General features: G+C 41.0%; 1 long non-coding RNA gene across 1 annotated transcript; it reads right to left on the minus strand.

Annotated features, from left to right (window-relative positions):
- Positions 1-24,277: 24,277 nt before the first annotated feature.
- Positions 24,278-39,420, minus strand: LOC141415066 (uncharacterized). Its single transcript, XR_012440090.1, has 4 exons — positions 39,384-39,420; positions 38,726-38,776; positions 37,823-38,082; positions 24,278-25,419 (listed from the first exon to the last, which is right to left on the minus strand). It is a non-coding gene; the product is annotated as an uncharacterized lncRNA (long non-coding RNA).
- Positions 39,421-72,089: the final 32,669 nt, after the last annotated feature.

A 72,089-nucleotide genomic window follows, 5' to 3' on the forward strand; every position in this document is an offset into this window, starting at 1 on the left:
GGAAACAGAGGCATGTTTGGTTACTAATTTGAGTCTCTCGCTCTCTCCTCTCTCTCTCCACTTTGAATTTTATGCTTGTGAAAGGGCTCCACTGACGATTTGGATGCCTGCAGCTTTCCATCCGTGTGACCAGACACATTCTCATCATCTCCATCTATCAAGAGGTGGGGGGAAGAGCTGGGATGTGTGTGTCTACCTTTTCCTTCTGTTAACTGTCACCTCCACTGAGCGATGCTGGCATTTCTCTACGAAGAACTGAGCTGAGACTAAAGCCTAATTTTATATGAGGCCATGCAGAGGTCGTCGGAAGTCTCTCCCAGGTGAGATAATGCCCTTCAGTTATTACGAACTTGGATTTGAAACTGTGACCTACTGGTTTGCTCGATGCAACGAACAAATGCTCTGAAATTGATTTGCCATAAGACATGATGAGCTGCTCTAACTTGCCTGGGAGGAGTGGAATATTTCACCTGTGGGTGAGACACCCCTCGCTATCTATCAGCTTTACCACTGCTCTGATGGAGAAATGTCTTGGGAGCAGAGCTTGCAAGAGTGAATCAGATACATCTGCCAGACTAGGATGCTTAGCTCCTGCCTGCTCAACCCATCATCCCCACCCACTCCATCCTTTGCCTTGCAGTCGGCCTATTGTCAGTCATCGTGGTTGGTCCATTCAGAAGAACCTTGAATATTCAGTCATCCTAATTTACTAATATATATTCACTAATGTCAGAGATCTGCACATGTGATTCCTGAGCTTATTACACTAACAAGTTTTTCCGATGCTACTGGGCATATTCTTCATGTCTGTCTTTCCAGACTACTGACTCAATTTAAGATTACATCCTTTGCTCCTTTCTGTTTATTACATTTGCCCTGTAAAACTCTTCTCTCTCACATTGTAGGAACTTGAGACATGGGGCGCACCCAAAGACTGGCCTTAAGACCTATTAGATGTGTTGCTTTAATGGAATTCACTCTTTCTTGGATCTGTGAAACTCCCCAGCATTCTGTCATGGTGAGTGGGGTTCAGGGAGCCTGATTAAATATTAATTGTCGGATGCTGGCTGATTTTTTTCTCTCTACCACATCCAGGCTGCTCTGTCTGTAGTATGGTAGGCAGCTCTTCTTGCTGCAAAACTGAGAAAAGAAATGGTAAATTAAATAGGTTTTTAAATTGCTGGTTGAGCTCACACCATTAAATAATTCCATATGAAATTCATAAGTGGAGACAGTAGGAGGATTAAAACACTATAAATTACACAGGGAGGGGGCTTTACACTCACTTTACCCTTTCTTCTGACTACAAAGTACCTTCAGCCAGGGATGGTTCTGCCCACTGTTTAATAATAGTCCATACCTGGAAGGAAGCATGACCCCTTAGTGCCCCCAAAAGGGGGACTTATGTAACAACATTTAGCTCATCTTGGAACTGGCTGGAAGCACCTTTGTTTCCATCATGTTATTCTTGTCCCCATTCAGCCACTAAAGTTTCCATCTTCCTCTCTTTATTCATCCTTCTTAATACACTCCCACTCCTCAATTCCCTTCCTTCTCCAAGTGGAGAAAGAACAATGCTTGTCTTGCATGTAAAGTATTTTCTTCTGTCATTCACTTCCCAACACCAAGAGAGCTCTAGTCATACCTAGTCTTTGATATTTTTCTCTATCATTATTTTTGGTCCTTACATCCTATGTTTTGGCAGTTGTTTATCCAAATTATCATCTTTTTCTCTTTTTATACTGGTTTGTAAACTTCATGAAAAAGAGGGCCATTCTGTTTTCTAACCACTGTTCCTTCAGTACATAATATAGTTCCCTACCCAAAAAATAGTGCTTTGGTTATTCAAGACTGCAGCAGTCACTCCAAAATGACAATCTTATTATATCTCAGTTCCGGTGTACATTCTTGACCCATCATCTCAGGGGTCTGTCTTGGGAAGTCTCATGAAGTTGACGGAAACTTAACAGCTACGGACTTCCTGGACTTCCTTCTCTTTTGCATTGTCTTGGGTCCTCCCAATGTGGACTCTCTCATTTAGCCAGTTGGGCTTCCTCAGAGCATGGCCATCTGAGTCCAGGAGGACTATTTACATGATAACCAAAGGCTTTGAGATGAAGTGTTCCAGCAGCAAGGCAGAAATTATGAAGATTTTCTCACCTCACTCTGACCATTTCCACTACATTAGCTACAAGTCTGAGTTACAGCTTGCTCAAGTGCAAGGAGAGGGGAAGTAGACTCTGGTTGCTGTGCTGAATGTGGCAAAATTCCAGAAGAGCACAGGATGCTGGGGCTATTGTTGGCATCATCTTTGAAAAACAGGAAAGAGTACCCCACACACACATCATTTATTAAGGAACTAAGCAAATGCCTTCTGAATGGTTTATCTTTCTCTCCTACTAGAGATGTCCTCTATTTTCAAAGAACTGTATTATCATTCCAACATTTTACAGTCTCCACTGGAAACTGTTTTGTCTTACTTGGAATGTCCCTCTGCCCTCTAATAGTCCGGCTCTTGCATAGACTATCTTTCTTCACATCATGTGCTCTCTCTCACTGCTTTTTCTAGACTCCTACCCACCGTGGAGATTTTGTTGAGCTTAAATTTCCATAGTCTTAAGGATGAGTCTAGAAAATTTATCAACATCCCCAGTCTCAGCAGCCAGAATCCCATCCCTCCCCACCATAATAGAAAATTGTTTCCTTTAAGATTTTATAAATTTCCTCTGTCCATAAGTTTCAGATTTTTGTTTTTATGTCTGACTTATCTCAAGGCATCCACTGTAGTATTTCTGTTTATGCTTCCATAACCTCACTAGATACAATTAGTTCAAATTTAGCATAACTGCACTGTTATTTCCTACATAAACAACTTCTCCTCTTTATCCATCTCTCAAAGAAGATTGCATTGAATGGCAATTATTTAATTTCTTATACATCCATGTTCATAGCAGCATCATTTGTGACAGCCAATAGGTGGAAGGAACTCATGCTCATTGATAACGAATGAGTAGGTAAATATGGTCTCCCCATATTTGAATAATGGAATATTATTCAGTCTTCACAAGGTAGGAAATTCTGATCCATGCTGCAAGATGGGTGATTCTTGAGGACACTGTGCTAGTGATATAAGCCAGTCATAAAAGAATAAATGTTGTATGATTCCACTTATGTGAGTCCCCAGAGGAGTCAAATTCATAAATACAGAAAGTAGAATGTGCCAGGGACTCAAAAGATGGAGGAATGGGGAGTTATTGCTTAATGGGGAGAGTTTCAGTTTTGCAAAATGGAAAAGTTCTGCATATTGATGATGGTAATGGTTGCACAACAAGGCAAATGTCCTTAATGCCAAGGAGTACACTTTAAAACGGTGACAATGATAAACTTTATGTGTAATGTCACTTGTACTTTACTACAACTTAAAAATATTTTTAAAAGAAGAGGTTCAAGTCCTGTACGTTCTCTGATCAAAATTTACAAATCAAATTCAGATCTATTGAAGTATTCAGTCAACTGGTAATAACCTTACTAATGATTGACACTGTTCAGATTTAAGGTAAAGGAGACAGGTAAGATTTTACCTTCACTAGGAAGAAAATAACTTTATTAGACAAATCAACTTCACTTACAGACATATATGCACACAAATACACATCCCCTTCATAGAGTCAGAGATATTTCATCACAGAGGGTCTCTGGCTTATTCATATATTCCTGGCTGTGGTTTTCAAGAAATATTTTACACATCTTATTCCATTAAATCCTCACATTAACCCTATAAGGTAGGCACCACTATGATCCCGTTTTAAATATAAGAAAATGAAGCTCTGATGAACAAAGTTACTTTACACAGAGAAATGTAGGTTAGAGATGGGATTCAAACCCAAGTATCCCATCCCAGACTCCTCACTTCTAGCCATTCTACTTAGCTGCCACCTGCTAGCTATGAGAATGTCAATGTGGAATTGTGGAATTTTCTCGGAGGCTGGTCTCTCATCTGGGTTCTGTCACTTTTCACTAGGCATTTAATGATTGCCTGACCTTCAGTTTTTCCATCTGGGGAGATAGTGTCTTCTTTACCTGAAAGTCTACGAAACAAAAATCAAGACTAATTAAGGTAAATACTGAATATGAAAGCACTTAACAAGCTCTAAAATATGCAAACATTAGGCATAATATATTTCTTAATCTCACTAATCATCCAGGAAGTGCAAATCAAAACCACAATAAGGTATCATCTCATCCCAGGTAAAGTAGCTATCATCAAAAAACAATCACGATAACAAGTGCTGTAAAGGATGCAGAGAAAGGGAAACTCTTACACACTCTTGGTGGGAATGTAAAGTAATACTGCCATTATCCAGAACAGCATGGAGATTCCTGAAAAGTCTAAATGTAGAACTGCCATATGATCCAGCAATTCTACTATGGGATACATAGTAGAAGATGAAGTCTTTTACTGCAACACTATTCACAATATCCAAGATATGGGACCAACCTAGATGCTCATCAGTGGATAAATGAATAAAGAAAGTGTGATATACATATACACAGTGGAATATCATTCAGGCAGAAAAAGATTGAAATCCTGTCGTTTGCAGCTGCATGGAGGAACAGGAGATCATTATTATGTTCAGTGAAAAATGTCAGAAACATAAAGACTAATATCACATGTTCTCACTCATTTGTGGAAGCCAGGAAGTCAATATCATAGAAGAAAGGAATGGAATAGTGATCACTAGAGACTGGGAAGGGTTGAGGATGAGAGAGACATTCAATAAGGGACACCAAGACAGAGTAAGAGAGGAAGAATTAGTTCTGGTTTTCCTATAGTACATAAGAGTAACTATTGATTAAAACAGTGTATAATATATTTCAAGATGACTAGAATATGAAATTCCCATCACATAAAAGCGATTAATGTTTGAAGAGATAGAATGTGATTATTACATTTTGAGAACATGCATCAAATTACCTTAGTATGCTCCATAAACATGTATAAATAGTATGACTTAATTTAAAAAAATTTTTTTTAATATGAGGCATTATTATCATAACAAGATAAAGGAAAGGTAATAAGTAGACAAAATTGTTCTGAACCCAGAAAAAATAAGATAGCAAAGGAGACAGGGAACACATGCACTGTTGTTGATGGTCTGAGGTGAAGGGTACAGATGGGATGTGTGTGTGTGTGTAATTCTAATTCTCCAGGGAAATGCATCTCAGAGAAATTTTCCCAGGTCTTTGCTTCACAGATCTTGAAGCAGTGCTGCTTGGGAGAGGAAACAAATTCAGATTGTTTCAGATCATTATGGTCACCTGCATTTACAAGCTCACTGTGTCTTTAAGAATGAAGAGAGGGAATACAAAAGGAAAAAGAAAGAAAGGGCTTATATTAATAAGGATATCCATTTACTTAAAAGTGATTAATTGATGAACATTTTCAGAAAATGTTTCCGTTAGCTAGATGGGGTCTGGGTCCACAATGAATATTGTGTTAGTGAATGGGACCTTAAAAAGTCAGTTGGTAAACCCAAGTGGGTTCTTCTAGAAATGGAAGCTAAGAAAAGATATTGATTCAAATGGTTTACTTGGGGTCTAGGCAGAGCTAGCCAGACTGTGTGGAGGTAAGAAAGATAAACCAGGCAAACATATGAAAAAGAGAAAAATGTAAGATCTGAGTTCAAATCTACTGGAGACATGGTGAATCTATGCAGAGTCCACCTCAGAATTGTCCCCTTTGTCCCTCCAGTGCTTCCTTCTGCTTTAAATATCTGAAAGTGTCTCACTTCCCTCTTTGTCTCTCTGCTCTTCCAAAACTTATGCAGCCAGGTCCCTTTATTAAACACCCTCAGTTTGAAATGCCTATCCTGGGACCATCATAAGCAGTGCTGACCCCTTCACTGAAAGTTTGGCCCTGAAGTCACTGAGCCACTGATAGCACCAATCTCTCTTCAGACATGATAAGACATGAGGAAATCATTCACTTAATCTTCTTTATTCAGTTATTCTGCTGTAGTTGGGGATTTATTTAGCCATAAAGAATTATTTAATCATTTCTCTCCACTTATTCATTTCACTGGCTAGTGCTTTGTAGCATCAGGCATGACAGACTAACTTCATCCAGTTCATTCACTGGACAAGTACTAGCTTCCAAATGTGTCATACACTATCCATTCATCATGGAGTCTAGACCCTGGGAAAGGCAGATGACTAAGGAGTTTATTTCTCCTTCTGCTTCCTTTTGAAACTGGGCTACTCTATTGTATGCACTTCCATTGTTTCTTTGACCTGGTACATATTCCCCTTATGACCAATCCCCGGAGTACAAGAGCCAACTCAAACTACACAAACACATTTAAGGCTCGTACTACATTCACTGACATTCCCTTGACCAAGGCAAGTCATGGAGTCATGTTCAACAGAAATGGGTGTGAAAAGTCTTTCTGTGCATAGTGGGAGGAGAGACAGAATGCTAAAAATAATTCTCAAACTTTGACATACATCAGAATCTCTCAGTGGGCTTGCTAAACTGGACTAAGGCCAAGGTTTCTGATTCATTAGGTTTAGTGTGGGGCTCCAAAATTGGCATTTCTAACCAATATCCTGGTGATGAGGATGCTGGCTCAGGAGCTACACTTTGGGAGTCATGGGTTTGAACTGTCAAAATAGGCATCTAGCCAGGGCATACAACATCTGAGAGAAATGAGAGACTGGAGAGTGTAGCTTGGAAAAGGAATGAAAAATAAAAATGATTGAAGTCTTGCAAATAATCTCTGAGAAAATTCAAAAAAGGCCGGAATTGTCACTTAAGTGGTAGAGTGCCCTTGGGTTCAATCCCCAGTGCTATGAGAGAGAGAGGGAGACAGAGAAAAAGAGAGAGAGAGAGAGAGAGAGAGAGAGAGAGAGAGAGAGAGAGAGAGAGAGAGAAAATCTTGGTTTAATTAGCCCACAAAAGGACAAAGACCTTAATAAGGGATGTGAGCTGCCCATTTTTCAGAGGACAAGAATAGAGTTGCAATGCACCAGGGGAGACTCAAGTCAACCATAAGTAAGAACAGCCCATTTGCAAGGTTTTCCACAAGGCAAGTTCACCAAAGAGACCAAGAGAATCAGATTAGATCACTTAAAGCATATCATTATTTGACTTTTGTCCTACCATGAAGCAAAATTAGAATCATCCCTGAGGGTCATTTTTTACTGTATAATTCTATAAAGCCAGATATGGGAATACAAGAAATAATAATAAGGAGAGAAAGATAAAAGAAGCAAGCCTGAGGACCAAATCCTTCTTTATTTAAATCTATATTCAAAGACTTAATCAATAAATTTTTCATGAAAGCAAACATATCCTAATTGGGCTGTTACCCTAAAGTTTGATGAACTTTACCCCCTCAGGGAAATGACACTGAGAGCAGGGAGGGTGACTGGAAAAGGCCTTAAAAATGAAAGCCACAAGACCTGGCTCAAGTCTCCTTTCTGCCATGTGTCTTGTGCTTTTGGTAATTATCTTAATTTTTCTGAGTTTTGGGTTTCTTTTCAGTAAAATGGGGGTAACAATAGCAATACCACTAGGGTGTTGCAAGGATCCAAAGAAATTACAAAAGAGAAGTGGCTTTGCAAACTGTTCTGAGCAACAGGGAGAAGAGGAGGCCAGTCCATTCCAGTGTGACTACTAAGCATCAAGGAAATGCTTCCCAACATGAAGTTCAGTGTCAGCGTAAGGACACTTTGTGTTGGGACCTCAGTGAGGAAAGTTCAGTTCATTCATTGGCATCTCAGTTCCAGGCATATTATGAAGATCAGTGGCTACGGCCCTTCTCTTGTATAATTTCCTAATTTTCCCTTTAACTCCATTCTCCATCCCATCCTCCCCTCCCCCATTCCACAAAGTTTGATAAATGTCCTTGATATGAATTCATCTTTGAAATAAAAAGAGCACTTATTTATGTGTGGGAAAAAGATTATGCTTAGATCTTGCTCTGTGTTTTACTCAACACCATGCTTTTTTTCAATTTGTACATTTAACCTTTAATGTACCTTTAATGACTTCTCTATCAGTGATCCTTTTTAAATTAGACTTCGACATCAGGTAATAAGCTTTTTATTTTGCCAATTAAGGACATAAAACAAACAATATCTACCATTTAGTCTTCCTATCATTTCATCAAAAATGATATTTTAGCACAAAAAAAATGGCCAAGGACAGAATCTCAAGCTGCTGGATTTTTTTGTGTCGAGTACATATGGACTGTCTGGATTTGCTGGAAGCTGCATTCATTCCTCCCACCTCTGGAACAGCAAAGCTTTATCCTGAGCTGGAAATCGGAAAACACTAAGGGTGGCCACATGTTCTGTACTGTGCCGTACAGTAACAGTTTAGAACTGGCGCCGTAGGCATGGTCACCCATGCAGTTGCACAAGGCTCCATGCTTGATTTAACCTTCTGCTCTTCTTTTTAAACTTTCAATAACATGAATGTGAGATCTGAGTTTTCATTTTGCACTGGGCCCAGGTCTGTGTGAATTAGACAGCTGTTGTCCAACTACTAAGCTCTGCCATTGGATGAAAACACAGTCTTCGACAATATGTAAGTATGTCTACCGTCCATCGAAACTTTATTTAAGAAGTCGGCAGCAGAGTGGACTTGTCTTGTGGACCACCATTTGCTGATTTCTAGCATGGAGCTCAGGCTTGCAATAAGCAACCTATGTTCGAATACCAATGCCAGGGCTGTCACCCTGAGTGGTTTACTTAGACTTGTTTTAATGTCACTGGCATAAGACTGTGAGGCTAGCTTTTAATTTAATGCCATGACCATTAAATGAGATGATACAAAGATCTTGCTATCTTCCAGGTGCAAACTTGCCAGGAGCACAGCTCATTTCCATTCTTATTCTTTGCTTGTTTGGGTGTTTGTCCTTGAAATAGGCTCTCAGGATATTGTCCAGGCTTGCTTCCAGTTCCTGGGCTCAAGCAATCCTCCTGCCTCAGCCTCCAGGTGGCTGAGACCAGAGACCCTTTGGGCCACCATGCCTGGCTCCATTCTTACTCATCTTTTCCTCCAGCATGAGCACTCTTGCTATTCGGACGCCAGGTTATTTACATGTTCCAACCCTCAGTGTCTCTGGGAGCCTTCCAGAATAGGGATCAGGGGAAGATGGAAGTAGAGCGACAGTTTCCCCTTTTCTCCCTATCAAGTTAAATCTTCATCTGGCTAAAATTAGCAACAACTTTCAATAACAGAGGCTGATCTCTCAGACAGGGCTCTGGAGTTTTGGTGTCCAGCACAAACTGTCATAGGATTTCCCGGGCGAGTCGTTGGGTGACGGCTGGTGCAGGCCACATGTTCAGTTATTCCTATAATGCAAACAAGCCTTTCCCTCCTGCACACACCATGGACCAACCTGTTCTTCAGTCCATCACTAGGAATCATATGGCAAGTGGCCTCTTTCCTGGAGTAGCTTAATGGTAAATAAGTTCTTCCCCTTATTTTCTTCATTGAAGGGTCACCTCTAGGCTTGGGTCACAAATAACTCAGTCTAAAGAAAAGTGTGTGTTCTCCTTAGTGGGGGAGTAAATATGTTTTGTCACTTACACACACACACACACACACACACACACACACACACACACGTACTTTTTCCCCTGTAAAATCTTAGGGATTTAAATATCCTCTGAGGCCCCGTAGCACTAATGGCAGTCTTGGAACTACTGCAAGGATGCCTCAGGGCTTTGTCACTTGCAGTACCAGAGTCACCAGGCACATTCTGGGGGAACACCCAGCTAGGAGGAAGGGGTAGGTTCTGAACAGTGTGTACTAACTGTGTGGATTCCCAGGAGTCTTCCAGTACTTTTAGGACTGGGATGATGAATGGACAACTTGTGGAGATGTCAGCCTTCCACTAGGACAGTTTCACAGCCATACAGGACAGTTCTTTCTGCTGCCTCCAGAGCCATGGCTGTGCTTGGGAACCCGTGATTGATGGGCCGGGCCTCCCTGCACACATCATTAGTCTGAGGCAGGGAAGCTCAGATGGTCTGAGCCCTGTGCTAATGAGGCTGGGGTTAGGGGTTCAGTGCCCATGTGGGCCACTTAGCTTTTGTTTCATTCATGTCCCCAGACTGCTCCCAGCCCAGTCCACCTGTCTGGAAAACGTTTACCTCTGGGCAGAGGGAGGAGCCACGTAAAGGATTTGACTGGGTCAGTACAAATCCATCAGGACTCTGGGAAATTCATCCTTCTGTGAGGTCCTGGTGGCTGGTGATGGATCTCACTTTATTTTAGAGGGATAGCAAGCGCAACACTCAAGGCATGCATGGCCTCAGTGGAATGGATTTTGTGACTAACTTGTGAAGCTGTCGCTTCATTTTATATCCCTGGAAAACATGTAATCAAATGAGATTTTGAAGAACAAAACAGTGGTGTGGTGCCCTTTATTAGAAGAAACTTGAGTATTTACTTACACATAGTATGAGTATTCACTCTGCAGAAAATGCATTTTACAGACAGCAACTCAGATGCTCTTGAATTATTTAATTGGCAAATCTTTGATTAATGCTATCAAAGTGATAATGGGATTGAACATAACTTTTCAGTTTCATATTTCTTTCTTAGAGCAAAGCATATGTTTGGGATCCCAAACTGTTCTTCCTCATTTCCATTTGTGGTAAAAGGACTATGATTCTAGGCAGAAGCTAGGGAGTGAGCCTCAGGATCCTCAGGACACCTCTGACCAACAAGCTCTTCTTCTTCTGGAGCCACAGGAAGCCAAATGGTTTTGTTTTGACTTTTCCCAGCTCTCACACCTGCCCCTCTCCCATTGTCCTTACCACAGTTTCAGCTCAAAGCCTGGTTTTGTCCTTACAGGACGACAAGAGCACCCTATGGCCTCTATGATAGCATTCATCTTTCATCCTTTTCCAACAGTGAGGCTAATTCCTGAGGGTGAATGCTAGAGTCTGATTGCTAGGATTCAAAACTCAAAGCCACCCCTTTCTAGCTGTGTGACTTATAGCTTGTGCCACGGGTTTATTTTGTATGTTTTCACCTTTTTTTTTTCATTTTTCTTTTATTATTCATATGTGCATACAAGGCTTGGTTCATTTCTCCCCCCTGCCCCCACCCCCTCCCTTACCACCCACCTTTAAATTTCACCTTTAAATTCTGGACAAAATAATAACTGGCTCATGGGTCCTTGTGGATGATGTGAATTGGCTGAATGTGTGTAGAAAATTTCCTGGAAAGTAGCTTACGCTCAACAAGTGTTAACTGCTGTTCACCACCACAGCCACAACCATCATCTGTGCACATGCAGATGACATGAACTGGTTAAGTCCTTCTGGAGGCTTCTTAATCAAGTTACTTTGGACAAGTTATTGCTCCTCTAATTAGGTCTCTTCATTAACAAAAAGGTTTGCTCATATAAAGTTAATATAAACATCCTCCCTTCTATGGCTTTATCAGTTTAAGGTTAGATGTTGCACTAAAGTGCTCAGGACAATGTCTGGCTTATTTTAAGTAGTTGACAAACGTGCACAAGTTCATAAGTTCTATATCATTAGTAAAAACCAACACCTATGCCCCTCACCTCTTTAAGACCATGTAATAGTTCCTCATCAAATAGTTATCATCACCCACTTTGTGAAAGACAGGAAACTTTTTCAGCATAACAAATTTCCAACAGGTCTAGATACTTCTAGAGCTCTATGTAAGACTTCAGCAACAAAGCAAACTGTAATCTTTAATATGTTTGAAAACATTGGATAGGTTAAACAATAGGTTAGAAACAGCTGGCAAAAGAATTAATAAACTGGAAGACAAATTTAAGAAAATCACTCAGAATATAGTACAGATATTAAAATAGGTAAATTTTAAAAGGACTCAAACAACAGAGATCATGTGCCTTATTCCTCTAGTAAGAATTCCACCAAATAAAAGAGGATAAGTACTAATTTTCCAAAATTGATAAAAACCATGAGGCTTTAGACTAAAGCAGCACCAAAATTCCCAAGCAACCAAAAGTAAATTCACACCTAGACCCATCAGAGTAAAATTAAGAAATATAAGGCAAAGAGAACATCATAATGATACTTAGAAAGGAAAGAGAGATTTCCCAGAGTGGTGCTTATGGTACAACTTGCCACACCCAACAGAGGCCAGAAGAAAATAGACTAACTTGCCAAACTATACCAGCTTAGATATTGCTTATAACTGGGAGTAATATCAGGATATTTTAGATGAATATTGAGAGAATATAGTATTCACAATCTTTTACTCAAGAAATACTACAGAAATTACATTCAAAAGGGAAAAGGTGAATTGCAAAAAGCACTGATGATTTAAAACTAGGTAAGTGTGCAGCTAAATATAAATCATCTAAACTGACTTATTAAGATAAAATATGTGCATAACTTGAAAGAGCTGAAAGATAAAGTATTCAAAACATTATTTGATGACAGCATATACACTGGAGACAGTAAGAACCAAAAGGTTCTGTTCCTCTGCCCCATCAAAATGCCTGTGGAAATAAAAAAGCAGGATTGCAAAACTAGGTTTTCTGGGATGTGGGGCTTACACAATTTGTGGAGCTTATATTATTTCCTCATTTTAAATCATCTTAAATTTTTCAGTCTTACAAAACCATGAACCACATTGTAGGGGTTGGAAGAAACCTACATACATAGGGGCTGGAAAGTTTACCCTTTCTTAGCTTCAAAGTAAACCCACCTGGAATGTAACTTTTAGAAGAATTAAACTGAACATGCTTAAGTCACTTTCCAATCCGGGAAGGAGGAACAAGGAAATGCTACCAATCTAGTAAAATCAAGGAAAGGAAAAAATAAACAAAGAAAATTATCAAAAAAGAAAAAGTAATAGTACAAAATATCCAAACTGGTAAATATACTAAAAAGTTAATGAACTAAACTGTTCAACTTAATAACTTAGAAAAAATCAAAATAAATCTTAAAAAACAGAAGGAATAGTAAAAAGATAGAAGATATTAATGAGCTAGAAAAAACAGAAAAAATAAACAGATTGAAGAAACCTGAGTTAGTCACCATTCTTTGTAGTAAATCTCTGACACTTAAGGAGAATTGGTAAATTTTCACAAACAAAATAGCTGGGTTAAATGTCACAATGAAACTTCCTGTATAGGCATATTAAACAAACAAAAATGCCTTTTTTTCAAAAACACATTTAAGAATGCACTCAACCTGTTATCTTCAAGAACAGGAAGATAAAACAGGTCTTATCTGGGGGGCTGGTACCCGTGGGAGGAAGGAGGACATAAAAAAAGAGTATAGGAGAGTGAACATGGTAGAAATATTATGTACTTGGGTATGGAAATGAAAAAACAAGACCTGCTGAAATTATTACAGGAATGAGGGGGGTAAAGAAGAATGATGGAGGAGGTAAATCCAACCATGATATAATATCAGAACTTTTGTAAATATCACAGTTACCCCAGTACAACAGTAATATGATCATTTAAAAAACAGCTGGGTTGCCAACACATTAAGTAGTGTTTGTTAGACTTGAGATCCTTATAACTTGTTCTCTTTCACTATGAAGGTCACACATTTTCAAAATGCCCTTACAATCAACCAGTCACAAAAATCGTTTATACTTGCTTCTTCTGGGAGATCATTTCAGATCCTGCCTTGGCCCCAAATTCTGAGGTTCGGATTTGTCTTCTCCATATCCCTGGACAGAAGCAGGAACTGTTTAGACTAGGGAACAAGAAGCTGGAAGTCACAGCTGGGCAGGATCATGTTTCATTGTCTGCTCCTTACAGCTGTAACTCACATGTACCCAGAACAGAGGCTTGGCACTCAAAAAATTAATTTCTGATTAGAAAGAATAAGCTTCTTGGACTGGCTAGTTCATGCTTTTTATTCTTTATTTCATTTTCTCTTTATTACCTTCTGTTGTGTCTTTAATCAGATGGATGTGTGCGTGTGTGTGTGTGTGTGTGTGTGTGTGTGTGTGTTGAATTACAAGAGGCAGAAGGCCCAAAATGTCCTCTAAAATGATCTTAACTATGCTTTCCAACTGGCCCATATTTATCTGCCCCAAAAGGTCACCAGCATGCTTCACCCTGAATCCCACAATTGAAGCACTGAGGAAAGGGAAGTCTTTTTACTATCCAGTCATTCTAGTTAAGAGAAGCAGACTAGCTAAATGCAGCACATTTTAAAAAATCCTCTAAATGCAAACTGAAAAAATATTGCTTATCATCGGAAAAGAAGACAAACATGAAAGAATGAGGTAAGGGAAAAAACGAATCTTTCTCAGCCTAGAATATCAGTTGGAGCTGGGAAGAAGCCTTATTACACAGATAATTCAAAGCAAGAAATCTCCTATCAGGATCCAGACAGCCCCTAAACCAAGTAGGGCAACAAGTTCCACTCACCTCCCTGGCCTCCTGCTCCACAGGTGAATGTGGCCTGAAATAAAGGTATAAATTATCAACCCAGCAAATGGGACTTAGCCTTCAATGCCCCTCCATTAACCTTCCACCCTGCTCAAGCCGACAATCACCATGTGGAAAAAAGGTCCCCGTGTCGCCTGGCAGAAGGTAACACAAATGTTTCACTGACTTTTGAATTAAGAAAGAAAAAAAAAAAATCCTAACTGTGGCGTATAAAAGACATAGCAATTTAGGGTTTGGTTGTTTCCTGTGGAAGGTGTATGATTTTTTTTCACCCCTCCTCTATTTTTTGCTTTGAAAAAAAATAATTGTTAAGTTTTTCAACATTGTGGCCTTAGGAGGTAATTTGCTAAATAGGACAAAATTAGCTGATTTTTGGATCATTTAAAAGAACATTTCTTTTGAAAGCATATAAAAATGTATTAAAGCAATCTTCGAAGTCTTTACCCCTGCTTGAGATTTTAATTTACTCTGAGCTAATAAATTATGCCCCCTCTCAGAAGCTACTGAAAAATTTCAGTTAAATCCTTTTTAAATTTTAATGTGTTCAATTGAATCCCAAGCAATTTAGACATACACACTCACAGCTTGGGGTGGTCAGCTCACCAACGCAAGACTGAAAAGGGGTCAGATTAACGTGAACCCCTCTGCCCCCTGGGATTACCAAGGTGATATTAACGAATGCGATTTTCCCCACACACAAACAGGTCTGATTGTTGGATAATTACTTCAACACAACAGCATTTAACAAATGCCCCTATTTGAAGGCCAAGACCATTTTCTCTACAGCTGGAGGAAGCTGCAATGAAGGCAAGAGGAGGTGGAGGCTGGGGGGGTGAAGGTGGGGAGGGAGGAAGGGAAGGAGAGCTGGAGAAGAGCAGGGAGCCAGTGGCTCTAATCAGAGACTGAAAGGCAGTGCAGCAGATCTGGGTCACTTTGGTCATAGCACTTGCAGAAGCACAGATGAAGGCTCACTTCATCTCTGGCAGGGCTCTGTGCTACCTCTGCACACTTATCAGAAATGTTTTTTCAGGCTATCAATTATTATATTTGAACATTGCATCCTGACTCTGGGGAGTCCTTAGCAAGCTGTAGCAAAAATCAATCCAGCTTTACAACTTTTACCTTGGCAGGGCTCCAGCTCTTTATCTACAGTGCCCGTAATTTAAAGATGCCATATCTCTTTCGGTGGCACAGATATCTTCCCAAATATGACACGTCCTTGATAACGACAATAATTTTTTAAGGTTTGCATGAGTTAGGCTGCAGGGGATTAACTTCCACAGAGGCTGCAGGCATCACCATGATGGTCCCCACTTGTCAATAGTGATCATTACAACAGTAGTCACCAATACCAATTGCTTCATCTTCCTTTCCTCCTCCTTCTTGTTCTGTCTGTTAGATAAGGCAGTAGCCCTGAGCACTAATTTTATGTGATCAAATAAGAGAACCTATTGCATTTTTAGAAATCACAAATTAGGAATGGAGTCTGAGTTCCACTAGAACAAATGAAGAGTTCCACATGCCTGTGAACATGTAACCCTCTAGAACTGCCTCTTTCATTTGCACTTTGGCCCTGGGTCAGAGAAGCATGGTATGCATAGACTCAGGGACAGGCTGCATGGCTGGTGTCACAAGAGTAAATTATTGCTATGGTTTGGAAGTGTCCCCAAAAGGCTCATAGACTTGGTCCCCAGCTTATGGTGCTAGAACCTTCAAGCAGTGGGCCCCAAAGGAAGAAAGTTAGATTTACAGGGTGTGTAAATCTTGAGAAGGATACTGGAGCCCCAACCTCTTCCCATATCTCTCTTTGCCCCCATGAGGTGAGCACCTTTGCTCCACCATGTACTCCCTGCCATGATGGTCTGCCTTGCCACAGGCCCCAAAACAATGAAGCCAAGTGACCAAAGACTGAAACACCTAAAACCATGAGCCAAAATAAATCTTTCCTCCTTTTAGTTGATTATATATTTTGGCATAGCAAAGGGAAGCTAATTACAGTTACATATCAAAAGTGAGGGTAACATCATTTAGGAGGACTTGATGCTGCTCAGAGAACATTCACTACCTGTCACCAGCCTCAAATGTATTTGGAGGCTGCTCTGCTCATGTACGGTTGAGTTGGTGTAAGTGGCAAAAGTGATCATCTAATTCTGGCTTCAGAGTAGCAGCTTGTCTTCGAGCTGCATTTGGAAAGACTTACCGGTGTCCCAGTCTCTTTAGTGTACCTTTCGGTACAGGTAGCACTGGCTGTCAGATTCCTTATTCAGTACCTGTAGTAGTTCCAAATGTGTCTTACCAGTTGCTTTGCATCTCACGTCTGAAAGTTCCCTCAGAGCTTTTAGCTGGAGGCCCATATGATGTTCTTCCTGGCTTTGAGCAGGTCTCCCCCAAATGTTTTGGTAGTTGTAACTGCTTTGAAAGCAAAGTGAAATAGACATTAAATAAAAGATGAATGTTCAGAACTCATGATAAAAGGACAGCAGATTAAGAACTGGATGAGTCTCCCATCCATCCACCCATCCATTCATCCTTACTAAGCCAATGTGTTTCTCAGTTATAACGTGGTGATAATGCCAGATTTTAAAAATAGCATAGATTTATACATAGAATTTTCATTTTCTATTTTGAAATGTTTCTAAATGATTTTAATTCATTTTTAAATTTTGCAATAATTGTATATTCACAAAAAGTTGCCAACATGGAGCAGAGAAGTCTCATGTATCCTTCACCCAGTTTCCTCCACGCGTTAGAGCTTGCATAATTATACTACGGTATCAAAACCCAGAAATTGACAGCAGTACGACACAGGTACCATTCTATTATTTTTTCACAGTACCCTGGGCTATTCTTGCAACCACAATCAGCACACAGAACTATTCTATTGCCACCATCCTCCTTCCTCTTTGTCACATCCACCCTTCTCCCCAACTATCCCTAAATCCTAACAACCGATATTCTGTTTTCCAGCTCTACAATCTTGTCATTGCGAGACTATAATGTAATGGAATCATACACTATGTGACATTGGCCAGGCTTGTTACACTAAGGATTACACCTTGAAAAATCTATGTAAGTTGTTGCCTGTATCAGTAGGTCACTCAATTTGGATGCTTAGGAGTATTCCGTTCCGTGACATGGATTTACTACAATTTCTTTAAGCGTGCACTTTTTGAGGGACATTTTGGTACTTCCTGGTTTGGAGGCATTACAAATAAAACTGTTATGAACAATTATGTAAGATATTTTCTGTGGATAAAAGTTCTTGTTCCTCAGGAATAAATGCCCAGGAGTATAATTTCTGGGTCATATAGTAAAATATATTTTTGGTTTTTAAGAATCTACTGTGTTGATCAGTCTTTTTGTTGCTGTGAGAAAATACATGAGATAAACAACTTAAGGGACAAAGGATTTATTTTGCTTCACAGTTTTAGGGGCTTCAGTCCATGGTCAGCTGACTCCACTGTTTTTAGGTCTGTAGCAAGACAGACACATCATGGCAGAAGGACATGGTGAAGGAAAGATGCTCTCCTCATGGTAGCCAGGAAGCAAAGAAGGGACAAGGCATACCCTGTAGGGCAAGCTCCTCCCCTATGATCCACCTCCTCCAGCAAGGCTCCACTTCCTGGTTTCCACCACTTCCCAAGAATGCTGTCAGATTATGAATCCATTGAAGAGATTAGTGTTTCCATGATCCAATCAATTCCCCCAAACATTGCACTGGGGACCAAACCTGCCTCCTGAGTAGCTAGGATTACAGGTGTGAGCCATCAGCGCCCAGCAATTAAAGGGCTTAAAGGGCTTCTTTACCTTAAAAATATCTGTGAAGATATGTAATTAATATAATACTAGTGGCAAATGACTATTATCCCCTAAGAACAGCAATAGGACATGTCTGATGTCATTGCCGAGATTCAGCAATAGTACAAAGATGTAGCCATACAATAAGTAAACAAAAAGAAGTAAAATTCATACAGATCTGACAAGAGGAAAAAATGTTCCTCTTTGCAGATGGTGTGGTAATCTATATAGGATGTCTGATCTAGTTTCTTGTTTTCAGTTCCATTTGTTTCTACTCTTATTTCCATTCTTATGATCACATTGAGATTATTCTACTTTTTTCTGGATTCTTTAGGTGGGAATTGCATCTATTGATTTGAGACATCTTCTCTTTTATAATTTAATCATTTAATGATATAGATTTCCCTCTCAGTACTGCTTTAGCTATATCTCACAAAATTTAATGTTGTATTTTATTTGTCATTCAGTTCACAATGGATTTGTTTTTTCCCTTCGATACTTCCTCTTTGACCCATGGACTATTTAAAGTGCATTATTCAGTTTCCAGCTGTTTGAAGAGTTTTGTTGTTGTTGTTGTTGTGAGGAAAGGGAGGGTATTTGAACTCAGACCTTCATGCTTGCTAGGCAGACACTCTACTGCTTGAGTCACACTGCTAACCCAAGAAAGGTCACACCACTTTCTGGCATCCTCAGATTTATGAGTTAGATTCTTTTGTTTGTTTTTTGGCAGTACTGGGATTTGAAATAAAGGTCTTGCTCTTGCTAGGCAAACACTCTACCATTTCAGCCATGTCCACAGCCCTGTTTGAGGTTTACTGTCACTGATTCCTAGTTTGATTTTGGGGTGCAGAACACATTCCTTATGATTTCAATTCTTTCGCATTTTTGAGGTTTGTTTCATATCCAGTTGTGGTCTATCTTATCTATGTGCTACAGGCACTTGAAAATGTACATACCATTCTGTTGGGAAAAGTGTTCTGTAAGTGTCCATTGGATCCTCTTGGTTGATGGGGTGATTGAGTTCTTCTGTGTTGGCAATAATGGCGCCAATGGGTTTTGGTTCTTACTGCACCCTTAAGCTTATGTTTTACAGGGTCACGGTCCTGCCTCAAGTTAAGCTTGAACCCTCCTTCTGCCCCAACCTCCAATCAGCATGAACCACAAGATCTTAACCAATCAGATCATGCCGAGTCTCACTGACGGGTATTTAAGCCCCTGCCCTTCCCTCCCTCACTCTCTTGGCTCTCTCCCTCTCTCACCTGGCAATAAAGAATCTCTTGGCCAGATCACTCCTCTCCACGTGGTCACTTTGGGGCCTACATTCTGTATTCTTTGCAATTTTCTATCTAATTTTATCAATTCTTCACAACAAGTTTGGAAGTCTCCAACTGCAATATATGTGTGATTTCTATTAGTTTCTGCTTCATATTTTTTTCATCTTTGTGTTTTGGAATATATACATTTAGTACTGCTTTGTATTCTTGGGGAATTTATACTTAGTCATTTTAATCATTATAAAAATGTCTCTCTCACCCTGATAAAGTTCCTTGTTCTGAATCTACTTTATCTGATCATCACTGCATCCACTCTTACTTTCTATTTACTAAAGCTTGGATGGTATATCTCCTCCATCCTTTTAATTCACCTCCATGAACCATTATATTTGACATAGTTCCTATAAAAAATCATATAGTAGGTTATGTTTTATTTGGTATACCAACCTGAATCTTTTAATTTGTGTATTTAGGTCATTTGTACTTAGGGTATTTATTGATATAGTAAAGTTTAATTTGCCATTTTCTGTTCTATTTTCTTTATGTTTTGTTTCTCTGTTCACTTTTTTCCTGTCTTCCTATAGATTACGTAAATATTTATTTGGAATTCTATATTTGTTTACCTGTAGTATTGTTGGTTATATACTTTTTTATAATTTTTAATGATTGCTTTAGATATAATCACACTTAAATTATCAGTCTGATTGTCAGCTATTTCCTCTCTCCTGGTACTTCAGTGACAAGCTTCACTTGTCCCTGAGGCTCTGGATTCTCCCATCTACCATCTCTGTTTATTAGCTTTAGTATCTATTTTCTTATCTTCAAGGCCAATACCTGCTTTGCTCTGCCTTCATTATCTGCTGCTGATTCCATATATTGAGCTTTTTACTTGTAAATTATATTCTTCAGTTCTAAAATATCCATTTTGTTCTTTATGTCTTCTTCTTGCTGATTCTTTCTACTTTTCATTTTAACAAGCATATTTGTGATTCCTCACTGAAGCATCTATATAACTGCTTTTAAGCCCTTGTCAAGTAATTCCAACACCATGTCATTTCTGCTCAGTGAATGCTGCTTTTCATTTCTCTTTCAATTCATAATTTTTCTTTCTTTCTTTCTTTTTTTTTTTTTTGTGGTACTGGCCTTCATGCTTGCTAGGGCATTCTATCACTTGAGCCATTTTGTTAGCCTTTTTTTGTGTGTTGGGTATTTTTTAAATAAGGTCTTGTGAAGTATTTGCTTGGGCTGGCTTCAAACCTTGATCCTCCTGATCTCTGCCTCCTAAGTAGCTAAGATTGCAGGCATGAGCCCCAGCACCTGGCTATAGTTTTTCTGATACATGTTCTAAGTGATCTTAGGTTAAAGCCTGGAAACCTCAGATATTATGTTTATGAGACTCATCATCTTATTTAAATCTTTCTCCAGGCCTCCTCTGAAACTGTTATGGTAAGCAAAGGAGAGCACCCCTCATGAGTCCAGCTCACCCTCAGCCTCCTTTAACACCTTCTAGGATGGGTTTTGCTGCTAGGATATCTACACAATAGACCTCACTGATACCACCCTGGCTGGGAGGACAAGGGGCCTGTTTAATACTCCCCACATGACTCCCTACAACACTATAGAGGAGGGAGGGGTGACTTTATTGAGGGGATAAAAGTCATGATGTTCCACTGACCAACTCTGAATGCTCCCTAGAGAGTGAGGAGGACATTCCTCTCCACACTTCTCTCTCTCTTCTCACTGCTGAGTGAGGTGTTAAAATTCAAGGCTCCCCATGTATTCTCCACTAGCAGTGCTGGTGCTGGGGGTAGGGCCCATTTTACTGTCAGGATGATAGTCTCAGCTTCTCTTGGCCTTTTCTGATGCAATCAGGGCTGGGTGGGGAGTAGGACACCTACTTCTGTAGGCAGAAGTCCAGACACTTTGCCAACCGGGTGGGGTGGGGCCACAGTTTCCTTGATAACTGTTGGTCTGTAGTAGTAGAATACTTACTGTCTAAAAGTTTTCTGTCTGGTCAGGGGAGCCTGCCCCTTTCCTCCTGTTCCTTTGGTCGTTCTTTGGAGATTCCAGATTTGGGATATAGGAAACCAAAAGAAAACCCAAGATACTCACCATCCTGTTATTTCTCAGTTTCCCTAGTCCCCTACCAGTGGTATATCTTCTCTCCACCTTGTAGAATTCTGATTTCTGCTTCATATAAAATGTCCATGGCTTTTAGCTGCTTTTAACAGGAGCAATAAGGAAAAGTTTACCTGCTCTATCTTTCCACAAGCAGAATTCTTTTTATTTTCCCTTCATAAGCTATTATTTAATTTGAAAAGTGACTTTCTCCCATAGGGCTTCTGTGGTTAGATTCATTAACGGACAAATGAGTTATTTTCTCAGGTATTGAACTTTACCACACAAATAGCACTTGTGTTCATTAAAATTTGAAAGCAAATATAAAGAACAAATAGTTTTGATGATAACTGTCTCATTTTAATATTTAGGTAGAAGCTGCTGCATCATAAATATTGAGTTATGCTATTATCCCTATCATGGTTTTTAATAAATGTAAAATCTAGCAAATATTATAACATCTACTCCTTATTTAGCTTTGAACTTAAGAATAGAAAATGTATTTTCTTATTAAAATTTTAAAAATGTCTACTTTGTGGATAAAATTTCTATGGCTATTTATTTTCTCTCTCCAACTATCACAATATTCTCCCAGACTTGCTTCATCTTCTCCACTTTCATAAATGTAGAAAAGGTAATGAAATAAAGAGTTGTTTCTCACCTGCTCACAGACACCTTCATAATTATATGGAAAAGAAAAGAAACCAAAAGGAAAAAAATAGAGAAAAGCAAGAATAAGGAGACAAGGGAAGGAAAAGAAGAGAGATAAAGGAGAAGAAGAGATCATCAAAGAGTCATTAAGGACCCACTGGCCCAGTTGGCACAGTGGCAGTGAGGCCATACAAAACATTTGATGTCGAGACCTAAAATTTCACATAATAAGAATCCTCCAAATCTAAACTTACAAACGATGACTTATCTCCTAATGATAACTCCAGGTTAATCCCAGAGCCAGGTTCAACTCAACATAGGTGATCCTACTTGGGCACCTAGTATACTGATTGCTTACAATGGCAACCCTCACAGGACAAAAGACCCATATCATCATTGGGCACCAGACACACTGTCCAGTGCATGTCAGACCACAAGTATGTGTTAGAAGGAAAAATGCACTGGAAGGGACGCCCCCCTCAATGGGACCTTGAGGCAAATACTCTCTGAAGGGTGTAACCCCTTGGAGATTCCAGGAGAAAATACTCACAAACTTAGACACACCACACACACACACACACACGCACACACACACACACAATAAAATCACCACATACACATTCAAATGTAGTTATCTTAATGAGGAAGTTCAGATAGAGTATTTCAAACTTCCCCCAAAGAAGTAGATCAGAGCAAGAACTGTTGGGCTGGCAAATACATTTCAACTCACATGAGAATGGCAAACATTTGAGAGAGACTCACTGTGTGGTGTTGACAAGGATTCTGAGGTACAAACAGGAAGGAGTGTGCAGCAACCTGAACATCTACATCCTTCCAAAATCATTACATAAAAATAAGGTGTAGGTATTTGAAGATGGGGCCTTAGAGCCTTCATGAATGGAATTAGTGGCCTTATAAGAAGAGGTCCCAGAGAGCTGCCTAGTCTCTTCCACCCTGTAAGGACATATGGCTAGGGTCAGCTGTGAACCAGTGCCAGTGCCTTGATCTTGGAATTATAGCCTCCAGAACTTTGAGAAATACATTTCTGTTGTTTATAAGGCAAGCCTAGTTTACAGTATTTCTGTTTTGGCAGCCTGGATAGCCTAAGACAGACTGCCCAGGATGGGGCAGATAGAATGGTAGGTGCTGTGAATGTGAATTAAGAAACTCTAACTTTCAGGTCATAACAGTTGTGTACAATGCACTCACTGAATGCTCTGAGACAGTCAGTGTGAGCAGGGTGGGTGGTTGTTAACACTCAGGCTGTTCTCAAAGCTGGACCCCACCATTAGCCAGGTGTGCAACAGCAAGCTATGCTTAACTTAGCATGCCTTAGTTTCTGCTCAAGTGTTGCTGAGAGCGATGATAGCAAAAACAGCTCCTTCCAAAACTTCTGAGAATTGAGTGACTTTAGTTTGTAAAGCACTGACATAGAACCAACTATGTAAATATGCTTGTAAATTTTTACTACTGTTTTCAGTAGTTTTCTAAGATTTTTATCATGTCTTTTGATATGAGAAATAATACTGGGATTGAAATGACAAACTTTTGGAAAGGAGAGAGAATGGTGAACCAAGCATGGCTTTCTTCTTCAGGACAGGGGTCTCTTCCAACCACAACCCACCTCCGCTCCTAACACCATCTTCTTATAAAAGAAAAAACCAGAGAGGTTAAGAACCAGACAACCAAGAAGGAGACTAGTGGGTGACCCATCACTAACAGTGTGTAGAGGGCGCTGCCCAGGGCAGGTCTTACCACTCCTCCAGTCACAGCTCTAGTGCAGTGTCCCTCTGACCCATGGCCATGATTCTGCTGGGCTCTCCCATGGCAGGCAGCCTGGCCTCCCTGTACCTGTGAGACCAGACTTCTATGTTCACCAAATAACCTACTTTAAAATCATCACCTGAGACATTGGTGCAAAAATGACTTTCCTGGCATTTTAGAATGTGTATGAGTCAAAAACACAAAGCAGAAATCATTTATTGGTGTTGGATAAAATTTTCTTTAATTCCCCTTGTTACCTTATACTTTCAAAGTTCAATGTTTATGAAACAAAGACATTATTGTCATCAAAAAATCTTTAAAGGATTTCTATTCCAACAAAGAAAATTCAAAGCTTTCTGTGACCTAAAGATTTGGAGATATTTATTAATGACAAGAATGTCATCCTTAAGAATTTCTAAGCTTTTGTTATCACAATGTCACTGTCAAATATTAGAGAAACTCAAACTCATTCTACGCTTTTAAACTCTGGTGGGTTAAAGGATATTACTGATGTGTGTAGATCCAATTTAAAAACGGAAACGCCAAGTTCTGATGATTTGATTATATCATTCACAATGTTTTTTAATCAAGTCTACATTTAAACAAATTAAAAATCCATGTTGTCTTATTGTTCATCTGCTGGGCTATAACTTTGTAGACCAGAGTGCCAGAAGTTTCCTTGAAGATCAGTCTGTTCTTATTGGGGTTTGTTCAGGTTTTGGTCCAAGGAGGTCCATTTTGCTATATGGAGCACGACCCATGAGAAACATAGATCTTTCTTTTTTCAGGAAGGATTTCCTACTTCCCCACAAATACACTTCCCCTTCAGTAATCCTAAAGGTTGAGTGACCCCTGAGTGGGTAGAGGTAAAAACAGAAGAAACTGGGAGGCCAGTGCCTTGTGCCAATTGCAAACACCTGCTAATGAGGCTGACATGTTTGGACGAAGCAACCCAATTTGCATTTGTCACCAGAGTGAGACATTAGCAGTATGAATGAGGAGAGGGACAGATGTGCCCCAGCAGGACTGCCACCTCAGACACCCCCAGTGCTACCAACACCAGGGAGGCTGCCAGCCCAGGGAATGCTCAGCACCTCGGAGGAGCCTGTGGAACAGCCAGACACAAAGAAAAGAGACAGATGTCCTTCCTTAGGGCCCTGTGGTCCTGCTAATGGATGGAGGACAATCTAGCTGATGTCCCTATGTGCTAAATTCCCAGTCCTGTTTGTTGCCCCCTCATCTTTTCTGACCCCTTACCCCTCTATCCATACACTCGTGCTTCCTGTGATCTTGAGAGATGCAAAGATCTTTCCAGGTTCAGTTCTTCTCTGGGTCAGTGCGGACAGCTTTGTCGATTTCTCATCTTCTCTTCCTTTCTGAATCATTGGGGGAAAAAGAAGCCCAATTAAGTACAGTTTAGAGTAGCTAGTATTATTCCCTGGTGGGTGGAAATTAGTTTGGCATTATATCTGCTTTTTTTCTGTAGGTATATTTTCATTAAGACAAGAATTTTACACTAGACTGAATTAGAATTCCTAATCTATAACATTTCATATGCACACTTTTTCCATGAAGGGTCAAGGGTAAACTGCTATTGTATTGAGAAAGAAGTCACAGAAAACGCATAAATGAACGAGCATGGCCATGTGACAATAAAACTTTATTCACAGAAACAGGCAGCAGGCCACATTTCTCCTACTGGCCACAGTTTGTTGATCCCTGATTTAGAACAAGTAGATTCCCCAGAAACTAAATGCTCAGTTTTCAGAATTTTGTTCTGGTTTGGAAAAACAGATAACATGATACATTGTATGGCAGAAGACAAAGCTGAGAAAGCCAGGCACCCCAGGATCTGACCTCATCTTTTCCCTGAACCACCTCAGTCAAGCCACTAACCCTCTCTCAGCCTATGAAATAGGGGCATTTACCTCCCCTCAGCTGATGGCTTGCTTCCAGGCTCAAATGAGATGATGTTTCACAAGCTTGGTGCTGCACAGCAAACAGAAATGCAATTCGTCCCTTCAAAGTCACTGTGAGACTTGTCTCTGTCCCCCACCCCTGCATCCTGAAATTCTTCATTGCCCTCCTGCTTCTCTTCCACCCTTTCTGACTACTCCATCACTCTCCTCCAAGTTTTCTCCTGTCTTCTCTGGAGCAGATTCCATCCTCAGCCTCTCTCTCTCTTTCCTTAGATGATGAAACCATTGGCGAGGGAAAAAAAATCCCTTTACCTCCTTAGGTTCAGTGCTTGGGGTCTGCAAATTAAACTGACAAAAGCAGATTTGTCAGAGAAAAGACAGATGTCTTACTCATGCAGTAAATGGATATGCCACTAACAGCCCATGTGAGAAACTCACAGCCACTCTGATGACACATATCCCCAACCCTGCACCATTAATTTCTGTAACTAGCTTCACAATCCCCTGACTCTCCAGTGGCCTCACTTCCAACAGTTGTTAAATTCTGTAGTTTGGGCCTCAGAACCTTCTCTTGCATGTCTCCCCTCCCATCTTACTTTAGATACTCCATTGTATCTCAGCCAGACCCTGAGACCCTTCTGTACAGCCCTCAGTGGACCCTTTCAGCATCATGGCCCACTCCTCTGCTTAAAACCCACTCTGCTACCAAGCCGGGCCATTTGGTTTAAAAGTACTAGCTTTCTGGCTTCTCCATTTTCTCCCAGTTCTATGGCTTTAATGCCATCACCCAGGGCCCACTCTCCAAATCCCATCCAACACTGAAGTTTGTCCTTATGGGCCCTGAGGAGCTTTCTGTGAGGGCATGTCCATGTTTTTGAGTCTGATGGCTAATTGACATGTCTGTCTATGTGTTGGGCATTGTGTTACTCCCATTGCTCTAACAAAGTACCCAAGGCTGAGTGGTGTGTAAAGAAAAGAGGTTTCATTAGTTCACTGTTTTGAAGGCTGCAAGTTCAAACCTCATGGTGGTAGTTCTTGGGAGGGCTTCATGGTACCAGGGCAGGAGCACGGGGAAGAGGGAGGGATCACATGGTAAGGCAGCAAGCGAGAAAGAGTTTCTGTGGAGGTGGGGGGTGGGGTGCAGGATGCTCTTTTATAGCAACTGTCTCTCCAGAATTAACCAGGGTCCCACAAGGAGAATTACATCAATTCCTTCCAAGGGCAGTGTTGCCCATATCCCAATCACACCCATCAGGCTCCTCCTCTTAAAGGCCCAGCATCTTCTAATGGCGCCATACTTCTAAGTTTCTAACACACATTCATACCGTATCCAAACTATAGTAGGTACCAAGTCTGCTCTGTTTTTCTGTCATTTAGATTTTTTTCTCTCATCTGACTATAGTCATTGAAGACCAGAACTATCCCACTGCCATCTGTGTCCCCTGTCTGTCTGGTGACACTTTGCCAATTGCAGGTACTGGGGTGACACGTTACATGAGTGGTTCCTTGGCCAATGTTGGACATGGGGAATGTCTCGCTAGAGGGATGTGAAGGCATATCCCTTCTTTGTGGAGAGAAAGAAAGAATCTCAGTGGTGAGACAGCAGATCAGATTTCCATCCCCATCATGGAAAGTTGGGTGTTGGGTGAGTTCATTCTCTGCTCCGTGGCTCTCTTCACTCCCTGATAAAATAGGGGTGACAGTGTACCTACCCTTGGGCTATAGGTGGAACTTGAGAGCTTACTCCCAGCAGCCTACTGTTCTCTCCCAGATGGTTGTGACAAGAATCAGGAGACAGATGGAATTCTTAATGACTGGGGACACAAAAGCTAGAGAGGAGAGACAATAAAACATGGACACTGACAACTTTCAAATATTGACAGAAGCCCAGACCAGACCACCTATCTATCATGCCTGCTGACTTGAGAGGAGTAAATCAAAGGCTCAAGGCTATGCTTGGGTTTTTGTTTTTTGTTTTTTGTTTTTTAAGTATTTTGCATGGTTAGGGGTGGAATGCTATTCACTGAATGTTTGTGTCCCCAACATTCATATGTTAAAATCTTAAACCCCAGTGAGCTTCGTGAGATATTAGGTCATGAAGGTGGAGCTTCAGGATGGAATTGGAGCCCTGATTTTAAAAAAATCCAAAATCTCTCTCTCTCTCTCTCTCTCTCTCTCTCTCTCTGTCTCTCTGACACAGTGAGGAAACAGTCATCTGCAAACTGGGATGTGGGCCTTCCTCTAGGATGCAGGCACCATGATCTTGGACTTTTGGCTTCCAGAACTGTGAAAAATAAATGTGTGTTTTGTAAGATGCTCACTCACAGCAGCTGAGCTGACTTAGGTAGAAGTTGGCTCTCTGAACCTGAATTTGTGAAAGCTGTAGGGTCTTCCCACCTCCTCTTAACCTCTCATGGACACAGCAGAAGGGGCTCCACAGAAGAGAGGGTTCCCGATCCTGTCAGTCCTCTCTGGCTCCCAGGCTGGAGTCCCAGAGGTCCTGGACCCTGCCTGCTGCCATTTGGCAGCTTGGAGAGGGGAGAGCTGGCTGTGATTAGAATATCAGCAAACCAGATATACCTGCAAGAGAAGGCCCAGCCACCTGCCTCAGACCAGCCAGCCAGGGGAAGCAGGCAGCCATAATGCATAGTGTAACGGACAGAGTTGGGATATCTAGGAAATCCCAGAAAACTCATGTTTTACTCACATTTCCAGTAATAAGTAGAGAAAACCCTCTGCCGGCAATTCCAGTCCTAGAGCTGGTAACCCTAGGCAGACACCATCAGGGGAAAAGAGCTCCATCAGAGAAGCCCAAAGACAACTTCCCTTCTAGGTAAGTTGTGCTGGGCAAAAATATTTGACAGGGGAAGAAGAAAAGTTCTGTTCAGGGGAGTTTTCTGAGGAGAAAAGAGCACTCCACACAGTAGTCTATGGCTTGAAGGCCTGACTACCGCGTGGCTATCAGCACCTTCTTAAAATCGGTTAACCTCTTTTAAAAGGGAGCAGGCAGTGAGGAGAAACCTGTGAGATTCCATGAACCCTCTGACATGGTTTCTTCTGCTGGAACACATTTTGCCAAAGTCCAGATGGTAACAAATGAAAAGACCTACATTTTTAGAAGCAAAGAAAAAAAGTTTGCTAAGGGCATTAAATGAAAAACATAACATAACCAGGCTTCATCAAATGACCCACTCTAACCACCTAAAAACCAGAGAATTCAAGCAAAGGCTGGGGGAGGAGTGGGGGTGGAGATGGAGACTGGTAAGCAGAAATAGAACAATTGTTAGAGAACTCACAGACCACCCGCTCTGGTGGAAGCTCTTTGGAGTAAGGATGAAATAAAATCCTTGGCCCAAAGGCAATTTAATGTGAGCAGGGAATCATAATTCACCAGCCTAAGAGGGAGCATAATAAATAAGACCGTCCCCCTCACTGAGGGCTCCCTTCTGAGGTTTCATGTACCCTCAGTCAACCACAGCCTGAAATATTAAATAGAAAATTCTAGAAATAATTAACTTGTTTTAAATAACTTTTATTATAGCATATTTTTATAATTGTCCTGTATTGTGTTTGTTGCTGTTAATCTCATGCTGTGCCTAATTTACAATGGGACATTATCGTTGGTGCATGTGCACAGGCAGTACCATGATATAGCTAAAGCCATGGACAGGCTTCAGAGCTCTCCATGGTTTCAGGCATCCACTGGGATTTTGGATAAAGGGGGGACCTACTGTAAAACTCCTCAGATACTCTGCAAATAGAGGAAGCTAAACTATCTTTGAGTGTCTATAGAGGAATGTTTCTGGAGATCTGTAAGAAAAAAACTGAGAAATATCAACCCCAACTCCCTTAAGACTGAGGACTACACAACATCCCTCAGCTTCTCCCCCCGGTTTGTGAAACAGACTGCTCAAAGACTCAGGCCCCTGGGAAGTTAGGAGGATTCCAGAAAGGGGGACCCCGCTTTAAAAGCTTGTGTATAAAAAGACAGGTGAAGGAAAAAGGTAAAACAAGAGACTATTCACTTACCAGGGAAATTTTCACCTTAAGAAAAGAATGCATACAGAATCACTCTAAAAACCCTTCAGTGTATTTAAAATATGATCACATTTCAGAAATTTAAGAACATATTCTTTAAGTAGAACCTTCTACACATGTGTAGATTTCAGATACTACTTCTCCATAGATGCTGTTTTTTGGAGGTGTGTACTGGGAATTGAACCTTGTGCTTGCTAGACAGGTGCTCTACCACGTGAGCCATACCCCAGCCCAGAGATGCTATTTGTAACAAACCTTCCTAGGACAGTCATCCTCCCCTGGTGCTGGCTTGACACGATTGTGTGTGAATGAGTGAGCAACTAAAAAAACTTGGCTTTCACAAGCTCAGATTTAGAAATTAAGTATTCATATCTGACCCCAATTCAGTTATTGCTACTGTCGTGGAGGATCTATTCCCACACCTGGTGGGAAAGAGAGCTCCAAAATAAAGTGTCTGTAAAATAAAGTATGCACTTCCCCCTGTGGTTGCTCCCTGTGCTTTCATCAGGGAAAGATGCTGATGGATTTAAAAGGTTTTCTTGCTACTTTGAAAACATTTGATAGGAAAGCCTAATCATTGTAAGCTGCATTGTCTACCAAGAAGCTTTTTTTTTTACTGTCATGGGAAGTCCACCAGGGAAACTCCCACCAGCAATCTGGTGGAAGCCACCCCAAAAGCTATACCATGGCAGTGTCCACAGTGAAGAGAAACAGCAAGGAGGGCGATCCCAAAGCTCACTTCCTGTCAGCGGTCTAGATCATCGTCTCTGCTTATCGACTGGACCTGCATGTGATGACCACATGTCTGCCTGGAAAAACACAAACTTCATATTCAGTGTTTCCCGAATACATTAACCTATTCCACAAAATTCTAGTTGGAATTAAGCAGAACCCACTTTACCAGAACACTGAAGCTCCCAGGGAAATGAGAGATCAATCTCACTCAGTAGCTTTCTGGATGCCAAGAATTCTGCACAGTAATCATTCATTTGTGGAGCTCACAGTAAGAGATGTACCTGAAAAGAAGGAACCCAACTACTTTGAAAGCTCAAACACTGCCCGGAAATATATGGTTACTCAAATCTGGTATTTAAGTCTGACCGCACAGGAGGAAAGTGTGGCCAAGGACTAAGGTTCTGAGTAGAAGGATGGATTCCTGGCATTATTCATTCCCAGCAGGCTCTTCGTCAGTGTCTACCGTCAGGCACATGCAAATACATCCCATTCTGGATGCTACCTTTGTGTACCTATGAATATTCATGCAGACTCTGTGTGTGGGTGTTATGTACCTGTGTAGGTACTGCTTGTATGAATTCTGTTGTTTTAACGTTTTCCATTTAAGATGGCATGATGTTTGGTACTCTGAGTCTTTTTGTGGTGTGGAAACTGTGGCTCCAGATGAAGTCACAGATAGCAAGGAGGCATGCCAGAAAAACACAAGCCCTGACCCCTAGATAATCCAATACTCAACAATGCACAAGGGATGGAAATGTAGCATCTCTCCTTACTAGGCATATGACATTAGTACTCACAAGTAAAATTTAATACTTTGCTTCAAGCTTGCAATGGATTTTGAGGCAATGTTTCTCTCTGGCAATTGTGTTTTTCTGTGTGCTTCTCTGATAGCCAATGAACTGCCAGGAAAATGCAGTTGACCTGAGAAACATACAGCAACAATGAAAAATTAATTATGCCACTTTCTGGTGATATGGACCATTCGTAAGGCATTGGTATCAGACCTGACTAATACCCTTTGGGTTTTAATGTTATTTATTCTTGCTAACTTTCTAATTTCTAGGGGGAGAACCATGTTAAACAGATACCAGGCAACCAGTGGAACTCATGGGTGATGTGGTGTTGTGTTAAATATAAGCTGAAGACTTATATTTATATTTATATCGCTATAAGTCACTACATCAAGTCAAAAAGAGATAGTTTAAGGCTTTATGGGCAAAGCAGTTGGAAAAATAATTGAAAAGATCTAATATTTACATTTTCTGCTATTAGCAATTAATCTTTAGGATCCAATAACATTTAAGTCATACCCTTTTGCTAACTGAACACTGTGATTTATGATAATACATTTTAAACACATATAAAATTTTTCCATGGAATGTCTTTTTGTTTATTTGCACGATGGTTGGTTGGTTTGTTTTTATTTGTGTGTGTGTGTGTTTGTTTAGAAAGAAAAAGAGAATCAAAATATAATTTCCAAATGACACCTATGAAAGTAACCTTCTGTGTGATATTAATTATATTTTGTATATTTATGTTTGGTCATTTTTTAATAGATTGCAGAAGCAAAAATTTTGGCAAACTCATACCCTCATTAAAACTGAGTTAGAACAGGGTCATACACATCACCAAAAGAAATTCTCACTTAGGAGTCAGAGCAGATGGTGCAGGACACCAAGCCCTGGCCACCCAGGACCCAAGGTGGACATATCAGGCAGCAGAAAGTCTGGGAATGCAGAAAAACGGAAATTCTTTACAGCCTTTTAAATTTTTTTATTATTATTTTTTAATTTTATGCAGTAAAGACACCAACTACTACATGTAAGGCCCAGAACTGTAAATGGGTTTAGTGTTTTCATAGAGGTTCTCAGATCAAATGGAAAATTATCAATCTCTATATTCAAGCAAAACTGGACTATTTTAAAGGAAGCTTTTATGAGCCAATTTGTGTTTGCCGACCTGCATGCACAGGCGTCAGTCCTTCCAGGGAGCAAAGAGCAGCAGCAGGGCTGAGCGTCCCCTATGCCCTGGCTCTGGACCTGATGCCTAACCCTCAGTATGGCTAACTGTGTGCATTGCTGGCAACGGTCCTCTTGCCTTTTCTCTGGCAAACCAACTCCGGTACTTGGTAAATCTGAGAAATGCCAATTTACAGACCAAGAGGAATCGGAGGCAGAGGACGTCTATCATAGTCACAGAAATGTGGTCTGGCCAGCTCACTGTTGCATGCTAGAGAGAACAGGTGCGTCCATCACCAAAAGACAGTTAAGTTCCCACCACCTCAGCTTAATGCTCGGAATGAGCCTACGAACTGAGCTCTGGCCCCGGTCAGCTACCTGTGGCTGACTTCGTGTTAGCCAGACTTCCACCTAAGCGGTGCTGTCTTCATCATTGGTACTGACTCCAAAGGATGAACGATTTTGGAACCTACCTCCGTGTGCTTCGTGTCCAAGTCCACGACACATTTAGCTTGAAACATCACCCCAAGCTGGATGCTCCCATTTCTCCAATAGCGCAGGAACTCCCACCAACCTTGCTGTTTATTCACAGATCGATCTCATGGGAGTACAAATCCTAGCTACCATAGCACAGTCCCCTACTTGTGGTCAATCTTCCAAGATCAAGTCTGGACACTGTCCCCAATGCTTTAGAGATTTTCCATAACTGAATACAAAATATCAAACATCCAAATCCAGGAGTAGAAAAACATCCATTTCTCCTAGAAAAAAACTTTAAATGAAGTCCCTATGCCACTTCAGAAACTAGATCATTGGCAGTAATTCACGTGGTACATTTCATCACTCAAATACCTCACTAGAAAACAGGGGCAGAGAACTGTTCTTCCTCCCCATTGAAACTTGAAGAATTGTTCATTTTTAAGCACACTCCCTAGCCCAGTAATTCCCCACCTGCCAAAATCCAAGTACTTCCTGCATTTCTCATCTAAAACTTCTAAGTTCCCTTCCTCCATCGCTACCACTTGGTTAAGTACCATATTTTGCCCTTGTATCACTCCTTTTGCCTGAATATTTTAAACATTATCCCATTAACCCTCACAAATGCCCCTTTTAACAAAATCCAACATTAGCAAGGAATGATGAAGAATTACTATGAATAATCAACATTAAATACCTTCTTGTCAAAATAAGTGGAAAGGACATTTCCAGTGCAGGACTCCTGATTTTTATTGTTTATTCATGTACTCACTAATTTGCAAAATTCTATAATCCACAATGGGCTCCCCTGTCATTAGTGCTAATTAGTGGGCTTCCACTGTACTAATAAATCAACGTTCCTCAGACAGAGCGCTTGGAGATACGGGTTATAATACATTCCTGCATATGAATTTTCAGCATTAGATGATGGGTCACCACTGCTATTCTGATTTCACTGATAGGATTTTGATGTAGATCCTATTTTGCAGCTGTTTTTAATTATTGTATATTTATTCTAAGTCAGACACACCCACTGCAAGGATGGCAGGGAGTAAGAGCAGAAAGGGGGTGCTGGCGTCACACGGTTCAGGGCATTGAGTTAGGAGCCAAATGGCAAAGGAACCTGTCCAAAGTCACGGTCTGTGTGACAGCCGAATTGGAACTCAAGTATTGTGTCACCCATTCCCATGGCCTCTTTCCTTCTTACCCTGTTAGCCATCTACTATATGCCTTAGATATGGTGTGAGTGTGTACCCCAAGGGTTGTTGTGTTGAGAGGGGATGGGACTTTTAAGAGGTATAACTTAGTGGGAGATTGTTAGGGCCTCAGGGACATACACTTGGAAGGAATTAACTTAGGTCTCATGGAACCCCAGTTGTTCTCTGGCTTCCTGCCCCACTATGTGATCACTCCCTATGCACATAGTCTTATCACTGTGATGTCATCCACCACAATGTGATGCACTTAGGGGGTCCTCACTAGAGTTGGCACCATGCTGTTTGGACTTTCAATACCCAGAAGTGTGACTTAAATGAAGTTCTTTTCTTTATAAAGCACCCAGCCTCAAGTATTTTGTTACAGTAACAGGAAACTATTACACCACCCCAGTCAAAAATGTGAATACACAACTCTAGTAAAGACTTATTTTCATATGCTCTGCAATATCTATGATCCCACAGTTAACTGTTCCCATCCTACTAACCTTGCACTCACTTCCTGTTTTGTTGCTTCCCTGTGAATTCTGACCTTCTTATTCACAGAATATTGAGTGTTTTTTTTTCTCTTAAGAACATTTGGTGAATTAAATTAGACTTCATGGTTGCTATGTATCTTAGCTTTCCTATGGCATTCATCTGACCTGACATCCATTCATCAAACGACATACCTTTCTTTTAACCTCATATCATTATTTAATTACAATAGGCAAAAAACAATTTTCTTGGCCAGTCTGTGAGATGGAAGGCTACACTGTCACTGATCCACATCTGCACAGCTGTTTCTTAGCTTTCTGCAAAGCCTAGCTCTCCAGTTGGCCACCCATGGCCAATCATTGCAAATGCTTTTTGACCATATAGTTATTCTACGACAAATAACATTCAACTGCAGCCATGGAAAGCTAGATATTTCTCTGCACAAGGGGATTGATATGACTAGTTCCTGATCACAACAGTCGTAAATCAATCAATGTCTCGGAGACCATCAAGAACCAAGTCGGTCTTCTTCCTCTCCAAGGAAACTGTCTAAAAAGAAGAGGAAGGGTCCCTTTAAAATGGGAGCGGCTTTACGGCTGGCCTCCCGGGATGCTTTTAAGCCCTGTGACTCTGATTCGCTCAGCAGTCCCTTTGAATTGTAATTTTTCCCCGATTTTTGTGATTTTGTAACTGAGTGAATATTCATATGCAGGGATGAATATTCAATATATTTATGCACAGTGCATTTAAAACTTGAGTATAATTTAGTTTTCCTATACTACACAAAGGGCACTCAGACTCTTACTAATGAATACGTTGGCATACTTCACTACTCTGCAATCCAAGATGGAAGAACTGTCTGGTTTCAGTTAAGCTGGAGGAATTTAAAAAGACTACGATTGCATTTGGCCAAGTATCCTGAAGTTTAGCTACTTATTCAAATCTTGTGAAAATCTCTGAATTGTCTGGAATGAGGGGTACCTTGGTACGCCTTCTCATCTGTTGTTTCTCTTATCAAGTAATACGATAAACTTTGAAGTGGCTCAGTTAAATGAGGAAGTATGGGGGAACACACCCTCAAGGTGTTCTCAGATGGGAGGAAACAATTCAGTTACATTTGGCTTCAAATGAAGCACATTGGATGGATATGCCAAGTGCAGTGTTTTTCCATGTCTTGTTTTTCATATGCTTTGGTATAAGAATATCCATTGGGAAATTGTGTTTCTCCAACCATTTTATATTGAAGAAGTAGGGACTGTTTTTGCAAAAGGAAATCCTTGCTTTGAGAGAGGATCTGATACTTTTCTTGACTGCACTGGAGTTTGAACTCAGGGCCAGGGCTTGGAAGGCAGGAGCATTACTGCTTGAGCTATGCCCTAGCCACAGGACCTGATGGTTCTTAAGGCCTTTTCTGAAAGATCTAAAATGCAGTTTCTACTCACAACCACTATCATGCATCTATGAGCATGGGGTCCACTTGCAGAACTAGATCCTGAACTATGGGAACTGGGTCATTGTGTCTACTCATCACGACTTTAGCACACTCATTTTCTTAATGCTGAATATTTTAAGAAACTAGAACTGGCTATAAAGGAGCATGTCAAGGAGGAATTCCTTTTTAGTGTGCTTGTAGCATATTTTTAAGAAATTATTTTCTTAAATGGGTTTTACTTCATAGCCATAATTTACAGAAATAATGAAAGGCTGATTTTGGTAATGGGAGATCTAGCAAATAAAATACCACAAACATTTAGGTATCACTGGTCTTCAAGTGTCAATCCTATCACTAGATATCAATTATAAGTTGCGCCATCATAAACAAAAAGATATATAAAAAGCCATTGTCTAAAATGAACACATAAGTAAAGTCAACTGTCATTAATTTTCCCAGGTGGCAGGTGTAAATTCCAAAAAAGAGTATTGACCTCACCTGCTTCTTGAACAACAGAAAACACAGACAGACAAACACAGACAGACAAACAGTCGCAGAGATTCAGGACGTAATTACAATTAGTAACTATTATATTGCTTCTAGACAAGTTCCTGGGGAAGATCTCAGGATCTTCTCAGTGTTTACCTACAACACTTTTTTTTCATGGTTTTAAGTCATGAAAGAGTTGTTGATGGATTTTGCCTGATGAAAAGAAAAACTGTACATTGCATTGCAAAAGAAGACATGAGTCTGGTCCCAAATTTCTTGCAGAAGGGAACAAGGAGAAAGCCTTGCAAGTGGAAGCCTGTGCGTGTAAGTGTGTGGAGACAGGATTTCTGAAAGGTGAATAATTTTAATTTTCTAAGAGGGTTTATCGTTTGCAACTGTTCTGTGTAACATATGACTTGCTAGGTGCAAATTCACCATGATTGCTTACCATGCAGAAATACTGCAAACAAATCCTTTCTGAGCCATTCCTATCATTGTGCTGTAATCACAACAATTTGTCCAGTAGTGTGTGGTCACATGGACGGTTCGGTGTTTCAGCAAGCTGAACTAGGGCAGTGATCAGCGAGGGTCAGTGTTGCCCCGTAGGACATGTGGCAATAGCAGAAGACATTTTTTGCTTGTAATGACTGGAGGGGAGGGACCAGGGATGTCACCAAACACACTGGGCAACCCCGCACAGAGAGCTATGGGGGCCCCAAATGTCAATAATTCCAAATTTGAGAAACCTTGAACTGGAGTGAACCCGGATGGCTAGGAATGTATTCCTCAGGTGTCAGTAGTCTAAAAGTCTATGACCTGGGCACTGAAAAATAACATTGTATTTTTCCACCCAGATCTCCTTGCAGAAGAGGTGTGCAGCTAGGTGGAAATATGCCTGGAGCAGAAGTCCCTTTGTGTCCTCCTATTTGTCATCATCATTACTTTCTTACTTTGGTTAGCAGATGTTTCTTTAGTGCTCTGACATCCTTTTTAATTTGCACATTTATTAATTTGGCTGGCTGAGAACAGAGGTGTTTTACCTGCTGAATCGTGCCTGTACCTTCCAGCTGGTGGCATACACATGGAGCTGTCCTGCCCACCATCCATATCCGTCACCCGGAAGCAGTTCTCATCTCCAGCATCTTTCAATGGCTCATTTGGTGAGCAGGGCTGTCTGGGCTTTTCTGCTACCTCACACTCCAAGCCAAAGGAGCCAGTGGCTCCCAGGTCCATTTACTCATCCGCTCCAGGGGGAATTGTTTGGATTCTAACATGCACCCTCACGACATCCCATTTATAGCTGTGACAAAGAAGTAAGCAATTAATCAGACATCCCTCCTAACAATACTGACCTGCCAGCATTCAAATGCCTTCATTAAATCTCGGCACAGTACATGCCAGGGGTAGCGGGCTCGCCGAGTCTCCAGGCAGGAGGCTGCTCTCCCAGCCAGCCCGAAGCGAAGCGTATTACCGTGACCCTGGTACAGAACCTTAATGAGCAGGAAAGGGAGTCTCCAGGGACGTTTGCACATGCTGCTGCTTACCTCAAAAGTGGACATGTCCCCACCATGCTCATCCAAGGGCATTAGCATAAAACCATTCTCCCTATGCAGAGATTCCTCCTCGTTCTGCTTCCTCCCTCCCACCTTCTTCCTTCCTTCCTTCACCCTTCTTTCTTCTATCCTCTTTTCTCCTTTCCTTCCTCCCTTTCTCCCTTCCCTCCTCCCTTCCTTCCTTCATCCTTTCCTCCCCCTTCTTCCTTCCTCCCTCCCCACCAAGTTACAAACACAAGCAGCAGCCACGCTGCACCCAGCAGTGTTAGCCTGAAATCACCTCTGCTGCTTCAAAAATAAAATGTCAGTGCAACTTTGAGTTTTAAACTTTTTAAATATCAGTAAGCACAGGAAAAGCTGGGCTTTTCTCCCCTTCCAGTGTTAACTCACCCCTGTGACATGTTTCAGCCTCTTGGTATTCATGCCTGCTCCCCACTTGTCCTATATACAAGAAAATAAAGATTTTAAAGTCCATAAGGATGCATGGCATTTGCAGACAGATGGCTTGGGAGACTTGGGCCAGGCTGTCATCCACCCATTTGTGTTCCATACCCTCAGTGTTTCCAGATTGATGTGTGGTTTCACTGTAACATGTCAGCATTCTTTGAAATCTACCCCAAATGCATGATCCTGTCCTTTCATATGTGTTCTTTGCTTACATTTTAACTGTTCATGTGGTCGTGGAGGCGTCTTCCCAACACAGGCCAGCCAGCTTCAGAGGCCTTCAGCACTTGGGCCCTGTGGTCACTCTCTTCCTCCTCCAGCCCAAGTATTATTTTCTCTTTTGTGTCTATCAACAACTCTGTCGTACATCCTTTAGGCAAAGTCTTTTTACAGTTTTAGTCTTGTTTTTACATGCTCTACATTGCAGCTCCCTAACAGCGCCAGTGCTGGACTTCCTGTCACCCAAGATTGCCCAGGATTTCCAAAACCCCACGTGCCCTTCCCGGGAGCCAGAATCCTTCTTGTTTTGATCCACGTTGCTCCCCCGAGCTGCCCTCAAAACGTGTGCTCTGTGGGTCCACTAAAAAGTGCTTCTGTCACTTACCGTTCTTTCCACATGTGGTTCCTGGATTTGGACACAGTACGTCCACCTGCCCCGCCCCCCACCCAGGTCCAGGTCCACTCATGCTCCGTGCAACCCTTCCCCTGCCGGTCTGTGCATCTGTCCTCCCCCACTTCTCAGCCCCCCATTTTCATATCCTGCCCCTTTCAAGTTTGTGTTCTTTTTCTTTTGAAGGACACCACTACTTCCCATAAAGTTTTTCAAGTTGGAAATACGATACTTAAAACTTGCTTTCGTTTTCATCCTCCCCCCACATTTCCCTTCTGGTTTATTAAAATAACCTCTCTCTCTCCCTCCCCGCCCCCCACAATTCAACAAACTCAGGTTCAGAGAGGATGACGCTGTCATTTCATGGGAAGACGATGGGAAATGTCGACAGGGAAGAAATGGAGCCACATACCAGTGGCCAAGATCATTTAATTATTTTTAAAGAATTAGAATGCCTTAGAGGCTACTCGACATGGAGAAAGCACTTCCTCACCCAAAGTCTGATTTTTCTCTGACTCCTTTACTCCCTCCTAATTCTCTTTAGCCTCCTCTGCTCTTAAAATGCTAATTAGAATGCCAGAGAGACATAGCCACCAGGACATGTATGTACAGAGAGAGGCCAAGATTTTAAAGGATCTGCTCAAGTCATTGCAGAGGCTTACTAAATTCAGCATCTGAAGAGTGGGCTGACAGGTTGGAAACCTTTGGGCAGAGATGCAGACAGAGTTCAAAGGCTTTCTGCCCACAGAATTCTTGTTTGAGAGAGTTCAGCCCTTCAAGTGATTGGGTAATGCCCACCTACATTATGGAGGACAACTAGCTTCACCCAAAGTCCACTGGCTTAAATGTCAACCTTATCCAAGAAAAATACCCTCCCAGAGCTGTCCAGAATAATGTTTGACCAAATTCCTGGGCACCTCGCCTAGCTATACTGACACATTAACCATTAGAGTAGGTGTTCTCAAACTGAGTCCTATGAAGCACTGGTCCTTTGCATTCTCTCAAGTATTTGCTTTCATTACTGAAGGGAAGAGAAATATTGCTAAGACAGTGGTCCCCCTTCAACTGCAGTCCCAGCTTCAGTTACCCACAGTAAACCATGGCCTGAGACTATCTAATGGGAAATTGTGGAAATCAGCAATTCATAAGTTTTAAATTGCACAGCCTTCTCAGTAGCATAGCACAACCTTGTACAGCCTTCCTCCCGGAGCTGGGATGTGCATCATGCCTTTGTACCTCTCATTCACACTGAATTCACTACCTACCCAATGTATTTTCCAAGTTTGGATGGAAACTTAATAGCAGTCTTGGTTACCAAATGCCTATCATGGTATCACAAAGTTTGGGTTATTTTGCTTAATAATGGCTCCATGGTGCAGGACTGTGGTGCAAAGCAAGGGTCAGGACATGTGACATGAATGTTAACTCTGGCACTGTGTGGCAATGCTGTGGGACCCATAGGAAAAGCCATGGCATGTATGCAGCTTAGTATTCTCTGTGCTCCAGGCACCTGCTCAGAGGACATCAGACATATCCCCAGTGGATTGGGGTGCACAGTTGTATTTATCCCCTGAACAGTGGATATTCAGCTTTCATTATCTCACCTAATTCTTTTAATAACCTAATAAAATGTCTTGTTCTAAAAATTATTCACATAACACACCTCTTGCAAGCATTTAAAAATACCATTTTTTTCAGTTTCTCACTTTATGAAAAACAAATGACTCCGGCCCCAGAAAATTCCTTGTATTCTTTAGACAAAGGCACTTTTTGGATCAGGTAAGTGAGCCTGGCTGTGCACCTCACCTCCACTCACATCTAATTTGTTTGACACACGGCATTTTAACATATCATCCAGACATGTGGTAGGAAGCCATCGTTTAGTTTCTCCATCCTGCAGATGTACATTTACTTTAGACTTGGTGGAATATGATTTGACAGTTACTAGGTTTATATGGGAACATCAACTCTTGCATTCTGTGAGCTTTTACCTCCATAAGCATCCAAAGTTAGAAGTGACTGAAGTTGTTCCAAGATAAAAACTTTTCCAAAGTGATACTTTGCTGAAAAAAAAAATTGATTGAAAGAACAACCACTAAGAAAACAAACACCACACAATGAAGAGTTGAGTAGTTGGGTCAGAGACTGTCTGTCTGTCTGTCTGTCTGACTTCCAAAACCTAAAATAGTTACTGCCTGGTCCCTGACAGGGAAGTCTTCCAGCCCCCTGACCAGTGCACAGCCAGCCCTGATGGAGCCATGCTTACAGACAGGCTCCACACCCGATCCAGGGCTCCTCCATGAATTCTCATGAGGCATCTCATATGTTTTTGGGGGAGTAATACTAGTCTATCCCTGATGACTGTAATTATCCCTCCACATGCCTGGGCATTGGTTCCAGGACAGCCCCTCACCCATATCCACAATCACAAATAGTCAAGATTCTTAAATAGAATGGTGTGGTATTTACAAATAACTACCATAGCTCCCATCTACTTGAAACCATTTCCAAGTTACTTATAAATAATACTAACACAATGTACACGCTGTGTTAACAGTTCTGATACTATATTGTGCCTGGAATAAGATAATTACAAGGTCTGTACTGTTCAGTAGAGAAAGAACCACTGCAAGTAAGCTTAACTATATAGTGCACATCAGCAACAGTTAACTTTGGTTAAATCCATAGCTGTAGAGCCAACTATGCTAAGAAAATTGTCTTCAGATTGCTTTTTATCTTCAGAAGAAAAGAGAAAAGAGGCCAAGATCAGTGGCTCAGGCCTGTAATTCCAGCTACTAGAGAGGCAGAGATCTGGAGGATCATGTTTGAGGCCAGACTGGGAAAGAAATTAGTGAAACTCCTATCTCAACCAACAAGCCAGATGAGGTGATGCATACCTGTCATCCCAGCAACACTGGAGAACATAGGTAGGAAGATCGCAAAGTGGGATCCTATTTGGAAAATAACCTAAAGCCAAGAAAGGGCTGGATATGGATTTAGTGATAGAGTGCCTAGGAAGTTTGAGACCCTGAGTGCAGTCTCCAGTACTCTAACCTCCCAAAAGAGAGAGAGAGAGAGAGAGAGAGAGAGAGAGGAAGGATTATGTTCACCAAGAGAAAAGCAGGACTGCCCTACAGACTTTTTAAACACACCAGGAAATATTATCCAGCCATAAAAAGGAATAAAAACCTACCATTTGCAGCAACATGAATGGAACTGGAGGACAGTACCTTAAGTGAGATAAGCCAGACACAGAAAGACACATTCCACATGTTCTCTCTCATTCGTAGAAACTAAAAAGTCCATGTCACAGAAGAACAGGGAGAAAATAAATGGCCACTAGAGCCTGGGAAGGGAAGAGGAAGGAAAGGCAATAGAAAAAGGGCACCAACACACAGCTCAGAGGAAGAATTAATTTTAGCTTCCAATAGCACAGTTAGGGCCACCATTGGCTACAACAGTCTATCATATATTTCAAATAACAGAAAAGAAGAATACAAAATGCCCAACATGTAAAAATGCTGAAGAGGTAGAAATGCTAATCACCCTGTTTGATCCTTACTCGTGGTCTAGGTGCATCGAGTTATCATGTACCCCAAAAGAAATACAAATATTATCTCAGTAAAAAAAAAAATCTGTGTAGCTAAAACCAACCTATCATTTCTCACAACTGTTTGGATTTTCTAGCTGGTTCTACTGGTCTGCTTCAGTCACCTTCAGAGGCTAGGGTCCACAAGAGGGATGAGGCTCTCTCCTGCTCACTCACCTGCAACTTTGCCTGTGGCTGCCTCAAAGCAACCTCTGAACACTCATTTACCAACCATTATTGTTTAGATGTTAAATGTTCCCAGAGAAGCTCCTGAGTATTGGTCTCCATCTGATGGCGTTGTTGGAAGTGGGACCTCGTGGAAGGAAGTTAGGTCACTGGGGGGCATACGCTTAAAGGGAATATGGCTCTCTCACTCTCTCTCCCACTCTCTCTCTCTTAGCATACCAAACAATTCCTGACATCATGATGTTCTACCCTTCTACAGGCTCAAAGCACCAGAGAGCTAAATGACCATGGCTGAAACCATGAAACCATGAGCTAAAATAAATCTTTGCTCCTTAAAAGTCAATTTTCCCAGGTATTTTGTCACAGGACAGAAAGCTGGATAACATGCCAACTTTCTGCCTGGGCCACGTTTGCTAATATCCTCCAGGCCCAATTAAGTCAGATGGTCAAGCCCTGAGGCAGCACGGAGGTGACCTGACCTCTGACTCTTGAAAGGACAAAAGGCCAATGCTTCTTGGTCATTTTCGGGAACCATTTTTGCTTGGCATGACACTCAGTGAAAAACAGATTTCTGTGTTTCTCCACCGCCATTCTTGGTTCTTTCTCACTACACCATGGTGCTTTCCAAGTGCCTGGAGTATTTTGCTACGCCAGTATTATTCCCTTGCTGGGGGTCAGACCCTGTGTCTTCCCTATCTACGGATGTGTCTGCTGTGCTGTATTGTCCCCATCCTTTGGATTTCTGGATGACCTGATCATGATTAGGCTAAGCAGGGGGCAGAGCAGGGTTGCAAGCCCAGCACTCCGGTTCCTGCCCCTGTGCTGCTCAGGGTCAGACTGAATTTTGCCAATGCTCTATTTCCTGAGATTCACCAGCCAGGCAACAACACTGAGTGCAAGCCCTGGAATCTGGAGCAACCAGGGGTGTGCACATGCCAGGAGCTGAGCCAATTCCCTTCCCCACTGCCCATCAGGCCCAGAACAAGCAATTCCACGCTACAGAAGGTCTTTCTCCTCAAGCACGTCCAGTAAGTCCAAGGGCTGGGAGAGGGCACAAATGGATGTCACCTAGACTTGAAATTACTCCAATCTCATGTCAAAGAAACTAGAGCCAGACAGCAGTCAGTGGGGCAGGCACATTTCATTCAGGACCCTTGCAACAGGGGGAAAGATGGTGCAGAACTGGGCTCCATCCTGAATACTGAAGAGCATTCAGGGATTTATAGCCTTGAAGCCACCATCCACAGGTGGAAAACCACTGAGAGCATACAGCAAGTCTGCGGGGAATACTGGCTGACCAACCCTGCAGGACTGTGGCCGAAGCCAAAACACATGGTCAGGTTCCAAAGTGGGCCGCGAGGAAGTTTGATCAAACATTGAGAGTGATCAGGTATCAAGGGTGGGGAATTGTTGCTAAACTGACTTAGCAGGGTTACCTGCTAAAAATGGATTTTACAAGGAAGTACACCGATATAGAACAGGAGCACTCCTGCCATGATGTGCTGCCTCATGACAGGTCCAAAAGCAATGGGACCAACTGACCACAGACTGAACCTCCAAAACCATGAGCCAAAATAAACCTTTCCTTTTTTTTAAGATGATTGTGGTGGGTATTTTGTTACATATTTTGTTACATTTTAGGAAGATGACTAACACATTAATTCCTACAAGTTCTCACATAGTTCTCCAAGAGAAGTACTTGAACCACCGTTCTCATACTATGGAAGAAGAAATTGAAACACACAGGTCATCCATGCAAGCAGCAAGCTGGACCACAGCGTCTGCCTGAGGCTCAGCCCCTGACCCTGTTGACTAGGTTAATACTGTAAATCCTCCTTCTCCATTGGTTAGCACGTTTCTTACCTGCCAAAGATTGGGAAGATATATCCCAAAGATAAGCATATGCACAAAAGCAAACATGATCATACACAAACTCATATGAAGAACATGTCTGTAATAGTGGAACTATGCTATGGAGCTTGGGGGAGAAGGGAAAGGAAAAGAGAATGGCAGAGAGTCAACAATACAATACAGAAGTGCAGGTAGAGGACACAATGATGCACTGAAAGCTTTGAATAACAGAGGGTGGGAGAGGAAGGGGAGGGAGAGAACTGACCAAAGTAAAGAATGCTCACAGGGGGATACATCAAGAAACCCCTTTGAACATCGACTTTGGAGTTAATAATGAAAGACAGACAGGACTGGAAAATAGGTACAGTGTGTTGGTGGGTACTTGTTGGGGGTGAATTGAGAGGATGAGGTGCAGGAATATGGTTGATGGGTTTCGTATACTTATATGAAATAGAACAAAGAAACTTCTTGCAACTGCTCTGAGTGAAGCGAGTTGCAGGAGAGGGAGAGATGGGAGGGGTTCTAACCAATGCACAATGTAAGGCTATTCAAAATTGACACAATGAATTGCCCTGTACAATGAATATATCCTAATAAAAATGAAAAAAAAAACTGGGAAACCATGTAAAATAGGGGACTCTACTCAAAAAAAAAAAAAAAAAGAAAAGAAAATTTAAAAAGGGCTTCCATGGAGCATACACTTCGTGTACCATTTCCGTCCTCTGCATCTTCTTTTCCTTCTTTTTTCTCGTTTCCAAGTACTCAACTATGTTGCATGACAGTGGAGGTTCTGGATAGATAGTCTGATTGGATGAAAAAAATTAACTTTCCCTCTTAAAAATATCGACATATTTTACCTAAGGGAGACCTCAGAAAGTCTTACCTTCCATAGGGCTGATCATTCTTCTAATAACTACCTGGGATTTATTTTTTTCCAGTCATACCTAGAGAAAACATGAGCTCCACTCAGATAATCGGAATGGTTCTGATTCTGCTCTCATTAATATAATGATTCTATAACACAGTGACAGAGAAAAGAACTTTCTTCTTATTCTACTCAAGGCTGGTTTTACATAAAAATAGACCATAACTCAGAGTCTGTAATGTCTATGAAAAGGTTATACTCGTTACCATCCAAATAGGCTGAGCTAATAAAAATTATATTTGTTACAATCCAAATAGATTAACCTGCCTTAAGGGCTTAGCTGTGTATTACACTTTTCAATTTTCTTATAATTAAATTAACATAAAATAGTCTTCACAAATAAATGGCTGTTTCAGAAAGAGTTAAGCTCTGTTTAACAAAAATAGCCATTCTATTTACATGTGCAGGTTCTCAGGTAGACCTGGGAAGAGGAAAGAGGCACTTGTCTGTGGAGTACACTCATCATCAAAAGATTGACAAAAAGAGCCCCTTTCTCTTGGACTTCTCCTGCCCAGAGCACCCCAACAAATGCCCCAAGAACTACCCCAGGATCCTCACTTGTTATCCTCTGGATGTAGGGTCACCTGGACCCTTCTGTTCTCTGTCGGGTGCTCCCTGCTCTCATCCAATAGACAGAGCCTCAGTTGTCTCATCTGTAAAATGGCAGAGACCTTAGTCTCTACATTCGGCTTTCTGCCAGAGTTGGAACTCATGAACAAGGATCATCTGCCATCTCCTCAGCTCGTCCTCTTTTCTCTTCTCCAGAAACCTGGGCTCTGGGTGTTTGTCTTTTAAAATACTGCTGTTTGTAAAGTGCATTGTTCAGAAGTACAACTTTTTTTCAGGTGCCTTGTTATTACTGTATCCCAGAAGAGCTTGCAACTTTGAATAAATGATGACTTTGGCCTCTCAGCCAGGAAGATCTTGAACAAAAGAGCCAATGTGCTTGAACTGATTGAGCTTATTAAATGTTACTATTCTCACGAAGCTAACTAATTTAAGTTCAGCCTTTTGTTTTAGTCTAGAAATGTCTTAAGGGAAGGAAAGAAGTGCCACAAGCTGTATATCCATTGCCTTTCAGAACAATCAGAAGCTTGAGCTTACTTGTTCAAGAAGTCAAGGGGGAAATCCCCACAAGGAAAAGACGGGGCCTCACATTGGCTGGGAGCTCAGACACCTGGCAAGAGGCTGGTGCCGTGATAAACACCTTCCACTCTTCCTCCTCTGAAATCCACACGTGGTCCGGAGGATCATGGGAACCCATGTGATTCAGAAATGGGGAAATAAAGGTTGCAGAGTTAGTGTGAGTCAGAGAAAGCCGCACAAACGCAGAGTGCAGGTGGGGCAAGGGGTACATGTCTAGGAAATCCATAGGTCAAGGTGTTCCTGAGCACTGGTGCAGCGTGGAGTGGCCATCGTGGTCACAGTGTATGTAGATGCTTAAGATTAGTCTGAGCTTGTCAGTATGCTCTGTACACTTCCTGACCTTGAGAGGTTTTTTTTTTTTTTTGCAGTACTGGGGTTTGAACTCAGGGCCTCACACTTGCTAGCCAGACATTCTATGACTTCAGCCATCCATCAATCAGCTCATAGACTTCTCAATCTTAAGTGCTGTTCTTTGAGCACAATGGCCCAAATATAAATAAAACAGTCTTACGAAGCTACCTAATAATAGAATACAGACACTCACACCAGCCCCTTGTAGATCATTTGGATTATTTCCATGGGAATAAATGGGCCTAAAATGTCTTGATCTTTAATGGGCAGACAGTGGTACAGACTGCTATAATCTCTGCATTCACTCTGCTGCTGTGCACCTTTTCAGCAATTCAGTCCTCATTAGCACCTCCACAGACAGATGAGCAAGCACCAAAGAAGAGGCTTAGATGTGTCTTTTTGCTGCATGCCAGCAGCTTTGAACTTTGATGAGAGAGGAGGTGAAACGGAATGGTGCGACACAGTACCTAAACTATCCTATTTATTGTGGCATCCCTAGCCCCATCATCAAGGAGAAGCAAGACCTGGCCACACACTTCAGAAGATAAACTGTTTGAATCACAGTGCTCCCAGGAGGCAAGGAGGTGAGGAACACTGCGATTTGTGTTTTGTAGCATCTGCCCTTCTAGTGTCGATGGCAGTAAAGTTCTTCATCTTGATCACCCACGTGTCGAACACAAGGTGATGCTCAGCAAATATTATTTTGAAAGCACCATTTGTCATGTTCTATGGTGGTTCTCAAAGTTGGCTGCATTTTCTGTCCCCTGGAGAGGTTTAAGAAGCACTGGGACCCAGGCTCCACTTCCAAGAAATTTTGAATAATTCGGTTTGGCCAGGACCCTGGGGGTTTTCCAAGACACCACAGAGACCATGACGTGCAGTGAAGTTAGAGAAGGATAATAATTTCTGGTGGTGCTAGAAGGCAGCTAGGACAGAAGCCACAGGACTACTCACATGTCACCCCCACCAGGTCAGATGAGGTTCAAGAAAGACAGTCCAACTGACCAGGCTAGCTAGACAGTGGGAGAGTCAGCAAATTAAATGTATGGGACACTGAAACAAGAAAGAGGAGTTAGCTGAAGATTAGTTCAAGCCTGAAGGACAAGTTTTGAACTAGTTCTGACGGACATCAACCTAGAGAATGAACACCTTGGCATAAAATGTGCACCCTCTACCTGACAAGCTCAGATCCAGCCTCACCTGGGGCTTGGGATGGATGTGCAGAACATGTGTGCCCTGGCCGTGAAGACCATGCTGTGCCCATGCCAGCTGTACTCTGTAAACCTTGCAGGCTTGGTCAACTCAGCTTTAAAACCTGGCAGTAGGGTCAGCCTCTTGGGTTATGGTGAGGATGACAAAAGGTTAAGTCAATCTGCACAGGAAAGAGCAACCACGAGCAACTCACTCAACACGCACACAGAAGCACAGCACACGCAGTAGGTACACACAGACGCACATGCACGCATCTTCCCAAGTTCACAGCAACCAAAAGTGTCTGAGATGCCATTTTGGCAGAGGTCATCCTTGCAAAAGCCACTTCCATTTTTTATCCAAAAGGACAGGGTAAAAATGTCTTCTGCAAGATCTCAGAGACAGTAATTGAGACAGGAGAGGAGAGGACCATAGCACAGTAGAGAAAGGATGGTGAACAACTCTGAACCGTGTATCTCAAAGTAGCTGCTGGAGAGAACTTTGAATGTCCTCAACACAAAGAAATGATAAAATATTTGAGGTGACAGACGCACCAGTAACCCTGACCTGATCATTACATCTCACATAAATATATTAAATACCGTATTGTACCCCATCTATATGTATAATTATTGTATGCTAATTAGATTTTTTAAAAATTAAAGACAGTGAAATGCAAACATGAGATGTGTAAAAGATGACTGAGCAGGAGTCATTGCTTGTGGTCCCTAACAAATGTAGACTCCACCCCAGCCATAATCCTCCCACCCCTTAGCTTCTGGTGGCCTCAACAGCACACCTGGTGGCAGGCACTGGGATGGTCCAGCCCCTAGAAGCTCCTTTGGAGAAGCTCCAAAGATGTGAGTGAGGACTCTCCCTGCCTGCCAGCCACCTGCTCTCGTCCTGGGCGTCTCTACGGCTCGCCTGTGTGGTCCTTTGGCCCCTGTGGCCTGCCAGATATGTCTCTGGCTTCATGCTGATCAAAAGCTAAATGGCTCGTACTTCCCTGGCGCTTTTTGACTTTTTTTTCCCTTTGGAGCCTATTTTTAACTAGAGTGATAATTCTCAGTTCCACCAGAGACCAAGCTCTCTGGGGAGCTAGGCACTAAAGTCTTCTTGTCCCTGGAGCTGGTTTCGGTATGTCCATCCTGTCGTGTTTAAATGTACAGTGTTCCTCTAGGAGAATTCCATAAACCCACTCCTAACGTGAAAATAGGCCACACGGAAAACAAACAGCGTAGCAGGCAGCATGGGAGGAAAACCTCGGCCTACATATTAAGAAACACTTGGGGCCTTCTGTTTCAGATCCAAAGCAAGATGAAATTCCTCCCCACACACCTGTGACATTTGTTCTATGAACACTTGGGAAAAATCGATTGTCGGAGTTAAAAAGGACCCTCGAGATGAGCTAGCCCAGGGGTTATTAAGTAGCGGCACACATCAAAATCACCTGAGGAGGTTTTTTAACATGGACAAGAGATTCTGATTCATGAATTCAAGTTGAACGATAAAGGAATTAAAATGTCTCCAGTTGATACTGTACATTGCATTCATGATTTGGGGGTAGGGGTGAGGAGGAGGAAGTTATTTTTATCATTGTCATTTTCTGCCAAGTAAAAAAAAGCACAAATTACTCATTTGTGACCGTTGCCCTTTTCACCTTGACTTTGGCACGTGAATTTTTCTTCACCCTCACAATCTTCGATTAAGTAAAGGAGATAGAAAGTGGAAGAATGGGGGTGATCACATAGGAACAAAGTGAAGGCAATGAAGTTGAAATGTTTGATCTCCTTTCCCTTTTCTTTGTTAGAGGCCCTGGGACATTTCCTCTCCTGCCGCTTCAATGGCTCATTCATGTCATTTCTTTCCTTCATTTGCCTTTCACATCTTATACCTTTTCCCCCTTTACTACTTCTTTTGGTCCCATTTCCCTCTCGCCTTCCCATTCCCCTACTCAAATCCTCCTGGGTGAAAAATGAAAATGACTTTACCATATGTCTGGCACTTGGCATTTCATGATGCAGGACAAGGCTCCGAACTTAGGAACACCAAAGGTGGCTTTGTCCTGAATTCCTCTCCATGCCCCTCCACGTACAAGAGTGATCCTATGATTCTGCCCACTTAACAAAAGTCACCTCAAATGAGTTAAAGAAATGCTGATTTCCAGGCTTTTGCTTGACAGAATTCAATTCAGTGAGCTTAAGAACAGTCATTTATGGAAGAGGGCAAAGGGATGATGGTGCAGATGGTCCACAGAACAGGTGCACAGCAGAGAAGGCTGGTGTGGTCGGTGTCCTCCAACTCCTGTTTCCAACCTCGCTGTGACATGTTCAGTCATCAGCTCTGAACCCACTATGTCCCCTTTGTTCAAACAAGGGCTGCCATCACTCACCCTTTGCTGGGCTTGGGCCCTCGCTCCACGAGATCATTTCAGTAAGCACGTTCATGGCACTCCTCAGAGCACACAGCCCACACTCGGCCTGTGGCTATTGCACACTCATTCTCAAAAAACAAGCAGCTGCTTCTGATAGTGGAATTTTAAGAGAAAACAAAACTGTGGAAATTAAACTTTTGCCTTACATTGTCAATGTCCTTCTGTATAATGTTCCACCTAAATCTTGGGAATTTTAGACAAAGGATATAATCCAAAAATCTGACACCCAAAATGTTAAAATATGTGAAACTTTGTGAGCACAAACACCACGCCACAAATGGAAACATCCACCACACAGCATAAATGCTGTTTCATGCACAAAGTTATTTGAAATATTCTATACAATTACCTTTAAGCTATGTGTATAAGGTGTGTATGAAGCATAAATGAATTTTGTGTTTAGAGTTGGGAACCATTCCCAAGACATCTCACTATGTATATATGAATATTCCAAAATCCAAAACACCTCTGGTCCCAAGGAAACTACCTAAGCTGTAAAGTTTTCCTTAATGTGCTCCTATCTCCCACACCACTCTTCTTTAATCCGCTCCTCAATGTAAAAGGAGATGCATTTGAATTCTGCCTTTTGTCCAGTCTTATTAGGGTAAGGAGTAAACTTCATGAAATAGCCTCAACAATTCTGGTCACCCTTACCCTCCACCTATTCCCCTGAAATTCATGCCCATTCAGAATCTGTGAATGTGACATTCCTTGGAAATGGAGACTTTGCAGATGCAGTCAAGCTAAGAGGAGATCATGAGGGTGGGTCCTGATCCAGTAGGAATGGTGTTCTTATAAGAAGAGAGAAATTCGGACATAGACACAGGGAAGAATGCTGAGTGAAGGTGGAGGTTTTGTGCTCAAGGCAAGAAGGATCACCAGCCTTTTCCTTACCATTTTACATACATAGCTCAGAGTTTTCCTGAGTGTTTTCCACATTTTCTACACCATTGCTCTCTTTAAAAAAAAAAAAATTCATGTCAATGTCAACCATTGGGCATGGCATATTCTTGGGACAAGGAAAGATATCATCCTCAAATGTCCTTCACCCCCCAACGTCACTTCCACAGCGCAAAGGGCATTAGGTCTTTCTTGCAAATGTACCCCGGACTTCCACTTTCTTAGGACAGAAAATGAGGAAAGGGTGGAGGAAACACATGATTTAGATGAGGGCTTCTGACAGGCAAGGTGGACAGCTCCCCTTTCATGGCTTTATTCACAGCAGCTCCCCAATTACTACACTAGCTAATTATAAATGCAGGTTTGATTTCCCCCAATGTGCCATGACAGGTTGAGGAGACCCTAGTTATTGCAGAGGAGGAATGTAGGAAAGACCTGCTGAAGTTTATCTAGACCTGCTTTGTCCCTAAAATATAAAATTTCAGTGCATTGGATGTTGCTTAACACATTTGAGTAACCTACGGATATTTACCAAAAAAAAAAAAAGCCATACATTTTTGTAATTTTATTAGAACACTTTCTAAACCACAGTCATGGGTTTTATAGCATTGTTTGGGAATTGTTGCAGTTTGAGGGAGAGATTGATTTATGTCAAATTTTATAATTGTTTATAAATATAAATTATTTGCATTTGTAGTTTATTTAACTCTAGAACATATTAATTTCCTAGGGTTGCCATAATAAACTGCCACAAACTGGGTGGCTTAAAACACTAGTAATTTATTCTCTCATAGTGCTAGAAGGCAGAAGGCAGAATTCAAGTCATTGACAAGGTCATGCTCCCTCTGGATGCCCTGGGGAAGAATTCTTCCTTGCCTCTTCTAGCTTCTTGTGGTTGCCAAAAATCCTTACTTTTTCTTAGTTTTTAAATACATCACTCTGATCACCACCTCCATCTTCACATAGTTTTCTCTCCTGTTGTGTATATGACCAAATTTCCCACTAAGAAAACCAGCCCTATTGGATTAGGCCTCACCCTGGTTACCTCATCTTAACTTGATTACATCTGCAAAGTTCCCACTGCCAAAGACGATCACATTCACAGATTTCAAGTACATATTAATTTTTAAGGGACACTACTCAACCCAATCCAAATACTGTGTTATTCTGAAAATTTTAAGTGTGTAGTATGTTGACACTCACATCCACCTGGTTTTAGGGGAGAAAAACAACTTCTATTTCCCTAAAGCCTTGACCTTGCCAGTTGGTTAGACAACAGTTTTAGGGTGAAGGTTAATGAGCTCCTATTCAAGAATTGTGTCCATTTCCCCAAAGGTGTGAGTCCAAGGCTGTGTCTCTGGACAGACTCCATCTCAGAGACAATATGCTCACATCATGGAGCAAGTAAGGTTGGAAAGGAGAAAAATGGCCAAATTTTACTCTCTAGCAGTCACCTTTTAAATTTCAGAGTTGGAAGGTGTGTTATTCAACTTAAACTGTTCTAACAAAGCATGACAGACTGCAAGGCTTCACAGAAATTTATCTTGTCACAGTACTGGAGGCTGGAGTCTGTAGTCAGGGTATCAACATGGTAGCTTTTGATGAGGCATCTCTTCCTGACCTGCAGATGGCTTCCTTCTCTCTAGGTCCTCACTGGCCTTTCCTTTCCTTTGGACTTATGCCTAAAGACAACATAGAGGTGGCAATAAATAGCATGAAATCTATCAGGCTATGTAGACAAACTTCCTCAACTGTAAGATTCAAAGCTGTGGTGTGACCAGGGCTCTTATTCCAACAGTAGTACATAGAGATTCTTATCTTTCAAAACTGCTGTCAGAGCTTACCAAAGCTCCAAAATGGAAGCCCCCATTCTGAGGTAGAGACACACACAAAAATGCATAACCTATTTTGGATTCTCCTTAAGCCTAACACTATCTTACAAAGAGGAAGTGTGCATTAAATGTAATTATATTAATATTTAAAAGTAAGATTTTATTAAGTATTTATACTATATTAAGCATTTCTTATGTATTAACTCACTTAATTTTCACAGTAATTTAATAGGTAGGTTCTGTTATTAGCATCATTTATAGTTAGCGAGAGGCACAGAGGGTTTTATTAATTTACTCAAGGTTCATTAGTATATAAATGAATGAATCAAGGTATCTGAAGACTGCTCTAAGCTCAGTGCTTGAACACTGCATAGCTGTACCATTTACCTTTACTTTAATGTTTTAATAAGAATTTTATATTTATTTGAGGGTTTTTTTGTTATTTAAGGTAAGAGGATGCTAGGCAAACCATACTAATAAAGCAACTAACTATAAATACTCAACTTTCTATATCAGTGTTTTTTTATATCAAACCCCAGTACCCACAGTTATATTAAAACAAATTTTGCCTAAAATAGAACTTATCCTCACTATATTTTGTAATGTAGTCTGTTGTTTATTGGTATGTGCTACTGTAGTCTACTCTAGACTGTGTGTGTGTGTGTGTGTGTGTGTGTAGCTTATATATCATATGCATAGCATAAATGTATATTATAGATATTTACATAGGTATATGTAAATATTTTCAACTATATATATATATATATATATATATATATGCATCTAATAAGTAGATTTTTCTTTTGCTCTCAACTGCCAAAAGGTCAGGGTGATAAAGATGGTATAGTATGTATACATTTAGAAACTTTTAGAATGTTTAAGAAAAATACTACTCTGTTAACAGCCTGGAGTGAGAGACAAACACATCCCAAGTTTCAGGCTCTGGCAACTGGCTGAATTGTTCTCCTGTCTTACCACAATGCATTTCCTTTTGTTGGATGTGGCCTTTGTAAGAGGAAAACATCTTAGAGTCAAAAGAAACAATTCAGGTCAGATATCAGATTATGTATCCATTTAGGTCCTAAATTGTGACAGGTGCTCACAAGCATCCTAAGATTTAGGAGGTGAATCCAAGCTCTTGTGAATTTCCAGTACTGTAGTAGCACTATTTTCTTAACTTGAACTCTACTATGTGATGAGTGTCCTCAGAATGCAAGACCAGAGCTGGTGCTGTGATCATTGGGTTTGATACACACTGTCAGAGATAGCAGTGGGACATTAGATTTGTATCTTCCACATCTATTGTGTGAGTTTAGAAAATGATGCCCTAAGTGGAAGGCTCTGAAGCAGCCTCCAAGCAAAGTCTCTCCTCTGGTTTTTCCCCTGGGGCAAGCCATGCACTCTTGAATCCTAGTCCCCAAAGTCATCCATAAAACCTAAAGGTACTGCTCTAGTCTATCCCTGCATGTGTGTCCTGCAGCTGCCAGAAGTTTTCTGAACTACCTAGTCCGAAGTGGATCATAAGGGCCCCCATTCCAGAAACATCCTGCTCTCACCTGGGAGGAAGGAGTGCTGCACCGAGGACCAGGAAGAATATGAGCGGCCAGGCCTGGCTGGGCTCCTTTTGGTCGTTTCCCTCACCTCAGACCCTTTGCCCACATATTTCTCCATGGCTGCCCTGCTTCATGGAGCCTCAGCATAAAAATGGATAGTTCACTCTGGGCCTTTGAGTCTTTAATCTGAAGATCCCACATCATTAAAACTATGATCAAAAAATAAATTTGGTATGCCCTTGTTATAGGGTGTCACAAGGACCCCTGTGATGGACCACTTCCTTTCCCACCCTAAACTTTAGTGAAGAAAAACATTGAGAATGAATTAAAATACATTTTGAAAGAGAGTGCTCAGAAAGGAAAAAAACAGTCAAAAAGGCTGTTTTAAAGGCATATATGGAAAAGGTCATAATGAAACTCATTTTAAAAATTGCAAGAAAGGTTTTTTTAAAGGTATGGAGGAATGAAGAAGAACGAAATGTTATCATTCGCTGGTAAATGGATGGAATTGGAGAACATCATTCTGAGTGAGGTTAGCCTGGCCCAAAAGACCAAAAATCGTATGTTCTCCCTCATATGTGGACATTAGATCAAGGGCAAACACAACAAGGGGATTGGACTATGAGCACATGATAAAAGTGAGAGCACACAAGGGAGGGGTGAGGATAGGTAAGACACCTAAAAAACTAGCTAGCATTTGTTGCCCTTAATGCAGAGAAACTAAAGCAGATACCTTAAAGCAACTGAGGCCAATAGGAAAAGGGGACCAGGAACTAGAGAAAAGGTTAGATTAAAAAGAATTAACCTAGAAGGTAACACCCACGCACAGGAAATCAATGTGAGTCAATGCCCTGTATAGCTATCCTTATCTCAACCAGCAAAACCCCTTGTTCCTTCCTATTATTGCTTATACTCTCTCTACAACAAAATTAGAGATAAGGGCAAAATAGATTCTGCTGGGTATTGAGGGGGGGAAGCGGAAGGGGGTGGAGTGGGTGGTAAGGGAGGGGGTGGGGGCAGGGGGGAGAAATAAACCAAGCCTTGTATGCACATATGAATAATAAAAGAAAAATGAAAAAAAAAAAAATAAAGGTATGGAGGAGATAAGAAGTAAGGAGGAGCATATGATACATCTATAGAAAAATCAAAATGAACTCCCACACATTGTACCATTAGTGTATGTTAACTAAAAACGAGAAAAATTTAAAAATAAAAAGAGTGGATATGTCTAAAAGGATGACAAAATGATAGGTTTGAGACGCTTCCAGTTTATATATTCTGCTTAGTTACAATGGGAAAAGGAAGTAGGGTACAACAGTTGAATTGAAATGTTTCCTAAAAGTACTTGATCTTATTTAGACAAGTAAATCCTTTATAAAGACCAAAGAAACACAAATAAGTATGCCACCCCAGAATATGAAGGCTGAGGGGATTCACTTTTAAGAGACTCCTTGATATACATTTTCATTCCCTCAAAAAATATTCCCTTTTTCCTCCATTCTAAAGCAAGTTAGAGTCATTCAAGAGACAGTTCTAAATGTATTGAGTAATCCAAAATGGTATTTGTAGCTGGCATTGAAATGCACTTGATCAGAGCAGTGTTTCTAGAACCAGTCAAATCTGTGTTTGTTTCCTATGATGGTGCTAGCCTGCTCTGGGAGGGGATGACTGAGAACCCTGGGAATGCAAATGCAATCATCTGTTTGCACGTGGTTCCTCAAAAGTTGAGTCCAGCAATTCTCAAACTTGAACAAGCATCAGTACCCAGAGGGCTCTGCCCACCCTCAGAGTTCTGATTCAGTGGGCTGCAAAGGGTCAGAGAACACGCATGCCCAACAGTTTCCCAGGTGCTGCAGCACTTTGAGAACCATCACTCCAGCCCCACTGTATGGAATGGGGACCCTTGAACCTCATCCCAGGTTAGGGAATAGAGCCTGCCAGATTTCTTCAGAAATTCCAGCTGCAAGCTGATAATCAAAATGACTAATAGCCAAAGAGCATCAGTGATCTACAAATGAACACAACAAACAACTATGTAACCACAAGGTTGCAGCTCCCACTGCCTAATGCTTACAGAATTTTAAACTCAGCCAAGGTTTTCAATGTTGCATGCTTCAGAAACGAAAGAGAAAGAAAGTTTTATGAGACTTAATGACTATACAAATAAGTGGAGCAGACCTCCTTCTTCTTCTCCAATAAACAGCTGACAGCTCCTCATGTCACCAGACTGAGAAGGAGCAAGAAGGGCTGACATGTGGATCACACAAGAGCCTGTAATTTATCTACAAAGAAAATAAGGATTTTGGAGTATAAATGTTGTGAAACTTAGGGAATATGGAAAAGGAAGAAAAGGTAAGAGGGAGGGAAGAAAGGAAGGAGGGAGGGAAAGAGGAAAGAAGGAAGGAAGGAAGGAGAGAGGGAAGGAAGGAAGGAAGGAAGGAAGAAAGGAAGGAAGGAAAGAAGGAAGGAAGGAAGGAAGGAAGGAAGGAAGGAAGGAAGGAAGGAAGGGTTAAGCAGAGTAATTGAGAGAAGCAGTCCTTTTGGTAACAGTGACTCCATAATAGTTTTTCAACTTACCCGTGGGGCAGGCAGCTAACTACAGGGAGACTAAATGTGATTCTGTTCCCACAATTCTACAGGGCAGCTCATGCAGAACAAAGACTCACTTCTTCCCCTGGAAGCACCAGGTAAGCCATCAGAAACTGAGCCAGGGTGAGTGGGGGGAGCAGATTGCTTTAAGAGAAAAAGACTTTATTAAAATTCAAAGGGAAAAAATAAGCTGAGATGATTTAGAAAGCATTATGCATTTATTGAACAAACACTGCTAAAGACATTTCAGCAAACTGTATGTTTAAAAAGTAATAAATAGCTATTGTGCTTACTTCATAAACTTGTCAGACTGTCTTCATTTTATTTTCCTGAACAAACTGAATTTCTGTACTGCTCATCCCCAGCCAGTTAATAAATACATCACCCTAAAAAGTGCTGTGGTATTAAATTTACAGCAGATAAAATATGGATGAAGTTGCTGGGCCTCGGGTGTGTCAAGCGTGATTTGATATCTCACACTCCTCTTATGAGGAGTAAAAGATTACTGGGCTGCCTTCACTGCCAGAGAGCGACCTTTGCCCCAAGTAACAGCCACTCAGCAAATAGTGCCAAATGAAGATGAAGAATAACGTATAGATTTGCCATAAGAAAAAATTGATCTAAATCTATAGATCAAATCTGCTGATCAGAGCTCTGAAGAAACATGTCATAGCCATTCATGTGCAATAGCGGAGACTTTAGTCAGGAAGGGGACCTTCTGAAAGTATATGGGGTTTCTTTTAATTTTTACTTTATTACTATTATTATTGCTTGTCCTTTTCTTTTTCCAGTGCTGGGAATTGAACCCAGGGCCTCATGTATACTACTCAAGTGCTCTGCCATTGAGCTACATCCCAGGCTTTACTGTCTTTTTATCATTGGAATAAAATGCCCTTAAAAGAAGATATTCTTTGACTTAATGTCTTAGTGGTATTTTCTTCTCTGTGTACGAACTAGAGGTTTTTGGAGTATTTCGGCGATCTGGAAAAAATCTTATAAATAAAGGCATTGGTCCCCAGGGAAATTTCTCACCCATCTGACTTAACTTATATCTTTTTTTTAAAGTCTTGTCTAAAATGATTTTTTAAAAAGAAAAAGATCTTCAAGGAAAACATTTGTTCGCACAGAAAATAAATTCTTACGATTAACATTTTGCCAACCAAAAAGACTGGTGACTAACAGAGTTCTCTGCTCCTCAAAGGTAGGAGAGGGATGAGTTTTAAAACAAGTAAAAAAAGAAGCAAATTGCTGCTGAGCTATTTTTATTTCAAATATATAAAAGTAGAGTTGGCAAGTGCCATGTATAAACCTTCAAAGTACAGACTGCCAAGGGTCTTCCTCTAATGACTGCTGTGAAAAAATAAACGTGGGCAATTAAAACAGCTTTTCCTTTCGCCATGGAAGTAAAGGAGATGGCTGGATGTCCCAGGGGCTCATAGGATCCTCTGTGTTTCCGACAGCAGTGTGTCTTTGCTACCTAGTCATCTCTTCAGCTCTCAGTCTCAACAAATAAAAGCTTTGGTCGCCTCCCTTAAAATTGTGACAGTTCCAAAGGTTGAGGTTGTTTGTCTTTTGTTTATTTTTCACTGGGCACCTCTGTGCTCCATTGATAATTGCTTTTCCTGGACCAGAGGGGGATGAAGACAAGGCTGTTTATTTCAAATTTCTTCCAGGGTGAAGAGTAAGGCACTGGCATTGGCAGATAGGTTTATACAAAAGCTATGATCCTTCGAATATATCAGTTGTGGGGAAATATTCCAGAATAGGTGAGAGAAGGGATTGTGTGGGGTGCTTTAGGAGTGTGGGTGTAGGAGGGAGTGGAGGGGTGTGCTTGTGTGCGTGCACAAAAGAACACACTTGTAATGAGAGCGCTCCTTAAAAAATCTGCGCTGGGCAGACCTGACATCTCTTACCTGACTGGCTCAGATGTAACTCAAACACTTGTCCATCTCTCTAACATTCTAACCAAGTACTTCCCTTGTCCGATTGTGCAGTGGATTGGGCAAAGCAGGGTGATCCATCTTGAGTGACAGATGGGCCTATTTCAGAGGTGCCCTGCTCCTGTGCACTAGTGTCCTCCCTCCAGGAGGAACTGGGACAATCCCATCGTTCACCTCTGGCCAGGGCTGAGGTACACCAGCTGAGGATGGGTTAGGAAAGGGAGAGAGAACCTGACAGAGAAGACAGACTTTACGCTTGAGGTTGTTTTCTTTATAAAATACATATGTGCATACTGTGAACATAGAATAATTGGAGCCAACTGACATTTCAAGGTTGTGTGGAGATAAGAAAGGTTTAAAAAGAAACTTCTCATGTCAGGCTTTCCCAAACTGACCCTATGGAGGAGGAAAACAGCATTTCCTTAACAGTTGCAAGGAATAGAACATCTTGCTTTGGAAATATAGTTTCCAAAGACTAATTTCCCATTATCTGCTATTTTATTTTGATTGTTTTATTTCTATCTTGTATTTGATTTGTAGATCCACCTGTCAATCATTTCTCAATATGGAATATGTCTCTTTAGAAAATACTGGCAGATTATGCTCCAAAAGGAATTTAGGCCCACCTTACCCTGTAACAGCCAAAAGAGTTCTACCTGGTAACATCAAGAACGGAGTATCTTCAAATGATAGTCTTCCACTTGCCTTAATACATGTTGAAAATATCTGCCTATGAGAAGTACCCCCATGGGGTTCTGCACTGGATTAGCAGAACTGACGTGTGGGGGAATAGACTTGACTTACTGGAAATGATTCCACAGTAATTCATAAGCATTTCCAAACCACTAGTAAGTGGCCACTTATTTTCTATTTTTTTAAAAGCTAACAATACCATTAATTATCCCTTTTATTAATTCTGACAATGGCTGTTTACTTGCCATAAGTGAATATGACACTGTCAGGATCCTCGCACCCTGCATGTGACTGCATTTGTGATGTCAACATGACACAAAGCACATCTCTGCCATTCTCTCCTGAGATTATAAACTTCCTACAAAACTTTGCAACTCCAGGTGCTTCAAGTCTCACTTCCTGTTTTTGGCTTTCCTCTCCTCCTCCAAGACCCCTCCTTGACATCAATAAGGAACAGAGGGATGACACCACAGCCACATTTCTAATTTAGCCTGCTTACTAGTGCTCCAGCTAGTGCTAAATGACATTGCAAATAATAGGTTGCTGATTTAGTTTAGTTTAGCTTAGTTTAGTTTACTTTAAACTTTATTTCAAATTAAAGCCAAAGCTACCTCTTGGTTTATTTTTTAGTAATTCTATTTTTTAAGACAGTTTGGATTCTTCCTGATATATTTTTAATATTGTATCTTAATCTGTTTTTTTTGTAAAAGAGTATCATTGGATATATTTGAAAATTATAAACCATGGCTTTTGAGCTGCATGAATGAGAAGAAATGGGAAGCCTTGAAACAGTGATGAAGGAGCAAAATGTCATCCAGAATTACAATGATATTACAGAAGTTCAGGAAATGCCATTCCAAAATACACCACTTTGGTCTGCAGATGACTTTGAACTGAGAGCAAGTGGGGAACCAGCATGTAGGCAGGCTTTGTCTAAGCAGAGATCCTCCAAAAGGAACTCAAGGTCATGAATCCTCTCTCTAGGAATCTCACCAAGGCTGTCTGCTATCACAGAAAAGGAGCTGAAGGTCAATACCACACCCAGACACACTCTGTCACAGGCTATCACCTATGCTTCTGATACCCTATTCATCCTCTCTGAAAATCCCTTACTCTCCTCCCCTCCTCCCCTCTGCCCTATGAGAAAAGGGTATGGCAGCTCCTGGATCTCACTGGGTTTGGGGTATTCACTTTTCTTTCATGTGGTCCCCCACTGCCTGAAACAAGTTTGTGTATCTTTTCTCCTGTTATTCTGCCTACTGTAAGTTCATTTCATAGACTCAAGTACTAAACCCTCAGGGGACAGAAGGAAAGTTTTTCCTGCCCCTATAATACTCTAACTTTAAAAAAAAAATTGAAGTATTTTTTAAAGAAGGACACAAAGGTCATTAGGATTTATAAAGAAAGTAGATTATTTGAATTTCTTCCTTGGAAAAAGACAATCTTACAAATGAAATTTCTAGATTGAAAAGTAAATACATATTTAGAATATCTTCTAGATATATGTGCATACTCACACACGTTAGTTGCTGAATCTAAAATGTTATATCAATTACACCTTTCACATACATTTAGAAAAGAATGTCCATTTTCTCCAACATAGAAAAGGTAAAGTATTCTGATTCTTTTACATTTGTGATAAATTGTATCTTACTGTGTTCATTTGCATTCTCATTGATCTCAGCAGTTTGGAATCTCTCACATGTATTTTTCTCTAGTGAAAGTTTTTTTAGGGTTTGAACTCAGAGATTTGCACTGGCAGGGCAAGCTTTCTACCACAAGTCACACCTCTAGTCCATTTTGGTTTGGTTATTTTGGAAATGGAGTCTGTCAAGTTATTTGCCCAGGCTGGCCTCAAACCCCTACCTTATCTCAGCCTCCCAAGTAGCTAGGATTACAGGCGTGAGTTACTGGCACCTGGCTCTTTACGACCTCATTATTACAGTTCCACTTTTACCATTTGATTCCTTTTCAGACTTCTCATTTGAGGAAAAATATCTCTTGTGAAAAGTTTCCTTCATTTTCCACTTCTAACACTGAATAGTGACTCTCTTCCAATTCATTCTGTCTCATTTCTTGATCCCCCTTATTAATGAATAAACTTGCTTTTCATTGCCTCATCTCCACAATGCATCCTGTTTGCTTCTGCATTCTTTTTCTTTACCTCTGTATTCTGAGAGATTGTCTCAAATTCATCTTTCACAAGTCGGATCAATTTTCTATGACATTGATTTTCTTCTTAACTCTTTTATTATTTTCCTTAAATTATTTTCATAAATATTTATATTGATTTTTGTATCAATGCTTTCTTATTGTCATCTTTTATTTCCATTTTATATAGATTTTCATTTTAAAATTGCTGTGGCTACTGAATTTTACCTCTGTTTCTTGGATAGTCTTGGTTGGTTGATTAGTTTGTTGGTTGGTTGTACAGTGCTGGGGTTAGCACTTGGGGCCTTGTACTTGTCAGGCAGGTGCTTTGCCACGCAAGTCACACCCTCAGCCCTAGAGGAGTCTTTATTTTCCCATCACATTCCCTTTAACTATCTGTTTCATACTCCAGTTTTCTTCTTTTAAGGTTACCAAACATCTCTTTTTAAAATCTGATTAGTCATCTGCAGTATCTTTTTCTGACACCAAATGTGTAGTATTTTTTGGGTACCAAATACTTGACATTTTCTCAAAGCAGTTCTTCAGCACCAAGTAGATGCTCAACAATTAACCAGATGCCACAGGTTAAGGGTTTGGACCCACAGAACCACCCCACTTCAGGGGATAGTCATAAGTGCCAGGGGTCCCTGGTACTTCCAAATGACTGGCTACAAATTCAGGAGTTCCCACAACCCCCTCCTCAGGTTCATTAATTTTCTAAAACCAGTCACAGAAAACTCAGGAAGGCAAATTACACACCATTAGTGGTTTGTTATAAAGGATACAATGCAGGAAGCAGCAGATGGAAGACAGGCATAAGTGAAAGGATGGAGGGAAAGAGGCACAGTGTCACACCCTCACTGGAGGCACCACTCTCCCTACTCCTCAGTGTATTCACCAACTCAGGGGTTCCTTGAACTCTATCATTTAGGGATTTTCATGGAGGTTTCATTACGTAGGCATGATTGATTATATCACTAGTCATTGGTGATTGAACTCAATTTCTTCCTCCTTCCACTCCCCAAAGATAGGAGAGTGAGGCTGGATGTTCCAATTCTCTAATCCTGCTTTGGCCTTTCTGGTGACCAAACCCCATCCTGAAGGTCTCTAGAGGATCCCCTCATGAGTCATCCCATCAGCATAAAAGAGACACTCATCACTCAGGACATTCCAAAAGTTTCAGGAGCTCTGCATCATGAACTAGGGACAAAGACCAAATATCGGTAATATATAAATACTAGTTATCTCTATTAATAGATATGTATAATTTATAATATGCAAGCACATATTATGTATTAAGAATACAAGTAATGTTCATATGTAGTATAGAAATAATAACTTTATTACTTACGAATGTATTTTATGGCACATCATCCTTAAACAAAATATGTTTATTCTTATTTTCCAATTTTCTAAAAGTCAGAAAGGAATAGATTCTCCTTGGGCCTTCCTTCTTGTACAGGATTACTCTCTTAAAATTTTATTTAAGCCTTACAGAAAAGGATATTTCGGTTACCAGTGAAGACATTCTGCAACCAGCCTGTGTGGGAGGTAGCTGTGGGAGCTGGCACTAGAAAAGCTGCCAAGATTGGGGTGAGCTGCTCAGACTGAGAAGAGGTCACTAAGAGGTTGTACCCTTCACTGTGAAAACAGCAACTTGAAAATAGAAGTCACAGAATTTGGTAACTGATTAAATTTGAAATACATAAAGAAAGAAAAATTAAAATTAGCCTCAGGATTTCTAACTTTGGCATCTGGATGACGGATGGTGCATTTCACCAAAATAAATAACTGGAGGAAGATAAATTTTGATTTGTTGGCTTAGCAAAGTCTTATTTTGTACACACTGAGTTGGAAGTCACAGCAAGAGTCAGAAACATGGGCTTAGAGACCAGAGGGAGGGGAAGGCTGGAGAAGGAGAGGCAAGGCTTAATGCAGTAGAAATGGAAGCTGTGGGGTCAGATAAGAACACTTAAGGTTAGATGAGTGAAACCCCAGAGTGAGATCTTGGGAAAGCAGAGCTGCTTGGAGGCTGAGACAGACAGGCAGAAAGACAAAGTGAAGGTAGAAGTAGACACTAACACTGATAGTAACATCCATAATGACTACATTACACATTTCAAATATATTTTCTCAGTTAAACCTCTCAGGGTAAAAGGTAGGCATTGCTATTCTCCTTTTGAAAATAAGCAAATGGAGAATTAGAAAGCTCCAGTTCATTCCCAAAGTCACAGGCAAACTAGCAAAGAAGCCATGATCCAAACACTTCTAACTTTAACCTGGAACTCATACATTTTGTGTCTGAAAGAGAAAGACAGCAGTGGTTTCTGCAAAGATGGAAGCCCATCCAGGGTATGAACTGCTCAGAGTACTGCAGGAACCTTACTGGGGGACCTGGTGTGGGTCAAGGGTGGAAAGCAGATCCTGAGGCACATAGTTTATTTTGGAGGTACAAGAATCATAGCTGGGGAATGAGAACACAAGACAGAGAAGGGGAGATGACCCATAAATTGTGCAACAGCAAGCCTCCTCTCACTGTGGACAAGTGAAACAATTCAGTAGAAAGCTCTAGAAAAAAAAAATTCCTAGAAGTATTTCAAGACAGGGGTGAAGAAAGTGGGGTATTTATACAACAGTTGCATCTGTTGTTAGTAGAGGGCTATTTTTATGGATTTTAAGTCACTGGACTCTGAGTAAAGAATTTTACATGGCATGGGCAGAGGTGCAGCCTGCTGGCTGACCTGCCAGTCAGAAGTGACACACCAGTCTTAAGTAAGGCCAGGGGCTCCCAAAAGCATCCACTGTGCAGACACTGCAACAACCTGTCAGACCTGTTGGCTGTAGTAACAGAAAAGGAAAGGCCTTTACAGTCTCTGGACACTAAATCCTACCGAGCAAAGCCACCTAAGCTTCTTGAACTTGACTCTACTTGAGAAGGGGTCTTTAAATGCTAATTGAACTTCTGCTTCTACAAAGGTGTAAATAGAGGCAGTTTTCCTATGTTTCCTCACACTAAAACTAACACTTTGATTATTATAAATAAAACAAACATAAGCAAACTCTGAAAAATGGATAGTGCTAGGACATAGCTCAAGTGGTAAAATGTTCACCTCAAAGGACGAAGCCCTGGGTGTCTCAATCCCCAGTACTGAAAAAAAAAACAAAAGTGGAGAAAGAATGCAGAATGACAAGTGAAGGGAACTCAGCACCAAAGGAAAGACATGATGGTGAATTCCCTGGGTTTTCTTTTCCCTCCTGTATTCCAGAAACAGAGCTAAAGAAACACACACACACAAAAAAAAAAACCAGTATGTTGAAAAAAAGCCCCAACAAAAGTCTACTGTCGGAGGGGGCAGAGTGGGTGATCAGGGAGGGGGTGGGGGCAGGGGGGAGAAATGACCCAAGCCTTGTATGCACATATGAATAAAAAAAAAAAGTCTACTGTCTTTGGCCAAATGACCAGGAAAAGTTACAAACCTCCCACATAGAAAGGTTTTAAACAATAACTAAAACACTATTGAAGAAACTGCATCCCAAATTCCACCCACACCAGGAAAAGTTGAATGGAGAGCCTACATTTCCACACGCATCAGGTTGTAATGACTACCACAAATACTCTGTCAGGGTTGTATCAAAGAAAATCAGTAAGGAGGGGGACTTCAAACCCTGCCAGCAGGTAACAAAGTAATCCTTCCTGCAGTGTCAGAGGTAACACTACAGGGAGCCTGGACTCCTGCTCTAGTAGTAATAATGAGGCACCTCTCTCTTGTCTTGCCCAGAGTCATATTCGAGGAGGCAGAAAGAAGAGTCAAGACTTGCACTAGCACCCAGCAGTGAGTGGGTGTGAGCAGTGTCCATGAAGAGACTACAGGAAGTCACCTCTACCCAGCAGTAAGAGGCCATCCTTGGGGATCAAGGGAGCTTGGATAAGTATTATGAATTTCTACCTCTACCTGGAAGTAAGAAAGCCTCATACAATCCCCAACTTCCCCTTGCCTGAACAGTGTTAGAGGACATTAGAACATTTAAAGACCCATAGTCTCAAAACATGACATGAACCAAGAAGCAGGAAGATCTCAAATGAATGACAAGGGAACTCATTAGATGCCAAAACCAAGATGGCAGAGACGTTAGATTATCTGAAAGTTATTTTAGAGCAGTAAAACAGCTTTGAAGAACAAGTACAAATGCACTTAAAACAGTGAAAAATAGAATAAAGCAGGGCATGCTGACTCATACCTGTAATCCTATCTAGTCCAGAGGTGGAGATAGGGAGGATTGTGGTTCAATACCAAATCCAGGCCAAAAAAAATTAGCAAGACACCATCTCAACCAATAGCTGGGCATGGTGGCATACTCCTGTCATCTCAACTCTGCAGGAACTATCAATAGGAGGATTGTGATCCAGGCTGGCTCGGGAATAAACACAGGACCCTATAATCCCATCCCCAAATAACTAAATAAAAAAAGGGCTGGGACATGGCTCAAGTGGGAGAGCATCTACCCTGCAAGCAAAGACCCTGCGTTCAACCCTCAGTACCACCAAAAAATAATAAATAAATATGAATAAATAAAAATAAAATAAGTAAAATTTCAGCAAGGAAAGTGAAAATGTAAAGAACCAAATACAAATTTTAGAATTTTAAGAAACATAAACAAAGTAAAAGCCAATAAATGAACTCAGCAGAAAAAGGGAAGGGACAGTGGAAAGAATTGGTAAATTAGAAAACACAGCAATAGAAATTATTCAATCTGGAAAACAGAGAAAAAATAGACTAGAAGAAAAAAAAACAGACCACATATGGTGGGACATATCTTTAATTCCAGCTAATTAGGAGATGGAGATGGAGATCGGAGGACTGTGGTTTGAGACCAGCCCAGACTCAACTGCTCTACTTGCTTCAGCCTCCCAAGTAGCTGGGACTACAAGTGTACACTACCATAACTGTATTTGAAACTTCTTGAAGGAAGGTAAACTAAGAGATTTTGCTACCAGCCCAACTCAAATTAAAGAATGGCTAAAGAAAGATTCCTCCATCCTCACGTTAAGTAAGTCAGGTTCAGAAGGAAAAGATTACATATTTTCTCTCACATGTGGAAGTTAGACTTAAAAAACAAAAGATAAACATATACATAAAGACAGACCTGATCGTGCACATATATGTATACGTATGTCACATGTATGTATATATACACATATGTAATACATATGTACATTGGTAATATATATAACATATGTATATGACATGCTGTAATAGCAGGACTATTTGAAGGAACTAGGGAGAGGAAAAGAGAATGATAGTGAATAATATCAAAATACATTGCATCTGTGTAGAAAGATGACCTAATGAAACACACTAAGAGCTGTTAAAGAACGGGGATAGGAAGAGAGGAGGTAATAGAGGGGTAAGTCTGATTAAAGTACAATATGTTCATGTGTGAAATACCACCAAGAAACACCTTTCAATGACTAATGAATGTTTAAAAGTGAAGGACAGAAGGGAAGGCAAGATGATAGCCCAACAGTGACCAACTGCCCTGAAAAAGAAAGGTCACCCATGGGGTCCCATAACCAGTGAGAAGCAAAGCCCTCTCCAAATCCACAAATAGAGAAGCAGCTAACCATGAGAACAACTAGCAGCCCAATACTCCCTATCCCCACCCCTGATGTTGCCAGGGCTCTAGGCCCCATTACTCAGTGCTCACTTGGTGGTAAGTCCTGCTTCCCAGCACACACAGGAACTCAGAGCTCCACGCTCCCCCCTACCACATGACCTGCTACTGTCACCCTGAAATCCCAGGGAAACCAATGCCCCTGTATAAGCTGGATCCACTGCTCCTACTGCTCTCCCGCTGCTCCACGGGTAGCACAAGATGCAAGCCAGCAGGCTCAGTGCCCCATGCCCCCCAAGTGGTGCCACTGAAATGAGCTCCCTGAAGCCCCTGAGGGTAATTGGACCCCAGAACTCCCACTGCCTGCAGGCTTGGTTCTCTCTAGCTAAGCCAGCAGCAGCACAACTGAACCATGCTACCTGAAGCCCATGTAGGAAATCAGGCCCCAGAACTACCACTGCCCACAGGCTTGGTTCTCTTTGATGCTCCCCCATCAAAGAGCAAAAAAGCCAGATTCCCCACTGAGGGGAGGAAAGTGATAAGTTATTACTCTGCAAGTGGTATCAGAAGCTCTGTTTCCCCAAGGTATGCAGAAGCACAGTGCTTCACCCTGCACCTCCCTGCAGGGGAGTCACATTTCTCTTGTCCAAGAACTGGAATCCCAGCTCCTCCACTGAGTGGCAACCTGCCACTCTGCTGATGCTAGGAGGCCTGCCCTCCACAGTGAACAGAGACCCACTGCTGAACACTGCAACAGCAGGAGAATCCCTACACCCCCATCAAAGAGCAGGAACTCCAGCCCCCTCTTTAAGGGGAGAAAAGAGGTAATCAGCACCACAACAAGAACCCTGCAAGGGATAACATATCCAGCATACCCCTCTCTGAGGAACACTGCTGGAGCTCCAGGAGAAAAAAATTCAAAACTCCAAATACAGGGGCACAAGGGATTAAAACCCTAACCAAAACCAACTCCAGATGTGTAAATCTCAAAGCAGAATGAAACAGCAAGACAACCACTCTCCATCAAAAGCCAATTCCACCACTAAGGATCCAAACACCAGCATAGAGAAAGAGCTATCAAATAATGAATTCCAAAAGCCAATTGTAAAAATAATTAACAATCTCAAAGAAGAAATTCAAAAATTAGTATTTGAACTCAAAAAGAATGTGAATAAACAATTAAATGAGCTCAAAGAAATACAAACACACAGATGAATGAAATTAAGAAGACCATCCAGGATATAAAAGAGGAAATCAACAAAGATGTGGAAACACTGAAAAATAATCAATCTGAAATAACTCAATTTCACAAATAAATATCACAAGCAAAATCTTGGTGAATAGAGTGGAGCAAGTTGAAAATAGAGTATCAGGAACAGAAGACAAAGTAGAGGAATTAGGCCAAACAGTAAAAGATCATGAAAGAATGCTAAGAAAATACAAACAGAGCATGCAAGATATCTGGAACACCATGAAAAGACCAAATCTACAAAGCATGGGTATAGAAGAAGGAGAGGAGATACAAACTAAAGGCATTGACAACCTGTTCAATAGAATAATAGCAGAAAACTTCCCTAACATTAGAAAAGAGAGAGTCACCCAGGTGCAGGAAGCTTACAGAACACCAAACCATCAGGACCAAAAAAGAAACACCCCCAGACACATCATAATCAAAACACTCAGCACACAGAACAGAAAAAGAATTCTGAAAGCTGCAAAAGAGAAAGACAAGTCTCATATAAAGGCAAACCCACTAGAATAACAGCAGATTTCTCAGCTCAAACTCTAAATGCAAGAAGGTCATTGAAAGACATAATTCAGGCCCTGAAAGAAAGCAACTATCAACCTAGACTTGTCAGTCCAGCAAAACTGTTTTTCCTAATTGAAGGAGAAATTAAAACCTTCCACAACAAGAAAAAACTAAAGGAATTTGCAACCACCAAGCCAGCACTACAGATGGTACTTAAAGGACTTTTTCATATAGAGGAAGAAACTAGAGTGAGACAGGAAGGCTCAAGAAAGGATAAACCCTTTTGAGCAAGCAGAGCAGTAAACAAGGAATGTAAAACCAAACAACAGGGGAATAAGAAAGACAGTGAATGTAAATGGCCTCAATGCCCCAATCAAAAGACATAGAATAGCAAATTGGGGTAAAAAACCAAGACCCTATTATATGTTGCTTACAAGAGCTGCATCTCACTGAAAAAAATAAACACTGGCTTAGAGTCAAGTTTTCCAAGCAAATGGACATCATAAACAGGCAGGTGTAGCTATACTGACAAAGTAGACCAGACTAAAATCAGTCAGAACAGAAAATGAAGGTCACTTCATATTAATGAAAGGAACAATTCATCAAGGGGTAATATCAATCCTTAACATATATGTACTGAACACAGGGCCACCCATCTACATTTTAAAAAAAAATACCTCTAATGGCCCTAAGAGTACAAATAGACCCTAACACAGTGATAGTGGGAGACCTGAATACCCCAGTGTCACCAACAGATAGGTCATCCAGACAAAACATCAACAAAGAAATTTCAGAGCTACTCCATAAATTAGACTAAATAGACATGGTTGATATCTACAGAGTATTGCACCCAACAGCTAGGCTATATGCATTCTTTTCTGCAGTTCATGGAACTTTATCCAAAATAGATCATATTTTAGGACACAAAGCAAGTCTCAACAAATTCAAGAAAAACAAATAACTCCCTGCATAATATCAGATCACAAAGGAATAAAACTAGACCTCAACAACAAAAGAAACACCAGAAAATATTAAAACACATGGAGACTGAATAGTACACTGCTGAAAAATCAATGGGTGACTGAAGTAATAAGGGAAGAAATCAAAAAGTTACTGGAATCCAATAAAAATGAAAATACAACCTACTAGAATCTGTGGGACACAGCAAAGTCCATGCTAAGGGGAAAGTTTATAGTTATAAGTGCCTACATTCAAAACAACAGAGACCTCTCAAATAAACAATCTAACAATGCACCTTACACTCCTAGAAAAACAAGAAGAAACCAAACCCAAAACCAGCATACAGAGAGAAATAATAAACAGGGCCAAGATAAATGAGATTGAAATCAAACAAATTATACAAAGAATCAACAAGACAAAAAGTTGGTTCTTTGAAAAGATTTACAAGATCAACAAACCCTTAGCCAACATGACAAAACTGAGGAGGGAGAAGACCCACATTAATAAAATCAGAGATGAAAAGGGGGACATAACCACAAACACCAATGAAATCCAGAAAATCATTAGAGAGATATTTGAAAACTTACATGCAAATAAACTGTAAAATCTAGATGAAATGGATAAATTCCTAGATGCATATAACCAACCAAAATTGAACCAAGATGATATTAACTACCTAAATAGTCCTATTTCATGCAATGAAATTGAAACAGTAATAAAGTCTCCCTACAAAGAAGAGCCCAGGACCTGATGGATTCACAGCTGAATTTTACCAAAACTTTAAAGAAGAGCTAACACCAATTCTCCTCAAACTTTTGTAGGAAATAGAAAGAGAAGGAACACTACCAAACTCATTCTATGAAGCCAGTATTGTACTCATTCCAAAACCTAATAAAGATGTAACAGGAAAAGAGTATTATAGACCAATATCTGTAATGAATATAGATGCAAAGATTCTCAACAGAATACTGGCAAACAGAATTAAACAACACATCAAAAAGATCATACACCATGACTAAGTTGGTTTCATTCCAGAGATGCAAGGA

The sequence above is a fragment of the Castor canadensis genome, chromosome 12, assembly GCF_047511655.1.
Source record: "Castor canadensis chromosome 12, mCasCan1.hap1v2, whole genome shotgun sequence".
In the NCBI taxonomy this organism is placed as follows: domain Eukaryota; kingdom Metazoa; phylum Chordata; class Mammalia; order Rodentia; family Castoridae; genus Castor; species Castor canadensis.